This window comes from Peromyscus eremicus, chromosome 2 (genome assembly GCF_949786415.1).
Source record: "Peromyscus eremicus chromosome 2, PerEre_H2_v1, whole genome shotgun sequence".
NCBI lineage: Eukaryota > Metazoa > Chordata > Mammalia > Rodentia > Cricetidae > Peromyscus > Peromyscus eremicus.
In genome coordinates this window covers 156,840,702-156,911,927 of record NC_081417.1, presented here as the reverse complement: position 1 = coordinate 156,911,927, position 71,226 = coordinate 156,840,702, and the positions used below count along the sequence as shown (strand labels likewise).

General features: G+C 50.0%; 1 protein-coding gene across 1 annotated transcript; it reads right to left on the bottom strand.

The window, feature by feature from the left end:
• Positions 1-32,921: 32,921 nt before the first annotated feature.
• Positions 32,922-66,663, bottom strand: C2H1orf127 (chromosome 2 C1orf127 homolog). The gene is made up of 12 exons (XM_059256281.1): positions 66,638-66,663; positions 56,819-56,919; positions 53,926-54,024; positions 50,555-50,679; positions 49,061-49,204; positions 44,242-44,280; positions 42,474-42,611; positions 41,883-41,967; positions 40,627-40,823; positions 40,269-40,392; positions 35,232-35,422; positions 32,922-34,768 (listed from the first exon to the last, which is right to left on the bottom strand). The coding sequence occupies exons 1-12, from the start codon at positions 66,661-66,663 to the stop codon at positions 33,644-33,646; spliced, it is 2,394 nt and encodes a 797-aa protein (XP_059112264.1). The 3' UTR covers positions 32,922-33,643.
• Positions 66,664-71,226: the final 4,563 nt, after the last annotated feature.

Below are 71,226 nucleotides of genomic sequence, written 5' to 3'. Positions count from 1 at the left end.
AGAGGGAAATGCTAGCAGGTGGGAAGAATTTGGGGTGTCTTTACATCCTTAGACCTTGGATTCTGGGGGTCAGAGTGAATGCCCAAGGGGGGAAACATATGGTAGAAGGAGCTAGAAAGAGCCTCAGAATACAGAGCTCGTCACTCACTGTCACTGGGCAAGGGTTTAGGTATTCTTGCTGTTTAACCCACCATGCCCTCCTGCCCACACGCTGGCCCTGGAGAGTACCTCCCTTGCCATGTTCACTGAGTTCCTGGGAGACAGGTCCATTTCTCCATCTACAGCTTCTCCTGCATATGACCAGGATGCTCAGCTACTTCCCCAGCCTCCTGCTCTATGCCATCCTGCCAGGAGGCCACCTAAAGCTGAAGAGTCACCCAAGAGATCTCATATCTGCTGGCTTAAGCAGCCTGAAAGCCTAGAAAGGCCTCTACCCACAGGAAGAACCTCTCCATGTTCTATTCGCACAGGCAACATGAAATGGAATCAGTGAGCCATTGGAGTGAAACTCCATTTTTCATGGAGAAAACTCTGACATCATAGCCTTGGGACACTCCTGGTATCCCCATCGAAGAGAACCAAGTCCAGAAATCCTATCTCACCTAGGCCACTCTTCACAGGTCCCATAACCACAAACCAACAAACACCCACTGCCTAGCCCTAGGGCCCCATCAACACGGTAGCATCCAGGCATACCCTTTAACCCACAGCTCCCAGGCTCTCCCATAAAGAGACAGACACCAGACAGGTGTGGCCAGGTTACACACCAGTGCACCACCCCTCACACACACATTCAGATCCAGGGTCATCTTTACACACCTCCCCATATACCTCAACACCCCCAACAAATACAGATACCCTGATATGGACAGATACCCAAATTTAGAGTGGACCCCCCCCACAGGCATACCTGGCATACAGATGCGTAAGCACACTCAACACAGAGATACCCCCACTTCCCACCACCAAGTGTGACTCCTTGGCCCAATCACCACCACCAGGAAGCAGGCAGGTAGGTGGATGCCACCTGGGGTTAAGGGTCAAGTGGCACTTTAGAAGGTTGATTCAGAATATGCCTCCGCCTTTGAGGGGGAAGTAGCGGCCCGCTCTGGGGGAGGGGGAGAAATACCGACCCGACCCTAAACTCTTTTCCAGTAAATCGATGTATTTTGCTATAATTTTATTAGGAATATAAAAGGAGCTTTTCAAAAGTGCTTAGGACGCAAAAAAAAGAGGCGGGCGATGGAAACATTAGTCTGTCTGTGTTAGCAATCCCATAGTCACATTTTATTGTTACTGTCAGGATGCAAAAGCCGCGCTTAAAACAAAATAATACATAATGTATTACTGAGGCATAAACATCAGCGGGCCGCGAGCGGCCAGCCTTTTTATTCTAAAAAGAAGATGGGAAAAAAAAAAAAAAGAAGAGGAAGGGACACTGTGGGGGAGTGTGTGCAGCCTCCAAGAAAGAGACAGAAGAGCTAGGACCCTCAGATCTAGACAACGCAGAGCTTCAACCACAACACTGTCCCTGTATTGGTTCTCCCTGGGTGGGGGAGTCTCTGAAGTAACCCTGGGTCCTTGACTTCCTGTTTCCCTTCCACCCAGGCCTTTTGTCACGGGCAACCTTGACCCTCACAGATGGCAGGGAAGGAGCCAGGCAGCTGCCTTCCTCCACTCAGGCTCAGAGAAAGACAGTAACTGACTCTCGGTCACACAGCAGTGGGTAACGCGGCTAGAGCCAGAATCTAGGGCAGAAGACCAGAGCCCTAGTCTGGTGACACTGAGCTACCTAGGGGCTTGAAGGTCTCCAGGTAGGGCCCCTGTGTGTCACTTGGGTCCCAGAGCTGGCCTCTGCTCCATTCCTGTCCACTCTTCCGTATGTCGTCCTCCAAAATTCATTTTTCCTTCCTCTGGCACCAACATCAGAAGCCTGGCCTACCCGGCTCAGGGCTGTGCCCATCAGGGTCCTCCTCAGCCTGGCCCTGTCCGTACTCACTTGGTAGCAGTTCCTGTGACCTTCTTTGTATCTCTACAGTCCACTGAGTTCGCTCTTGCCTGACAATTCCTCCTCTGGAAAGTCGTGTTGGCCCCTTTATGGCAGACGCTGCTTCCTCCAGGAAGGTCTCCCTGGTCACCTGTCTATATCTTATACCTGTTTTCCATTTACTTGTTTATTGCTTGTTTACTTTAAATGAGGTGAAAGAAGAGAGGGAGCCAGTTGGTCCTGCTCACTGTGATGTCCCCAGCTCCTGGCCCCTGTCTGTGTGCTCCCTGTGGAGGAAGGTGGATGAACCACGTGGCTCCTTGGCTGTCATCACAGGTAGCAGATGGGACATACGTGAACCTCGGGAAGCTCTGGGCCCGTGGCATACCCTGGAACCCCCAGGAACCCTGGGCCAGCCCATCTTCCCATGTTTGGACACTCCACCTCCCAGACCCTCCCTCCCCTGCTCCTCCCGGGTCTAAGCCCAATCCACCAAAGACTGTGTGTGTGTAGGGGGCCTCCACAGCTCTGCACCATCTGGCTCAGCAGGGCTTGTAACATCTGGCAACTTGCTTCCCTCCGGCACCAGCTCCAAAGTCTTCCCAGATGTTCTCTGGTGCTGGGAATTCCTCCCTTGCTCCCTGTTCTCTGCTTTTCTTGGACCTCACCTCAGAGGAGAGCCTGGAGACGGCCTCTGCCCCTCCCACCAGCGTGCAGCCCTGGGTTCCCTCCTCTCAGGCCACTGAAACTCCTCAATCCAGTCTCTCTCCTGAAAGGCTTCCCTTGGCACTGTGGACCAGCTCTAGGGCCCCAGGGTTCAACTGAGGCCTCTCACCCTTCGGGAGAGCATTCAGGAAACAGAAGGTTTTAATGAAACCCAGGTCAGAAGCTGTGTGATTTCCAGATCTACTATGTTAACCTGCCCACGCCTCAGTTTCCTCATCTGTAAACTGGGGACAAGAACAGCGCCTACCTCATGAGCCTTTACAACATCTGCAAGGGTGACAGGAAAAGCCTTTATTACTGCACTCTTAGGGCCTTCTGTGTCACTCAAGGAAGGGGACACTGGGGCAGAGACATAACAGAGGGTGCTGGGATCAGCCCCTACCCCACCCTAGCCCTCTAGGGCACCTTACCCTGCAGTTTGAGGGCACATAGTGCCACCTAGTGGCGGGTGTGGACACTGACTGGCCTGACCAGGTAGATGGGAACAGGGTCTGGGTCCGGGCAGATGACAGAGAAGTAAGGAAGGGCCAGAAGCCTGGCTTTGCCTGAGGTCAGTATGCACCTAAGAAGTGCTCCCACCCATCTAGAAGCCATCTTGAACGGTAAAACAGGGAGTGATCACCTCCAGGATGCTCTGTGCTCTGTGCTCAACTCAGAAGCCACCATGCCCTCCCAGCTTGGACACCAGCACTCCACCAGAAAGGGAGACCCCCAGCATGGAGGCCTGGAGGAGTGCTCCGCCCTCCCCACCCCACCCCACTACTTCTTACAGTTACAAGTGTCTCCTCTTCAGACCCCAAAGCAGTAGGAGGCTGGATGACCTGTTCTTGGGGTCCTTCCTGGTCCCTAGTGTGAGCCAGACATGGTGTGTGTGTCTGTGTGTGTGTGTGTCTGTGTGTGTGTGTGTGTGTGTATATATGTGTCTATGTTTGTGCATGTGTGTCTGCATGTGTGTGTATCTGTATGCATGTCTGTGTCTGGGTGTGTGTATGTGTATGTGTGTGTGTATGTGTGTGTGTCTGTGTGTGTCTATGTGTGAGTACGTGTCTATATGTCTGTGTGTCTGTGTGTGTCTCTGTATATATGTGTCTGTGTTTGTGCATGTGTGTCTGTATGTGTGTGTATCTGTGTGCATGTCTGTGACTGAGTGTGTGTGTCTTTCTGTGTCTGTGTGTGTGTATGTGTGTATGTGTGTGTCTGTGTGTGTGTGTGTCTGTATATATGTGTCTGTGTTTGTGCATGTGTGTCTGTATGTGTGTGTATCTGTGTGCATGTCTGTGACTGAGTGTGTGTGTCTTTCTGTGTCTGTGTGTGTGTATGTGTGTATGTGTGTGTCTGTGTGTGTGTGCGTCTGTATATATGTGTCTATGTTTGTGCATGTGTGTCTGCATGTGTGTGTATCTGTATGCATGTCTATGTCTGGGTGTGTGTGTGTGTGTGTGTATGTGTGTGTGTCTATGTGTGAGTACATGTCTATATGTCTGTGTGTCTGTGTGTGTCTCTGTGTATATGTGTCTGTGTTTGTGCATGTGTGTCTCTATGTGTGTGTATCTGTGTGCATGTCTGGGTCTGGGTGTGTGTGCCTTTATAGGTCTGTGTGTGTCTGCGGCTGGGGTTGGGTCTGTGTGTGGAAACGGCAAATGGCTCACACTGTGGGGGAGGGGCAGGTGAAAGAGGAGAGGGCAGAGAAACAACCAGAATGTCAGCATGTTTAAATGAACCCCACGAAAAAGGTGCTCGGGGACAGAGGACGGGGCAGAAGGGGAAGAGGAGGCTGTGACAGAACAGGGTGGTCTGAGCTGCCCCGCAGACCCGGACGGCCTAAGGTTGTAGGGCTTCTCCACCTGCACTTGCCTAGCTGCGTGACTCCGCAGAGCAGACAACCCTCTCCGTGTCTCTGTTTTGGCTAAAATGAAAAGAGCTACCCTCTCCTGCGCTTGTCCCTGGGACTGAATGAGAGCCCGGGGAAGACGGGAGACATTTGGAAATAACGTCAGCTCCCGGGAGACTGCTCCACTAAGCAAGTCAAGGAGGTTTCTCCAGACCCCACCACACCTTCCTCACACACACACACACACACACACACACACACACACACACACACCGACAGAAGTAGCTCAGGACTGAGCCTAGAAAGTGTCTGGCTGTTTAAAGCCGTGCGTCTGTGAGGGTTCACGATGACAAGTTGCATTGACACACGTGTTTGCACAGAGACCTCTGAGCACGACTGCGTCTTCAGGGCTGGGGGCATGGGAGCCAGGAGTAGGGCGGTGCTCCTATGCCTGCGTGTGGGTGTGCAGGGCCCCCAACAAGGGCTGTCATTGCCACCAACAGCTAAAGCTGTCATTACAGGGGAAAATGTCACTCACCGACTCCTCTTAGCCCACCCCCACCTGGCAGGGTTACCCCTCATCTCTGCCTGTCAGAGGTGGGGTGAGAGGGGCTTTGAGTCTATGCACAGGTCAGGATGGGGAGCCCTCTGGAGTCACCTTGCACTCTGACGGTTCATCCCTGAGACCTGAGGTATGGAACAGAATCCAGGGAGCTCTGACCTGAGGTGTGGAACAGAATCCAGGGAGTTACCTCTCTCTTCTGCCACACAATTATAGGCTGAGGGAAAAGAAGAAAGTTCAATTAGTAAAATGCTCGACGTGTAAGCAAGAAGACTTGAGTTTGAGCCCCAGCACCCAGATAAAAAAGCCAAGCATGATGGTATACACTTGTAATCCTGGTGTTGGGCCAGGGGTGATGGGGGACTGGCTGGCAAGCTTAGTCTAATCAGTGATCCCCAGACCCCACTGAAAGACCCTGTCTCAAACCAAAGTGGACAGTTCCTGAAGAATGTACCAGAGGGTGATCTCTGGCATCCACAAACAGAAACACACACACACACACACACAACAACAACAACAACAACAACAACAAACCATGATGAGCAGTCCTGTGCCTAGCTCTCTCTGCAGAGCTATCTGCTGTTACAGTTCTGGCCCAGGCCTGGGGCTCAGGGGTGAGGAGGGCGGGGGTGGTACAGGGAGGTGGCAGGAAGGGGGGACCTCAGGTCCAACAGACCTGTGTTCTGATTTTCAGAACCTTTGCTTCATGGCTACGTGTTCATACACAAGTCAAAAAATCTTCCTGAGCCTCGGCGCCGTCCCTGCCCAGCAAGGGTTAATCACCTCCGCAGAGTACTTGGCCCGTATCACTGGGCATCTGTAGTGGCCGCCACATTCAGGGAGCATGTTCCATGTGTCGAGTGCCAGTCACCTCTGGGAGTCCTTTGCCTGTGTCGTCTGTCTTCATGTCCTCGTGCCCATCCCCCATGGTGGCTGCTTGACTGTTGTGTCCATTCTTCAGGAAGAAACTGAGGAGTTGGGTTCTGTTGGGTGTCACCAACCTCCAGGCGGAGGCGCCCAGAAGCAAAAGAAGGAGTTTCCTTCTGTATTTCTTCCCTCTATCCCCATGTGGTCAGTCTGGTGGTGAAAGCTGTTTTATTCTCTCAGATGATCCCTGAACAAATAAGCTGTAGGCTCCCTGACCTCCTTGTCATCAACATACTCCTGGGGGGTAAACTGAGTCCAGATCAGGACTGGCATTCACAGAAGTCCCTACAGTAATGGCTCTCTGCAGCAGGAAGATGGACCCCACCCACACTCCAGGTTCAGCCTCTGAGTCCCCAGGAGTGAAGCACGTTCTTTGAGCCCCACTGGCCAGGCTGGAAGCAAAGACCCTTGGGAGGTTCCTACAAGAGCTCACAGCCTGGTGGGGAGAGATAATAGGAAAATGAGCAGAAATCAGTGGCCGAGGTTTTAAGGCTGGTGGGAGGGAGGGGAAGAACATCTAAGCCAGACACAGGAGGTGGGGGCGGTGTCCCGGAGGTACATCTCTACTTCCACTGCCTTGAGCTAACTCTGCCTTAGAGAACGAAGGACAGGCACTCCAGGCAGGGGATTGTGTGGCCAAAGCAGAAATGCAGGAATTATCACAGGGTACTACCAAACTCTAGACTCTAGATATTCGTGGGAGGGACAAGTGGGGAGGGAAGTCCAGGGGAAATTGAGCCACCAACTAGGGCTGCAAGATACACCAACCCCAAACAGCTGGCCTGAAAACAGCCTTTTTATTATACTACACCATGAGCCAGGGGCTGGGATCAGGCACAGCGAAAGGAGCCTATGTGCTGCACCATCCCAGGACCTGGCTAGGGTGGCTCTGGCAGTGCCGGGATGGATGGAGCCCTCTGAAGGTCCCTCACAGGTCTGGCCCCACCTGGGCTTCTGGTTGAAAACTCAATTACGCAGGCCTCCCACGGAGGTCTTCACACAAGGCTTCCTCACAGTGTGGCATAGGCTTCTAGAGACAGGTGTTGAAGAACAAGGCGAGGTGTGTGGTGTTTCGATGACCCAGGCTCTGAACTCAGCATGTCACACTGCCCATTGGCGCCATCCAAAAGCTCTGTCCAAAAGCCAGGAAAGGAGACACAGAGCACATCGACCCCGGGCCCCCCGCCCCGCGGGCACACACATCCATACACTGGAAAGGGGCGGGGAGAGGGGGGCCAGCGGCATCTCTGTAGGTCTCTTTGGGACAGAGCAACTGGCTGCTGAGGTCACAGATGGCTCAAACACAGATGTAGTGACACTGACCTCTCTTGTAGGGGAGGAACGAGAATAGAAAAAAGGGAGATCGGAAGGCCTAGATCCTAGTCACATACTAAGGGGCAGAGGCTGTCCTGGCTGAGGGCCCCTGACAACCAAGAGGCTCGTAGCTCCACCCCTCTTGGCACACAAGAACTCCTGAGGCCCAGGGCAGGGTCTCCCTGGAGACCCTTTCCTGTGGTTTCCTTTCCAGGTCTAGCTGTCTTCTCTCTGGTTCTTTCTGAACTGGCCCAGTCCCAGGGCCAGCAGCAGCAGCCTCCAACTTGTCCACTCTTTCTTTCCTTTGCTTCTACAGGGGGCCTAATGCCTCCCAGTGCAGAGCGAGGACATTCACCAGAGGGCCAGCCCTCCGCTGTGGGCCAGGTACAGGGGTGAGTGTTCAGGAAGGAAAGGGAGGTGAGGCATCCCACCTGGAGCCCCCATACCGGGCCTCAGGTCTCTCCTCCACCCCAGCTGCTGCAGGGCCTTGATTCGCTCTGTACCTCTAATGTCACCGGCCCAAGTGGCAGTACCCAGGAGCCAGTGGGGTCTCCCTTGCCGCCACAACCTCCATCAGCAAAGGAGCAACGAAGATGGGTTTGGCCCCCATCTGTCACTCGGCGTTTGCCCGGAAGCCCGTCTCTCCACAGCATTGAGAGGACTGTTGGCTATGCAGCCTGTGTCTGTGGCCAGCACAGAGCCCAGCGAAGAGCTGCACCTAAGCCAGTGTGTGTTAGAATGAACGGGTAAATGAATGAATGGTTCAAGTTTCCATTTGTTTGACCTACGACAAGCAATCAATAAAGATTTGGTGAGGGAGTGAATGGATGAATGAACTGTTGTTGCTGTTGTTTGGTTGTTTAATTTAGGAGTTTTTTTTTTCTTTTTTTAATTCAGGGGATCACCGTGTACCCTTAGCTGGCCTGGAACTTGCTATAGAGATAGGCTGACCTTGAACTCAGAACTCTACCTGTTTTCCTGTCTTCTTAGCGCTTAGGATTAAATGTGGGAAACTTCCTCCCTACAATTAAAGGTGTCTACCACCATGCCCAGTATGTTTGTTTGTTTGTTTGTTTGTTTTTTGCTTTTTTTTGAGACAGGATCTTATGCAGTTTAAGCTGATGAGCTATAGATGAAAAAGACATCGAACTTCTTTTTTTAATCTCTCTGTGGGGGGGGGGGTTATGTGTACTCATAGTGTAGGTGTGTAAACATGAACACACGTGGAGGGCTGTGTGTGACATCAGATCTTTCCCCAGTGTGCCGCCCCACCATAATTTTTGAAACAGTTCCCCCTCTCACACGGAACCTAAAGTTCACCAGTTCAGCTCAGCTGACTGGCCAGTGAGCTTCAGAGATCTGCCTGACACTGTCCTCCTAACTAACATCTCCCCAGCCCACGACCTCGAACTTCTGATCCCCCTGCCTCCACCTCCAGAGTGCTGGGCCTGCAGGTGTGCACCACTACATCAAGCCTGTGAGGTGCGGGGATCAGATCCAGGGCTCCCTGCCCACTGGAGTTCTCTAGCCACTGAGCTCTCACGCCTGGCTCCAATCCCCAGTGCCCAGTGGGATGGTTCGCAGTCACACTTAGGATTAGTGGAAATTCAATGACAAGGCAAAGTCCCTTGAGGGGATTCGTTTCTTCCACTGAGATTCACCCACGGAGCCCCAAGCCCCGAGGTTCCAGGTCCCAGGAAAGCTTGAGGTCCGGGTGCACTGATCATGCCTTACCCTTCACCGTGGTTCAGAGAAGGTGGAGCCTCCTTTCCGTGGGCATAGACAGGGGAGGAGGAGAGGAAGTCAGTCCCCACACAGCTGCCACCAAGGTTTCTCCCCTACCCATCAAGCCACCGCTGGTCCTTGTAACTGTCCCTATGTGCAGGACCCTGCCTCCCACCCTCAGAGCCCTCCTAATATTGTGGGGGAAAACAGAGGGGGAGACCAGATTCTCCCTGGCAGTTTGAAGAGTTTTGGCATTTCCAGGAGGGCACATGTAATATTTAAATGACTTCCCCCAGCACGCCTGCACGCCTGCCTCAGCTTCCCAGGTGAATTTGTAGGCACTGAAATGGTCTAATTTCCCACACAAGCCATGTCAAATATAATTTGGGTGCAAAGTTGGTAATTATACGTAACATCAGTCTGATGTTAAAAACACTGAAAAATTTAGCAAGAAGAGACGTCTTGAAGAGACGTAAGTCTGAGGCCCAGCCAGAAAGAGGCAGGCCCAGGCCCCGCCGAAGCCAGAGTCTTTAATTAATAATAGCATGTTTTCAGGGACTCAAGGACGCAGGTCCCCAACTGTCTGAAATTCCTTTGTCTACCAATTACCAGCCTCTAGGGGTGGGGCGGGGGGAGCCAGGGAAGAAGGGGGGCATGCTGATCTTGTTAAAGAAGTTGTGAGCTTTGAACCAAGGCCACAGCCCACCTGTGGGGCAGACTCCCACTGGCCAGGTGACCCCACTCTGCTCTCGTGTCCCCAAACACCTAGGCCAGAGAAGACAGGCACCTACCTCCTCTACTCAGGATGCATTGTGGGAAGGGGGTGAGTTTAGCCAAGCCATTCCGAGGGTTCAGTGAGTCCAGAAAATGCTTAGGTGGGACGCAGATATCACCCGCATGTCTCTGACTGTCTCATTCCTAACTGTAACTTCCTTATTTCTCACGGCAGTCCAGTCCCTCCTCACACAACCTCTGGAAACTTCTTCTAAGGGACTGTCTGTAAAGCCACACACCCCTCCGTCCCTGAGAGCCTACAGGGAACCGATGGAAGCCTCAGCCTCAGCATTTAAAGGTTGGGATTACAGGCTAGCACCACCCCATGGGAGTTCTGTGGTGCTGCGAATGGGCTGTAAAACACCATCACTGGTGTCCTAAGAAATCTTTGGTATGGACTGGGGACAGATTTGGTGGTGTGTATCTAGCATGCACCAAACCCATGGTCAGCCACCAAAACTGCATCAACTGGGCGTGCTGGCGAATGCCTGTAAGCTGAGCACTGGGGGGATGGGGGCAGGGGGATCAGAAATTCAAGGTCATCTTGACAACATAAAAACTTCAAGGCTATCCTGGGCTACAGGAGATCTTGTTTGGAAAAAAAAAAGGTGTGGGGGGGAAGAGAGGTAAGGAAGGGGAGAGGGAAGAAGAAGAAGAAGGAGGAGGAGGAGGAGGAGGAGGAGGAGGAGGAGGAGGAGGAGGAGGAGACGAAGAAGAAGAAGAAGAAGAAGAAGAAGAAGAAGAAGAAGAAGAAGAAGAAGAAGAAGAAGAAGAAGAAGATGAAGAAGAAACGAATTAAAAAGGGAACTCTTTTCTATTTCACAGACCAGGAAGCTGCACTGGGAGGAACTTGTCCCTGTCATGGGATTCTGGGAAGCAGAACGAAATGCAGGCTGAGCCCACACCAGCAAGTGTCCCTTGCCTGTGCAAAGACCAGTCCCCTCAAACACCATCCTCAGCCCGACGCCAGTCCCAGCTGAGCGCTCTGCGTGGTAGTCCTCCTGCCTCGCACCGGATGCACCTGCAAACTTTATTTAGAACCACACATGTCCGGGATTGAGACTGTCTGGGTGTAGGGAGTGGTTTAAACTTCCAGGTAATTCTAATGTCGGGTGTTGCACTCACTAAACTTATCCTACTGAAGCTTAGAACTCTTAAGCATCTCCAGCCACGATGTATATTCAAATCATCAGAGATCTTTTTTCAAGTATATCGTTTTAATGTTACTGTATATACATGTATATATATACATACACACATGCACACATACATGCATACACACACACACATATGTACTTGTGTGAGTTTATGTGTGCAGGTACCCATGGAGGTCAGAGGGCACCAGACCCCTAGACCTCAAGTAACAGGCTGTTGTGAGCTACCTGATGTGCTTGCTGGGAACTGAACCCAGGTCTTCTGTAAGAATAGCAAACCCTCCTCACTGTGGAGCCCTCTCTCTAGCCCTCTGTGGGAGTCCTAAGGCCCCAGTTCTGGGCATAAAGCCCGGGGTTCCATCCCCAGCACTACATGGTGGAATAGTAATACACGCCTGTAATCCTAGCACTGGGTAGGTGCCAGAATCAGGAGGGCCAGAAGTTCAAGGACATCCTCAGCTGCATTTTGAGTTTGAGGCCATTCTGAAACCCATGAGACCCTGTCTTGAAAACAGAAAGAAAGAGAGAGAGAGAGAGAGAGAGAGAGAGAGAGAGAGAGAGAGAGAGAGAGAAAGAGAGAGAGGGAGGGAGGGAGGGAGGGAGGGAGGGAGGGAGGGAGGAAGGGGGAGAGAAAGAAAGAAAGAAAGAAAGAAAGAAAGAAAGAAAGAAAGAAAGAAAGAAAGAAAGAAAGAAAGAGAGAGGGGAAGGAAGGGAGAAGGAAGAAAGGTGGACATTGTGGTGCACATCTTTAATCCCAGCACTCGGGAGGCAGAGAAAGGAAGATCTCTGTGAGTTCAAGGCCAGCCTGGGCTACATATCAAGTTCCAAGCCAGCCATGGCCCCATAGCAAGATCTTGTCCCAAATAGGCAGGGGATAGGGGGAAGCTGGAGGGATGGATCAGCACTTTAGAGCACTGGCTGCTCTTTCAGAAGACCCAGGTTCGATTCCCAGTGCCCACATGGAGGCTCACAACCATCTGTAACTGCAGTTTCAGGGAATCTAACACCCTCTGTGACCTCCTCAGATGAAAGGCATGCCCGTGGTACACATACACACATGCAGGCAAAACATACATATAAAATGAAATAAATAAGTAAATCTGCCGGGCGGTGGTGGTGCACGCCTTTAATCCCAGCACTCGGGAGGCAGAGCCAGGCGGATCTCTGTGAGTTCGAGGCCAGCCTGGGCTACCAAGTGAGTTCCAGGAAAAGGTGCAAAGCTACACAGAGAAACCCTGTCTCGAAAAACAAAAACAAAAAAAAAAAAGTAAATCTACAGAAATATTTAAAGGAAAAAAAAGAAAGAAAATAAAGTGCAGGCCCTGACACTGTGGGTGTAGGTGGGAATCTGTAATTCTACCAAGTTCCCTGTCTATTCTGATGTTGTGGCCACAACACGCCAGATTTGTCTGAATGTTCCAGTCATCAGAGGAATCTGCAGGTGGCAGTGTCCCAGCCTGGAGATGCTGATGGACTTTCAATGGGAGACCAGTAGTTTTCAGAATCGGGGACCGGCACATTAAAGTCATTTGGTGGCCAGTGAAACGGCTCCGTGGGTAAAGGTGCTTGTGCCCAAGTTTGGCAACCTGAGTTCAATCCCTGGAACCAATATGAAGGTTGAAGTAGGGATCCAGCTCCACATGTGTGTCTTGGTACGTGTGTGTGCACACACACTAGTAATAATAATAAAAAGTCTGTCAGCATGATTTGAAACAATATCAACACTACCAATACTAAGGCACATCCGTCTCTGGCCAGGTACTTTTGGGGAGGTGTCTATTTTATTAAGCACCCAGCTGATTCTAAGGGAGAGAGGAGAGAGTTGAGAAACACAGCTTTGAACTGTGCCCCAGGCCCTGTAAAACTCAGGCTTTGTTTTCTTCATCAAGGGATTCAGATACAGCAGATTTGGGTTAAAACCTGAGATTTGCAGTAAAACCTGAGAATCAGCATTCTTTTATTTAAAACAATATATGTGTATGAATGTTTGTCTGCAGGGATGGATGTGTACCACACGTGTGCCTGGTGCCTGTGGAGACCAGAAAAGGGTGTCAGATGCCCTAGAACTGGAGCTATAGTTGGTTGTGAGCCACCTCAAGGAACCAAACCCAACCTCTAGACTACCAGACAGTGCTCTTAACCATTGAGCCATCCTGCCAGCCCCTAAGAGTAAGCATTATTAAGTTCTGCTGTAGCAGCTGTAGCAGCTGGACCTCATCCTCCAGCATTCTGGTCCACAGCCTGCATCAGCCCCGCCCACCTCTCACCCTCCACCACCCACCCTCCACCCAGTCATTGGGTTTAGGGAACTCCACAAGGGAAAAACATAGACCAGAGGCAAAATTGATGTGGCCCAGACCACAACCTCCAGCCACCTCCTCTGTGGCTGAGCAGGCTGAGGGCAGCTTGGCCAGGGGCACAAGAAAAAAAAAATAGGAGCCTTGGATTCTGAATAGGGCAGGGTGGAGCAAAGCCTGGGAAGCCAGACAGGAGACTTCTGCACAGCTAGTTCCTCGCTGTGGCTCCCTGGGCTATCCACCTGGGCAAGTCAAGACAGCACCGCCCCTCTGTGCCTCCATGTCCTGATTTCTAAAGGAAGAGAATCAGCTCACCGCGCCTCACCTTGTGTGTGTGGTTGTGTGTGGTTTTTATTTTTAGATTAAAGTCACTGCTCAAGGCAAAGAACTCAAGGAGATCAGAAGCACTCACAGCGAAAAGTCTCTTTTGGAAATAACTCTATTCATCGCTCTGCGTGTGTGGCTCCAGACATTTGCTTTGCATGTGCAAACAAATGTCTGTGTACATTTTTATAAATGGGCTTGCGTGTATTGTTTCGAGTTGCTTTTAACATTTCGCCATGTATCGTAGAGTTCCTCCCTTGGCTAGCCATAAATATCTACCTCATTCTTTTTGAAGTCTGCATAGTATTTCACAACATGGACAGACTGGTTTTTGTTTTGTTTTGTTTTGTTTTATTCCACCATATTTCATTTATTTATTTATTTATTCCACCATTCTCCTGTTGATGGACAGTCAAGATATTTCATTTTTTCCCCTACAATAGACAATATAGCAATGGACACCCTTACACAGGAGTCTTTGAATACATCTCTGTGTGTGTGTGTGTGTGTGTGTGTGTGTGTGTGTGTGTCCCCATGTATGTGGCTGCTTGTGCCTGCCCTTGTATGCATGTGCATGTGAAGGTCAGAGGTCAGATATCTTCTTCCATTGATTTCCTCCTACTTTCTTTCTTCCTCTCTTTTTGTGATCTGCCTGAAAGACTGTTAATTTTCTTTTTCTGGGAACTGAACTCAGAGCGTCATGCATGCTAAGCACATGTCCCATCACTGGGCTAACCCTCTCCTGCCAGGCCACTGGAATTTTGATAAGCGTTCAATCAATAGATTTGGGGGTGGGACAGTATAGCTTTTATACGTTTGTGTATGTGCACATGTGGAGGCCAGAGGTTGACATCAGGTGATCTCACTCCATCTTTTTTAACTGCATTCATTTACTCATTCATTCATTCACTTATATAAGTGTGCACACGACTATGCCAAGGCACACATGTGGAGGTCAGAAGGTAACTTTCAGGGTCAGTTTTCTCCTCCCACCCTGTGGGTCCTGGGATTGAACTGTGGTCTTCCAGCTTGGTAACATGCACCCTTTGTTTACCCACTGAACCATCTCCCTAGCCTTCCATATTAATTTTTTGAGAACAGTCTGTCAATGAACCTGGAGGTCATGATTTGGCTGGACTCACTGGCCAGTGAGCTGTGATCCTCCTTCTCTGCCTCCTTAGCTCTGGGATTAAAGAGGGACACCAGGCCTGGTGTAGTAGTGATCTTCTTTGATCCCAGCACTCAGGAGGCAGAGGCAGGTGGATCTCTGTGAGTTCGAGGCCAGCCTGGTCTATAGAGTGAGTTCCAGAACAGTCAGGCCACATAATGAGACCGAAAATAAACAAACAAACAAATAAATAAATACTCTGTATTTTATGGGACTGAGAGTATGTATGGCTCAGTGATAGAGTACTTACCAAACATGCACAAAGCCCTGGGGTGAATCTCCGGCAACAAATGGGGTGGTACCTATATTTTGCTCTCTCCAGCAATTCTGCATTGTTCTCTTGTGACCCTAGTCAAACCTCAGTGTGGAAAGACTCCTCTGTCTCTGTCTCTGTCTCTGTCTCTCTCTGTCTCTGTGTCTCTCTCTCTCTCTCTCTCTCTCTCTCTCTCTCTCTCTCTCTCTCTCTCCTTTTTGATGCAGGGTCTTACCATGTAGCCCTTGGCCAGCCTGAGTATACCACCACACCTGGCTCAGAAGAACCCTACTTAAAGCAAGCTTCCAGTTTTCAATCAACTCCACCTTTGCATCCTCACACGGAGGCCCTCCCAGGGCTCTGCAGATGTAATGTCCCCTTCACCATGGTCAGCCATAAAGCTCTGTTTTGTTTGCTGAATGGCAGTGCGGGAACTATTTAAGGAGGCATCACCTGACAAGAAGAAAACAACAAAGACATATGTCCGAACTTTATTCGCTCGTCATGCACGTGACACTTTGCTGAATCAGATGATGGTTTTAGATCAGGGAAGAATAATCCTGAAAGAACAGTTCCTTGATTGCGTGTGTGTGTGTGTGTGTGTGTGTGTGTGTGTGTGTGTGTGTGTGTGTTCACGTGCGCGTGTACTCACAGGCTTGTTTGCTTGTGCTGTTCAGAGTGAGTGGCTGTAGGAACGACACACTTTTATATTTCTCATCAGCACTGTTCACCTTCCCTCCGCCGATGTCTCCTGTCTAGACAATAAGCAAAGCAATCAATCAAACCCAGATTTGTGGCACTGCCAATTTCTCTGGTGTAAATACTTCTACCATGGCCAACATCAGCCTGCCAACATGCAGTCGGCGCCAGAGCTGAGAAAAACTGCCCAGTAGCACATCTTTCCATGGGGTTCTAGTAGTTACACATTAAAGACCAAAATCCAAAGAATGTGAATAAATAGGGAATTGTCTCGAAAGAACTCAGAAATGAGGCATTCATTGGCTTAACCTCCTGCTCACAAAGTTTCTGATAATTTTGTTTTGTTTTGTTTTGTTTTTCAAGACAAGTTTTCTCTATGTAGCCCTGGCTGTCCCAGAACTCACTCTGTAGACCAGTCTGGCATTGAACAGAGAACTGCCTGTGTCTGCCTCCCAAGTCCTGGAATTAAGGGCATGCACCACTACGCCGGCTTTACAAATCTTACTGTCTGTAAATATTATTTCAATAACCCTATAGAAAAAATGGGGCTGAGTGGCTGGAGAGATGGTTCAGTAGCTAAGAGCACTTGCTGTTCTTCCAGAGGACCAGAGTTCAGTTCCTAGCACCCATGTTGGACTGTTCATAACTGCCTATAAATCCAGCTCTTGGGGATCTGGAGCCCCCTACGAGCTTCTGAAAACACTCATACATATATACACACACAGAAACACAAATAAAAATAAAGTCTTTTTTAAAAAAACTGTATTTTTTTTAAGTTGGGATGTGGGGGTGTGGAGGGTAACTCACTGTCTTAATCACTTTTCTGTTACTGTGACAAAACACCATGGCCAAAGTAACTTATTAAAAAAAAATGTTTAATAGGGCTTGCAGTTTTAGAGAGTTAAGAGTCCATGATGGCAGAGCAAAGGTATGGTGGCAGGAACAGCTGAGAGCTCACATCCGGATCCACAAGTAGGAGGCAGAGACAGCACATGGAGAAAGGCAGAAGTGTTTTGAAATCTCAAAGCCCAACCCCAGTGACAGATCTCCTTCAGTAAGACCAGACTTCCTAATCCTTCCCAAACAGTTCCGCTAACTGGAGACCAAGTATTGAAATCTGGGGGCCATTCTCATTCAAACCACCACATTCTCCTGACTCATATGTGGAAAATGGCCAGGCACCCAGAGCTGCTATGGTGAAGAGATGTCTGTTGCTGTCTCTGAGCACAAGAAAGACAATTCAATCCACCACAGGTGTCAGGGGTGCCCCATGACCCCTTCACCACCACCTCTAGTGTCTGGTTATAAATCTACCAAGCTCCCACAGGAGCTCATCAGCACCGAGCCAGTCCAGTGACTCTTTAAGTAAAAACAGTAGGCTGTACCTGATTGGTAGAGGCTAGGTCACATGGATCTATCCTAGCTGCAAGGGAAGCTGGAAAAGTGAATTTCTGATTTCCAGCTTGGGAGAGTGTAATGTAAGAGGTGTCTCAAATCTAAAAGTATCAGGTGGCCTCATGATTATGAAACTGTCCCCTGTGATGACCACCAGTTTCTATCACTAGTGTGTCACCACTAACACCGGCACCAGTATTACCCCAGCAGTACTCAGCAGGCCTGGCCTTGACCTTTCTACAAGCAAGTGCACCATTATACACAATCTCACGCACTCACATGGGACAGGTTGCGGGTGGTGGTGGGCCTCCTAAAGATGCTTACTTCAGGATCAAGAGGCCTGGTCACCCGTGCTGGAGAGCATGGGTACTCGACCACTGTCAAAGGATCTAGGGCCTATAAGATGCTGCAGAAGCTCAGGAGAGAGAGGTCCCTGGGTCTGTGGAGCAAAGGGGGCCTCCCAGAGAAGGCAGCATTGGAGCAGAGTTTTGAGTGTGTTTGGGGAGAGGGGGTACATGTGTGCATGCCCATGTGCACAAGCAGAGGCCAGAACAGGACACTGAGTACCTTCTACGCTCTCCACTTTACTGCCTTAAGTCAAGATCTCTCATAGAACCAGAATTCACTCCCTCAGTGAGGTCACTAGTCAGCCAGCTCTCAGGAGCCACTTATTGTTAACACCCAGTACTGGGTTACAGACATGGAGCTGCGCCTGGCCTTTTATGTGGGAGCTGAGGATTTGAACTCAGGTCTTCACACTTGCAGAACAAGTGTTCTTACCCACTGAGCCATCTCTCTAGCCCTCCAGAGACTTGAAAATTGAAGAAAGATTTAAGCAAAGAGTGGAGGAAGGGTGCACCTTGATAGGCGGACCCATGTGGGCCAGGGCTTAGAGCCAGAGTGTCCTTGTCATGTTAGGGAACTAGGCTGATGCCAAAATGGAGGCAGCGTTTTTCAGAATTCTTGACCAGGACTTCAGAGTAAGAAATACATTTTAGGGGCTCAGACAAGGGATCAGAATCCATAAAGTGCTTGCCTTGTAAGCCTGAGGACCTGAATTCAATCCTTAGAACCCATGAAAAAATGCCAGGCCTGGGGGTGCACACAGTGCTGAGGAGGCAGAGGCAGGAGGATGGATCCTGGGGCTCACTGGCCAGCCAGTCTAGTGTAACCAGGGAGCTCCAGGCCAACAAGAGAACCTGCCTCAAAGAAGGTAGACAACATTCCTCAAGATGACACCTGATTTATCCTCTGGGCTCCACATGTTTATGTATACACATGTACCAGCCCAGCACATAAATGAACATGCACATACATATGTACATGAACACATGTGTATACATGCACACATAATAAAAGAGGGAGACCTGCTTTGTGTTTGAACAGCATATATTCTGCACATACCTATATAGACATGCCAGGATACCTATTCATGCCAGCATGGGATGCGTGCACCACCACACCCAGTCTATGCTGGGGGTGGGAATTCAGGGCATTGTGCATGCTTGCCAAACACTCTACCAACTGAGCTACTCCATCCCCAGCCCCAAAGTGCCTTTTTTAAGATTTAGAAGGAAATGCTGACACCCACTATAACACAGGGAGTCTTGGGAGTAGTCCCCTAGGTGACACGGTCCAAACACAGAAGGTAGAGACGTGATTCTGTTGTTATGAAGTGCCCAGAGTGCTCAGGCTTCACAGTGGCAGAAAGGAAAGCAGGGGGCTGGGAGGGGTGGTGGGGAGCAAATTCTGCCCTGAGCAGCCTTTCAGTGGGAGATGGAAAAGAACTAGAGATGGACCTTGGTGATGAGCCCACGAAATGTGAACATCCCTGATGCCACTGAACTGTATTCCTAACAATAGTAAAACCGGCAAGTTTGATGTTGGGTTTTTTTGGGGGTTTTTTTTGTTTTTGTTTTTTTCGAGACAGGGTTTCTCTGTGTAGCTTTGCGCCTTTCCTGGATCTCGCTCTGTAGACCAGGGTGGCCTTGAACTCACAAAGATCTGCCTGCCTCTGCCTCCCAAGTGCTGGGATTAAAGGCATGTGCCACCACCGCCCGGCTTGATGTTGTATTTTTAACACATGTACAAACAGGATTTGAAAGGCCTGCACCAAGCCAAACAGTGGTCTCTATGGTTGGGAAGGGCCTGGGGGCCAGTACAGGCAAGAGGACCTTTCACATTTGTGCTCTATGCTTCTGTGTGGTTTGCCAATTTTTGTTTTGTTTTGTTTTGGTTTTGTTTTGGTTTTGGTTTTTCAAGACAGGGTTTCTCTGTGTAGTCCTGGCTATTCTGGAACTCATTCTGTAGACCAGGCTGGCCTCAGACTCAGAGATCTGCCTGCCTCTGCCTCCTGGGTACTGGGATTAAAGGCATGTGCTACCACAGCCATGCTGGTTCACCTTTTTTTTTTTTTTTTTTTTTTTTTTTGTAGTAAGCACTAACTGGTGAATTGCTCCTCTTTCTCTGTGTGTGTATATGTATGTATGTGTGTTTCAAAATGACCCCAGAAGTAGAAAGAGTTGGAAAGTGGGCATGAGGGATGTAGGCAGAATTTTCCATCCAGATCACCATCAGTTCTGTCCTGCCAGCTGTTCCCTACATAACAATACTGAGACTTAATTATTAATTATAAATGCTCGGCCAATAGCTCAGGCTTGTTACTAGCCAACTCTTACAACTTAAATGAACCTATTTATATTAATCTACATTCCACCACATGAAGTTACTTCTCTTTCATTTTATACCTCCTGTTTCCTCTCCATATCTGGCTGGCGACTCCTCTTGACTCCTGAGACTCTGCTCTCCTTCTTCCCAATATTCTCTCTGCTTAGTTATCAGCCAATCAGCTTTTTATTAACAATGAGAGCAACACATTTTCACAGTGTACATAAGGAGTATTCCACAGCAAGGGAGGTCTGGGGGTGTGGCTATAGGCTCTGTGCCTTGGCCTCAGTGCTGAGAGTGGTAGATGAGGACAGGGATTCCAAGCAACTCACTGAAAGGAATTAAAATCCTGTGCCATAAAATCCACAGAGGGCTGATGATGCAGCTTGGTTGCTACCAGAGTGCTTACCCAGCAAGTACAGGCCCAGGGTTCAATACCAAGCATGTATAGTACCTGGGTTCCATCCCTAGCACCATATAAACGCGGTATGGTGGTACAAGTCTGTAATCTCAGCATTTGAACAGGGGTTCTCAACCTTCCTAATGCTGTGACCCCTTAATACAGTTCTTGTTACAGTGACCTCCAACCACAAAATTATTTCATTGCTACTCCATAACTGTAATTTTGCTACTGTTATGCATTGTAATGTAAATACCTGATATGCGACACCCCAAGGTTGAGAACCACCAACTTAGGAGGTAGAAGTAGGAGGGTTGGAGGTTCAAGATCATCCTCAACTGCATAGCAACAAGGCCAGCCTGGGCTCCAAAAGACCCTGTCTCTGTCGATCAACCAGTAAACAGAACACAAAAAGAAGCTGGGCATGGTAGTGCACATCTGTATCCCAGCACTTAAAAAGTAGAGGCAGAAGCATTGTGTCAAGTTCAAGGCCAACTGATCTACACAGTGAGTTCCAGGCTAACCACAAGACCCTGTCTCAAAACAAAAAAACAAAAAACAAACAAAAAAAAAAAAAACCAAAAAAAAAAAAAAAAAAAAAAAAAACACAAGAAAATACACTAAGGGCACTGGGAATCCAGATTGGGTACTTGGTTCAACCTAAGGACCCAAGAGGACTTCCTGGAAGAAGCATCTAAAACCAAGCACAGAGCTTATATTCTAAGGCTAACCAGCAAGGAACCTGCAGTACAGCAAGCAATTAGAGTGAGAGCCTGAGTCCCCGCAAGAACCCCTACAGCTGCAGGCAGAGGCCAGGGCGGGAGGTTCCTATCTGTGGGGCACCTTGGGAACCCACCACGACCGGCCCCCTAAAGCTTGACTTTCCTTGCCATCAGGGACTGGTGCTTTGTCTTAAGCTCCCATGCCACACTGGGCCAAAGGTGCAGATAGAGTGGGGGTGGGGCTGAGAACGCAGCAGCATGCTGCACCCTCTCCCCTTCCCCCAGCCACAGCTTGGAAGGAAAGGGAAAACATCTCCCCCTGCCAGAGCCCCCGACCCTAATCACATCTGGTTCCCATTGGCCCTGTTTGGTTCCAATTGACTCACTTCCTGCTACCACCTCTGGGAACCCCCATTCACCAGCTGTGGGAGCAGCCCCCCTTCCTTCAGCCTTTAGCAAGTTCTGCCCAGTGGGGTCCCCAATGACCCGACCTTGCTTCTTGGCCTCCACCACGTACATGTTTCATCTTGTTGTCCCTCACACCTTTACTGTGGTTGCTCTCCCTGGTTCTTGGGGTATCCTGGGCTTTCACAGTACCCGCTACAGACTTCTAGATCCCATCCAGACCTTCAGGAACCCCATTAGCCTGGGGAGTTAGCCCCATTAGCTCCACCATGGGAGCTTCCGTGTACCCTCGCTGCACAGCACTATAGCATGCTGAGCTCCTTCTGTCCTTTCCCAGATCCTTGAAGAGCAGCACAGAGATGTGTCTTACCTGAGGGTGGTCCAACTCCCAAAGCCACTCTCGGGAACCACAGGACCTCAGGAACAGAGCTGGTGGTACGTGGGATATGGATGGCACGTGGATAGTATGTGATGGGATTGGAGAGGGTCAGGGGAGAAATGACAGTTCCAGAGGCAGGAGGAAATCAGAGTTGGGAGAAGGGACCCAAGGCCCGTGTGGACCCAGAGGAACGATGGAGGGGAAGTCAGAGTCTTTCTCCCACCACTGGGTGTGGTGACAGTCCCCTGGCAGTCCTCTTCAGTGCAGGTAGGTGCCCTCAGCCCTAGTCCAGTGGTAGGTGGGTATGGTTATAGTGACAGAGTCAGACTTCAGCTCTCTGGGAACCTCAGGTCGTCTCTGAGCAACAATGGGGTTGCCACAGGGCTCCTGGGCCCAAACCCTGCCTTTGCCACTTATCAGTTGTGTGACCTTGGGTGATGCACGTCCCACAGGACAGTCACAGTATGTCACTTAATTCCTTAACACGGTGTGCTCACCATTGAAGCTCTGTTTTGTGTGAGTGGAATGAGGGGTGCCCTCTATTCCTCACAGCACTGTTCCCTGCTTCCCTGGGAAAGAGTTGAGATAATAAGCACTATTATTATTATTATCCATTATTATAATTATTAATATCACCCTCATCTTACAGATTCAAGAATGGCTAGGTCTCCTAAGGCTGTGGCTTGGTTAGTAGAGTATTTGCCTGGCAGGCACAAAGCCCTGTTCTGTCCCAGCACCAGGTCAAGTGGGTGGCGGGGCACGTAATCCTATATCCCACCTACAGCTCCAGCACTCAGGAGGTACAGGCAGGAGGATCAAAAACTCATCAAAAACTCATAGTCAGTTTCATCTACATAGTGAGCTTAAGTAGTCTGGGCTACATAAGACCCTGATTCAAAACAAACAAACAAACAAACAAACAAAAATAAGCAAACCCTGATCCAAGCTCACACAACAGGTAAGACGCAAAACCCAGACTCTGAACCCAAAAGGCTCTTGCTATCTGTCCCTGTAGTTCAGCAGCCAGAAGTGTCCCTGAGACTTGGGATCTGATTCTACAGTCATATCCACCAGGCTTTGGACTAGACTCTGGACTGTCTGCTCATGAACACGATTCATCCGTGTCTCCCCGGAAGCCAGCATGAGACCTCTCTTGCCCCAGCCGCCAGCCTATCCATCCCATAGATTTTTCCTGAGCATCACCTGGGAGCCACATGACGAGACCCCCTGAGCTTCAGACCCCTCATCTGCAGAATGGGAATGCAGCCTGGAGCCGAATGTTCCCAGGGGAATAAAGGAACCCTGAGCCATTTTCAACTTCTTTGTCACACATTGGAAGAGGCAAAAGGGACCTGGTGGTGAAGTTAACTTTAGTAACGTTGTTAAACCCAATAGCATGCACTGTTTTCACTTCAGAGAGGGAATTGATGTAAAAAGGATCAATGAACTATGCCACACCCTTCTGTCATTATCCATGTGTGCTGTACTCTCAGGACACGTCCATTTGGTCTAGCCCCATCCCAGGTGCTCAGAAGCCACGCATGACCATCATCCTGAGCAGTGCAGCTCTTGATTGGAAGGTTCTATTCAGAGTGTGTGAGCCCCAGATCCCAGGCTGGCCCACAATGGAAAAGTATGTAGATGAAGGGTCTCAGTCACCTTGGCCCTACCTGACAGACCTCCCCTTGGCTGCACAGTGGCCCCTGCCGAGCATTGCTTGCTCCTCCAGTACTCGGGGGCCTTGGGGTACCCCGGGACCAGGACTGGGGCCCTGTCTTCTTTCTGGGAGAGAGGAGATACTGGGGAGGGACAGGCTGAGGCTGTAAGCAGTGAGCTGCTGCAGAGCCTGGCATGGGGACAGGGTTTGTTTGCACCTCTTTGAAGCTGGGAGATGAAAGCGGGGCCCACATGGCCCGCCTTTGATTCTCTCCTCCTGGGCCCCAAGCAGCTGTAGCAGGGCCAGCGCCCAGCCCTCCACTGCCCTAGGGGACAGAAGGGGCCCCTGGCCCAGGGCAATTCTCCCCTGGGTGGCTGGGGGATAAGTGGACAGACTCACTCAAGAGAAACTGAGGAGGCAGCAGGTGTGACACTCAGAACTGTAGCATAACACCCCTGGGAACAGCTCTTCAGACTGTGATGGAGCAACCACTCCTGGGAAGAAACACAAGAGGAGTGTGGGGCCATTGGTGTCACCCACCCTGGATAAGCCTCCGCACTTCAGTAACTGTGTATGCCTGTGTGCATGCCTGTAGAGGCCGGAGGTCAACAGAACTCTCCAGCTTACTTTTCAAGACACCATCGCTCCCTGAACCTGAACTTACTGATTTGGCTAGGCTGGCAAGGTGCGGGTGGCCTGCTGTCTGAACCGCTTCAGCTCTGGGGTTCCAGGCACTCTGCCACACACGGCTTTTTCCCGTGGGTTTTGGGAGGTCAGGTCCCCATGCTTGTTCAACAGACCGTCTACTGACCGAGCCCTAGTAAATCTTTCTGAGGGATTACCATGTATCAGGCACTGCTCTAGATTCCCCTCTTGTGAGTGACACAGAACAGAAGAAATGTGTCACATCGCAAGTGTGTGGCCATGTCACCCACCACCGTTACCACTATTTCTTCAGAATCTGCTGACCACTGCTGACCTTTGAGGAAAGGGAGCCAGCTCTGGGAAAAACACTCACATCCAAGCCCTCACCAGGGAGGTGAGGAGCAGTGAGGGACCACTGGCTGCTGAAGGGGTAACTCAGAGAAGGGACATTGTGTCTAGGGCTCTAGGGCATAAGCAGTTGGAGATCATGGAATGCCCACAAAACTTTGGGGCCAGCGAAGGTGAAAGCATGCGCTTTGTTAGGAACACAGTCTCTGCAGTCCATGACACCCACGCCCCCCCTTCACCTCCCGTAGTATAGGCCAACCACCCCAAGCCAGACGCCCGTCCAAATATCCTGCTTCTGTTCCCACACTCTTCAGGACATGGGGCAAGAGGCCTCTTACCTAGCTCTTCTCCGCCCAGCTCTTGCTGCCTGTTGCAGAGAAGGCAGGACCCACGGCAAAGCCAAGGCTGGGGACAGAAACGAAATGGCTCACAACAAGGGTCCCCGGCTCCCAAAGAACCAGGAGCTGACACTCGCTCGCTCTTGCCTTGCTGTCTCTACCCAGTGCTGTGGTTCTCATGTCACTAACGGGCAGACCAGGCTCCAAGCCCTGAGACCCTGGAACTCACCCACAGTAACACTCCTAGGAGGAAGCATGGCCAGGATCCACTGACCCAAAGTCAGTTCTTTCCACCTAATTCGCTGCGGGAAGTTTGGGCCTTTTCCTTGCCGTACTCACAGCAAAGCCAGGCAACTCTTGGGACACCTGAAGGCCCCCAGACCAGGCCTGCAGGAAGAAGAGCAGTAGCCTTGCGGACAGACATCAGGTGGAGACCACACCAACGCCATGACATCCCCCACCCACCCCAGAAACTTTGTCTCTACCGTGGCAACCCCACAGGACTTCATACACCCCAGGATTACTTCAGATGGAGCCCCAAAACAAAATCATATTGCGCGGTCCTCGAATGTTGCAACGTCAAAGGGCTGAACACACCGAGTGTCTACACTACCATCATCAGGCTGCAGAGACGGCTCAGAGGGTGAAGGGGCTGGCCACCAAGTCCAATGTCCTGACTCCCTGGGTCCCACATGGTGGAAGGCAAGACCTGACTCCTGCAAGCTGTCCTCTGGCTTCCGTGCCATGGCACACACATGCTCCCCTCCCTGAAATAAATAAGTGTAATTTTTTAATTGAATTTTTAAAAATTGTCTTCTTTTCTGCGGAGGGGGACATATTTGGACTGATTTCCCTGAAACACTCATGGCAATGGTATGCTTTTAGCCTTTTCTTTTCATTTAAAAGTTACGTGTGTGTGTGTGTGTGTGTGTGTGTGTGTGTGTGTGAGAGAGAGAGAGAGAGAGAGAGAGAGAGAGAGAGAGAGAGAGAGAGAGAGAGAGAGAGAGAACTGACATATCAAACTGACCATTTCCTGGCTATTTCTGCTTAGGTTGTGGCTATGTAAGGAGAAAATGCTAAGTAAATAACAGCACAGAATGCTGGTGGGTAAGGCCCACAGTGTGAAGGCATGCAAAGATCAGTGTCCTGCCCAAATGAAGCACCTGATGGGAAGGGTGCTGGGACCCTGGCACTACTGACCATGGTGAAAACCAGACCCAGATAAGCGTGAGCTTGTGAGAGACCAGAGGACGTTGTTCGCACCACGCAGGCCACCATCCACATCCATCCAGGACCCTATCCACAACCATCCAGCCCCCATCCGCATCCATTCAAGCCCTCATCCGCATCCATCCAGGCTCCGTGTTGGGGAGCCTGGAGGCCACATTGCTGCCTCTCCTCCCTGGGCTGCGTGGCCCCGCAGCTGGCTGGGGTAGAGCACACATGTTTTGACTGAAACCCTCTCCCCCCACCTCTTGAACACGCCAACATTAAAGGGAGTGTAGCTTTGTAAAACTGAAACTATAAAACGCTTCTGAAACCCAGCCCGGGGGATTAAAGAAACCACATGAAAAGGGACTAGGGCCGACCTGGACGCTGACTTCCTGTTCAGAAGTTCGCTCAACATGTGCCTCCCACCCGGGCTGGTGGTGTGGATAAGGAGGACGAGGAAGGAGGATGGTCAGGACCAGCGGGGGCATCCAGGAGCTTCGAGTAGTCCAAAGAATTGCTAAAGCGCTTGCCTTGGTGACCTCAGCAGGGTCCTTCCAGGCCTCTGACCTCCAGAAAGGTAGACACTGACTTTGGCTTTGGGGCCCTGCCCTGTAGTAACAGACAGCCCAGGAGTCATCCTGTGATCATCTACCCAACTTCTGCCAGGCTCCTCTGCTGTCTCACTAAGGTATCCACGGGCCTGGATAGTTGGCTGTGCAGGAAGTCCCTGGAGCTTCTCCTGGCTCATCCTCCTGTCCAGCCATGATGAGCCTCTCTGCCAGGGGCTACAGAGGTGGCTCATTGAATAAAGTGTTCCCCATGCAACCGTGAGGACCTGAATTAGATCACCAGACCCACGTAAAAAAGCTGAGTGTGTGGGTTGAAGAGATGGTACAGTGGTTAAGGGCACTGGTTACTCTTTCAGAGGACCTAGGTTCAATCCCCAGTAACCACAGTTGGTGCCTCGTAGCTGCTTGTAATGATCCAGCATGTCTGATGCCTCTGGTCTCCACAGACACCTACATTCATGTACACATGTGTGCATATGCACACCCACACAATCTCCGACACACACACACACACACACACACACACACACACACACACACACAATCTCCACTAGCCACAGGAGCTGACTGCATATTCAAATACCATCTCTGCTACTTCTCAACTGTGGGTCCACTCCAAGACTCTGAAACACTTACCCTACAGTGCTACTTAGCGGAAAGTGGTCAGCTAAATGCCAGGTGTGTGGTAAGAGGTCTATAGAGGCAGATGCTCACCACTGCTTCTCATGTCATTGGGCAGGGCAGGGTTAGAACAGTCCTGTTAGGATGCCAGGACCAGCTGGCACAGGCAGAGCCCTGGGCTGGAAAGGGGAGAAAGGATGGCCCACACTCCGGCCTCACAAGCCTGAGGTTTGGTTTCTGCCTTGCTCTGTGGTCCCTCTCTGAGCCCAGGGTGTTTGGTCTTGAAAAAGGTGGGCAATGACAAGCCGCTCAGAGGTCTCCCCAGGCTCCAAGGTTCCAGTTTGGGGCTAGAAAACCAAGAAGGCTCTGGTCTGCCTCCACCATAGATCTTGCTCTGGAGACCACAGAGGGCCTGCGAGACTGCTGGTCTTGAGGCCGCACACACCCTGAATACACTCCCGATGGACACACACTCACACCCTCTACACCCCCCCACACACACATACATGCAGACACCTCACACGACACACACCACAGGCCACTCGGCAGCCACTCCCAGCCCCCAGCTTCACTAGAGCCCTCCCTCTGTTACATAAACTCCCCGTGCCCTCCAGTGTCCCCCGCAATCACTTACCTAATATTAGGATATTAAAAAATATGGCAAGATTTTAAGAGACTTATTAAAATGCAATTAGCAGCATGTACAACCTAAGCAGGGAGATTATTTTTAAAAATGACTTGATTGTGCGGAATACCACGCACCTTCTTGAGGCCGTAAACCTGCCAATCACACACGCTCTCAAATGAGGAGTTTTCCTTGCTTTCTCTTTGTCCTTCAGGATTCTCTCATACTTCCAGTGACTCTGAAGGTGGTGACCCCCAACCCACAGAATCGGCCCATTTAGACATTTACACTAAGACCATCTGAGAGACCCCATGGGAAGAAAATCAAGGGGTTAGTCAAGCCCAAAGCAAAACCTGTAGAAGCTGAAGAAGCCAGCCAGAGGGTGGGCAAGAGATGGAACGCTCCTACCCTCACCACTCTTGCTTAGATGAGGGCACGTACGAGGCTCTGGCTAATGGGAAACTGTTCTTTGATATGAGAAAATTGAAGACAGAAAGGCTGGAATGAGGAGGAAGACTTCCTAAGGGGAGAGTTACTGCTGACCTCTTCTGAGGGTTACACCCCAGAGGCCCTCCCCATGCCCAAACCCCCCTCCCCCTGCAGCAGCCACAGGTCAAGCTGGAACAGTGTGTTATGCTGCCCCCTGCTGACTGCTCTCCACATTGCAGCTCTGCTCTTAAGACGGGGAGACTAAGCTGCAGGCTCTCTTCCTGGGTCCCATGTCAATCATTCTCCCATAGGTCGGACCATGAGGACCCCTCAAGATCACTTCCATGTCTTGAATCTGCAGGAAAACATTAACTGGAGTTGTGAGGACTTCTGCCAGACCACGGCCTCCCATGCCGCCCCGCCCTAGCTTAAGGAGTTTATCAAATGTGCTTGCTACTTCCTGGCATTAGGCTCCCCCTGGCACTTTTATTCCAGCCATAAAAAGGCTATTTCATTGAGAAATAAAGTCCCATCTCCCTGACGTGTAACTCCTTTCAGAGCTCTTACTCAACTGCCAGGCAAAATTTATGCTTCCTGGATGCTCTCTCTGGTGATTGCAACTGGAAATTGGGCAGAAAGCTGGAAGGCAGGTCTCCTTTCTGGCCAATGGATGACGCGTGCTTGTTTCTTTGGTCTGAGTAATCCTGAGGACCCAAGGTGTGCTGGAAGGATTCCCTGCTTCAGAATAAGAAGACCCTGGTAGAAGAGCCCTTGAGTTGCTGTGTGACCTTGGGCAAGGCCATTAGTCTCAGTTTCCTCATCCGTGAAATGGGAAGAAGCGTTTCTTCCTTCCTCAGGGGTGGTTCTGCATGTAGTGGGCAGAGGGAGGTGGCAAGGTGGCAAGTCTATGGAAACAGAATGTCGCCTTTATTCTGGAGGCAGAGGAGTTTCTCTATCTATCTATCTATCTATCTATCTATCTATCTATCTCTATCTCGCTCTCCCCCATCTCCTCCCTCCCTCTGAAGTAGTTGTTTTCATGTGAGCCCCTTTAGAATACCAACTGCTAGAGGGCACTGACTGAAGTTCTTCATCTGTCATCTGGGGTGTGGCCTGATTTATTCCCTTCTGCAGTGGCCGCACTGGACAGTGGAAACTGAGCTATATTCCCAGTTCAAGAATTTGCATGTCTAAGCTGAGCACGGTGGGGCATGGCTGTAGTCTATCTCATCAACTGGGAGGTGGAAACAGGTGGATCAAGAGTTCAAGGGTAGCCTCAGCTACACAGTGGGTTCAAGAGCATGACACCCTGTCTCAAAAACAATTAGTAATCTGTGTTTCTAGTATTTTCCAAGGAATGCTGGTGTTGCTGGCTGGGGACCTCACTGTGAGAACCAGTTCTGAAGGCCATGGCGCTGGGGTGTGGGGTGATTCACCCTAGGTCTCAGAAGAGGGGAGAGGAGAGAGGACTGAGATGTAGTTCAGTTGGCAGAGTTCTTGTCTAGCATTCAGAAAGCCTTGGATTCCATGTCCAGTCTTCCATGACATAAGGCAAGGTGGCTCGTGCCTGTAATCCCAGAACTCCGGAGCAGAGGCAGGAGGATCATGGGTTCAAGGTCATCCTGAGTTCCACAGTGAGTTTTGAGACTGCCTTTGGATGTCTGTCAAAGAATAAGCAAAGGGGAGTAGCTACGGAGAAGAGGAGAGGTGGCCTGTGGCTGGGTACATGAGAACAACCCTCTGACCCTGCTGTCATCCTGCCTGGCCTCCCCGGGTGCCTGTAGCAGCACACACACACACACACTCACACACACACACACACACACACACGCACACACACTCCGGCACACCAAACCCACACCTGAAAGGAGCAAGGGCGAGGCGAGGCCTGGGCTGGCCTTCGTTTCTACCGACAGATGACCAGCCTTATCCTCGGTCAGAGGTTCCAGCCATCCTACGTGGACACTCCACACTGAATCCAGGATCAGCAAGCGAACTGACTGACTCGAGGTCACACCAGTCCTGGGCGGGACCAGTCTGGTCCCCTGACAGCCAGAAGAAAGCTCTCCCCACCACACACAGCCTCTCTGGTTACTGAGTAATTTGGAGTTGATAACTACAGCTCCAGTTTAAGTAAGATTCAAATACCCAGCAGAGACTCGCAGCCAACCCTAAAAGGGTGTGCTGTGACAGGAAGCCATCACAGGAAGCATCAAAAATCTGAGAGCTCAGGGCCACGGGCTTGGTGCTCACAGAGGCGAACCCAGCCATGTCCTGGCCCTGTGTTAACTACTCCACAGAACAGACAGGAAAGAAATACAATGTATGCATACTGGCTGTGGTCTCTGCAAAGTCACTGGGGAGAAAATGAGAACCCAAGGCACCCGTGATGTCTAATCACATCGAGTAGCCTAGGCTGGCCAAGACCCCCACCCCCAACCCCAGCACAACCACCCCTTCCAAGATGTCACGGCACATAGATGTGTCAGGCATAAACAGATGCCTGCAAGACCTGGGAGGTCTCAGTCAGAAATTAGATGTCCTCAAGGCAGGGGCAATGCTCACAAACATGCCTGCCCTCGCCCCAGCATTGGTCATGGGTACCATTCTGGCCGTGGAACATCAAGAGTTGGGGGGTCACAGAGCTGGTGTTGTCACATCTTAAAAGAGAACAGGAGTCCTGCACAGAACCCCGAGCACTTTCTAATTAAAGAAGACTGTCTCACTTTTGAGAGGATGAGGAGAGTGAGGTGAGGGGGCAGAAAAGTCTGCCTACGGTTTGTTCCGGCTGGAAATAGCACCCAGAGCCGAGTCCAGTTCATGCCTAGGCTCTTCCTGCCTTGTGAATTGCTGAACCACTTACAGTGATTTGCTTTTATTATTTAGACATAGTCTCATATATCACAAGCTGGTCTCCAATGTGCCATGCAGCTTAGAATGGCCTTGAACATCCATCCACCTCTGGATTGCTGGGATTCCAGGTGTGTGTCACCATGCCTAGTTTATACACTGCTGGAGACCGAACCCGGGGCCTCGAGCTAGGTGAGGACTCTACCTACTGAGCTACATCCTCACCCTGAGCCGGACAACCCCATTAACTCCATTCCCTTCATCTGGTGTCCGAGGCTGCAGATGGGAGAATACACAGAGGACTTGGGAAAGAGTGTCGAGTCACATAACTTCAGGGTGTGCTCGTGCCCCAGTCCGTGATGTCCCCAAGCGAGGCGGCCTTGAAGTGGAAAAGAGGAAGAGTGAATGGTGGCAGAAACAGAGACAGACACAAAATGACTCCCAGGAGCAACACTCTAGCAAGGATGAAGATCCACAATGGAAGGCATGCCCTGTCTCCCAGCAGCCCCATCTCATGAATCATTAGAACATGAGTGGTACATGATCCAGAAGGGTCCTCTTTCCTTCTGGTAGGGCAAGCAAGTCCTGAACCAGCCCCTGTTCTCCATGCTCCTGGCTGCTGCTCTTGTCCCTCTGACCAACCACTTAGCGATGGCCACCTTTGTAAGACATCCACCTAAGGCCACTTGTCTCCTAAAGGTCCAGCCTTATTAGATGCCCACCGAGGTCACAGTGAAACTCTGTCTCCTTCTAGGCGTTCAAGCCCTACAGGTCCCCTACCTTCCATACCATCCTGCTTAAACACCTTCTTCAATGACCTTTCTGTCCCTCCAGACTACCCAGTGCCCTTGCAGTTTCTGTCACTCAGCCTAGATGACCTCACCCAACTACTTCTTTTTCCAGTGGGAGGGATTGTTTGTGCTTATCATTTTTGAGACAGGGTCTCATTTTGTAGCCCCTGCTGGCCTCAGCATCCTGAGCACTGGGATCACAGGCCTGTGCCACCGTCCCTAGCGCCTGGCTTCCTTGGCTCTGAGTTTGCCTCTGACCTTCTCCTTGGTGAGTTCTGACGATCTTACTCAAAGCAACACCACCCCACGCCCGCCCGCCCGCCGTTTGCTTGGTTCTCTTCTGAGCGCTGAGAAACATCTGAAATTGCCCTGTGTGGTTATTACACCTCCAGCCCTAGAATGCACACAGAGAGACGGCATGCGGGGACTTTCCTCTGTCTGGAGGGGCTCCTTGCAGCTAGAATGGTCCCTGCTACACAGGAGTGGCTCCATAGACATCTGTCAAGGGACGGAGTCTTGAACACACACGGTGGGAGGGGGGCGCACTGTCTGCAGAATGACCTTGAGCCCAAGGCATCAGGCTGGGCTCTGACCACTGGCCTCACTAGCATCTGAAGGTCTGCCGTTGTGGGATCCCCGGCTCCCCTGAGTTGACATAGACCCGGGAGAAGCCAAGACCGCCCAGTGCTATGTCCAGGATGTGGGACCCGGGCTGCCTTCTCTTGGCTCCCTCCTCTAGGTGTCAGGCTTGCCTTGGCATGGGGGCCACCATCTGTGGGCAGCAGTTACCCACAGGGGATGCTCCTGGTTGGGGGCAGGGAAGGGGGCTGGCCTTGGAGTCATGGTTCGAATTCAAGAAGGGAAATCATCCGAGCTTTTAAAAAATTAAATGGAGTCAGTAATTTGATTTCAGAGAGAAGCTGAAAACCTTGTAATGGCAGGGCCAGCTCAATTCCGTGGCGAAAAGGAAAAGCCTTAAATGGGGCTATTAAGCTTTTGCCTGGGATGGATCTGCCCGGAGAAAGAGGAAGGAGGGGGGCACACAGGGGGAGAAATCATCTTCGAGGTAGGGACCGTTTATCAGCCAAGACAACCCTGATTATTTATTTATTTATTTAGTTCGCGTTCTGGGCGGGCACTGCCGCTGGCCTCCTCTTCTTGGCTGCATTTCAAATCCCACTTCCAGCCACAGGTCGGCCTGGAGGGGGTGAGGCACTGCCCTCTCAGGGAAGCACCGAATGGGGTTCCGGCCCAGGCCACAGCTGGGCTTCTGGGCCACTGAGTTTGGGAGCTCCGGGTCACTGCAGGTCAATGGGTCTGTCCAAGCCAGAAGGGTACCAGCTGCTGCCATAGAAACCACAGGATGTGATCACAGAAAGCAAGGCAGCGACACTCCATCCTCCCTCCCTGGGGATCCCAGCATGCTTGCTCGGGGCTCGGGGCTCAAGGCTTTATGTGATCCTTGTTCACCCCCTTCAGTGACCCCACTGGGGAGGACCTAGTATCATTTCCACTCAGTTGATGGGGAAACTGAGGATCAGAAAGGCTAGTGTCCTGCTAAGGTCACAGAGCTAGAGTGGAGACCCTGGGACCAGAGTCCTAGGCATGGGTGGGCCTGGCTACAAGGCCTGCACATTGCCCGGATTTAATAGTGAGATGTAAAACACAGCTGGGCCAGCTCAGGGAGGCCAAGGGCCCTTGTCCTGTCACAGAGCTCTTCTTGAAGGGAAGTGTGAGCATACCAAACCATGTCCTCCCTTTCCTTTGCTCCTCCCCTCCCTGGACACTCCTATGACTCACCCCTGAAGCTTCTAAGAAAGGGACCTCTCAAAGCACCCCTCCACATGTGCTAAAGCTCAGGAATCTGATGACTCTCAGGGGTGGGGGCTAGCCTGGCCTCCATCGACTCTTGACCATTGGAGAGGGGGGTCCCAGGCTCACCAGAGTGGGGCAATATGGTTTCTGTAGGAGCCAGAAGGCTTTGGGTGTGTTGAGGCAGGAGGCTGGTTGTGTGTCCAGCCCACAGCTCATGCCAGCCCTCAGGCCATATAGGTGCTGACTCAAGCTGTAGGGTCCTGTCTGTACCTCCTTCAGAAGGGGTTGCAGGCTTCTCAGAGGTGGAAGCCAGAAGGTCCCTGGCAAGTGATGTCTGGGGAACTGCTAGGCCCACCCTGTGCCTCCCAGAGAACTCTGGACTTGGGGTCACCAGATGGTCACTGGCATCTGGCTGCCTCCCTCTTGGGCTGGTGAATGTGACATCAGTCCCCGGCAAGGTGATGAGTCCCAGCCCTTCCATGCCCTGACTTGGTTCTGAGGTTGACAGGTCCAGGTACCCTTTGGCCCCCTCTCCAGAGGGATCACGGTCATTCTGCAGTGGCCCCTCAGCCTTGATTATCGGTAGTATCTCCTGAGGCCTTCTGGAAGCATGGTGGAAAATCAAACCCTCTTCAGCCAGGCTGCTCATGAAGGGCCTTGTCAATGGTGGGAACTCCTCACTGATGTGGGCAGGCTCTCTCCGGGTGGGATCCACGGACTCTGTTGATTTCACAGTCTCTCTTGACAATTTGCCCAGTGGGAAGGGACTTCCTGATGGCTGGGCAGGGTCCTGCTCAGCCATCATAGCTCTTGGAACTTCGGTTAGGGGAACAGATGGTTCAGAATCCAGGAGCATTTGGGGCCTATCAGATCGCCAAGAAGGCCACAGAGGAGAGGGGACTTCTGAAGGCGAATGTGTGGTCATGGAAGTGTGAGACAGGAAGACCCATTGTGAGGGTCTGGGGGCAGCCTGGGAAGCTTCCGTGTGCTCTAAGGAGAGTGTCGCTGGAGTCTGGGGATGTGGAATTAAGTCTGCTTTCTTTGGAGGAGTCTGAAGACCATGATGCTCTTGCACTGTATCGGGGGAAAGGGAAGCAGTGGAGACCCAGCCTCCTCCCTCAGGCCTAGGTGTTTGCGTGAACGGTGCCGCTTGTTCCAGCTGCAGAGAGAGGAAAAGCATCAGAAATGAAAGCATACGGCCCTAGCCACCCTGTGAACCTCAGCCCAGAGAAGGATATGGGGCCAGTGGCCTCAGGCTGGGCTTCTAGGCCTGCCCTCAGGACCTTCACCTTCAGACTGTGGGAGCGTGCCTCAGTTTTCCACCCCCTTGTGAATACAGCTGCTGTCTCTCTGCTCCTTCAATCACATCTGAGACACAAAGGGGGAGAGCCAGGCAGGACAGATGAAAGGGTTCTGCCCTTAGGGGGACGCGCTCTAGGTCCCCACTTGCCCTAAGACACAATATGAATTTGAGGAAGAAATGTGACTGGGGGAGGGGCCTCAAAGTGTGGCCGTCCTTGAATGAAGGTGTTGAAAGAAAGGGCTTAGGCCCAGCTGAGGCCATCACTGCCTCATGGGGACCAGACCCTTGGGTAGGGAACAGCACACGGCTGTGAATTTGCCTTAGTGGTTTCTTTAGCGGGCTGGTGCACAAAATGCTGAAGGCGCTCATCCAGGGCAGCCATTCGTGGGCTCTGGAACTGGGGAGAGGCTGCAGATGACACTTCTGCTGAAGGGGTCTCCCATCCAGGGGACAGGGTGGGTAGAGCAGTCCCTGGTGCGGCTGTTGAGACAAGCGATTCTTCTCTTGAACCTTCCAAAATGGAAAGCAGAAGTCAGCCTTTGCCCTCAGGAAGTAAAATCTTCCTGACATCTGCCATAAAGGCCATGAGCACCATCCCCTTCCCCACAGAACGGAAGCCTGGTGGTCAGTGCCCAGAACTGAGTTAGGAGCTGTCCTCATGGCTGAATCTCACAGACCTTTAACATTAAATCGCATATGCTTGAAATACAGCTGAGTTGGTAGAATGCTTGCCTCAGTATGCACAAGGCCCTGAGTTCAACCTCCAGCATGACATAAGCTAAGTATGGCGCTACGCACCTGCCGTAATCCCAGCAACTCAGAAGGTGTTGGCAAAAGGATCAGAAGTTCCAGTTCATCCTTGACTAGACAGCAAGTTCTAGGCCAGTCTGTGTTGGAGACTCTTTCAAAAACTAACAAACTTAAAATACATAAATCCAGGTTTCTGCAAAGATCGCCCGACCCCAACTCACTGCCCAGCCTGGGTGCTACCAGCTGGTTTCATCACAGAGCTGTCTCCTATTTTGAGTTCCAACCCCAGAAATCAATCAGAACTGGGTAATGTTGTCTGCCTGACTAATCCCAGGTTAGCCAGCTCAAGTACTGTTGATGTCCTAGACCAGACCATGTTGTCCTATGTGTTGGGGAGCATCTTGTACATTTTAAGATGGTCAGCAGCATCCCTGGCCTCTGGGTACCAGATGCCAGTGGCATCCTCCGGACATGCTAAGTAGCAACTCCTAATCCATAGGTCTAGTACAGCCATTTAACCTTCTTGGTTCATGCTCTAAGGCGGTTAAAACGGTGAGGTTGTGTAGGGATTTTGTTGTGTGGCTATGTTTGAGACAGAACTTCCATATGTAGCCCAGGCTGCTCTTGAACTCACCATCGTTGCTATGTGAGCCCCCCAAGCTCTGAGATCACAGGCAGGAAACACTCTTAGAGAACACTTTCTATAATCAGCTTCACACAGAAAAATGAACAGACTTGGCCACCAGAGTCTACCTCCTTACAAGGCAGAAATCTCTCAGATGCGTCTCCAGAGAGATCAGGCCTGTCTCTTTTGGGGGAGTCTGGGGGCTCCTGCTGCCCAGACTGCCTACCACTCCTTCCTGTTCTAAACCTCACTGCTACTTCATCACCTTCCCCTAGGTCCCGGATGCCCTCACCCTCACTGGTTTATGCTTCTTATCTGACCCCACCAGCATTTCCATCCAGGTCCTCTCACTCACATACTAAAACATTTTATTACAGGGAAACACACGCGCCACACCGCACGTGTGGAGGTCAGAGGACAACTTGTATGAGTGAGTCACTTCTTCCCTCTTGCCATGTGAGTCCTGGAGGTGGAACTCAGGCTGGCAGGCTCGGCAGCAAACACCTTTTCCTGCTGAGCCATTTTGTTAGCCTTCCCTCAGTCTTCCAAAGATGCAGACAACTGTCACCACACCCCTACTGCCATCGCCACGCCCCCACTGCCAACACCACGCCTCCATTGCCATCGCCACGCCCCCACTGCCATCGCCACGCCCCCACTGCCCTTGACTTTTCTGTTCCGGGGTTGGGCACCCCACTTACTCCATTGCTCTCAGAAGCTGCCATCTGAAACAGTTAGGACGCTCTTAAAACACTGTTTGAGTTTGGTTTTCATTTTTTCAGGGAAGAGGGAGGGATACTTTTAAAAATCTGTTGTGTGGGGCTAAAGAGAAGGCTTGATGGTTAAGAGCACTGGCTGCTCTTTCAAAGGACCTGCATTTGGTTTCCAGCAGCTAACGGTGTGTCACAACCACCTGTCACTCTAATTCCAGGGGATCTGATGCCCTCTTCTGACTCTGAGGGCATAAACGTGATACATAGACACACGTGCAGGCAAAACACCCATGTGCAAAAAAACAAAACAAAACAAAAGTCTAAATGGAAAGTTCAGGAACCAAAGGCACGTAGGCGACCCGTTAATAGTGTAACTCATGAGTCACAATATTAACAAAGAAAAACATTTTGTAAAAATTCCTGGTGAAAATCATCGGGTCTAAACGGCACTTGCAAGTGGTTGCTAAAAGCTGGAGAAGAAAACCTGTATGAGGCGCAGCCCCTGGTCTCCAGGCTCCTAGGCTGCAGGGAAAGTCAGGAGCGAGGAGGAGAGACTATAAAAAGAACAGAAAGCTCTAGAAGCTGCAGGGAGGTACAGAGGAGGTGCGCTGGGGACCAGGGAGGGGAGAGATTCATTCCGGCTGCTGATATGAAATTAATAAAACCAGAAAGGGAACATTCTTTCCCCGTGTAAATCTTCCCAGGGAGGGAAAAAAAAATTCTCCTAAAATGTTTTTATTGCTGTTGCTATTTTTGTTTTTTATTCACTATCTCCCTGTGAACAACCTACCTACCCTTCAGAGGCCAGGACAAAGTCCACCTCATCATTGGCACCTCCCCCTGAGTCCACCTGCCCTCCACGAGATTCCATAGAATTCTCTTATCTCCCCTTACAGGCTGCTGGAGAGACCCCCGTCTGGTGGCCTCTGCTCCCTCCCAGCTCTCTCTCCCATTGCAAGCTGAATCCTGGCCGGGTAGAGTTCCAACCCTCCCTTTCCAAAATCAATATCAGTGCCACAGGAAACTGTTAAAACAAAAGCAGCCGAAACATGTAAAAACTTTTGAGAAATATTTCCATTTTTAGCAGACGGTTAGAACTCGACCCGTCCTCACGCCCCACCCCCCAACCCATCCTGCCTTTGTCTTTGTTTCTAATTCTGAGTTTGGGGCTAGATGTGGTAGGCAGTCCCCCTTTTAATCTTTAAATATAGTTCTGAATATAATTACATTTTTATGCAGCACCGAGACATCATATCCTGGTAACGGGGCATTCTTGCACTATTAACATCTGAGTTCAATCTCCTTCCCGTCTGTCTTCTATTGAGGACAGTTAGGAAGTCTGAGATGAAAGTGATTGACATCATTTGTGAATTATGTGTATTTCCTCGTGCTGGATCTGAATGGGTTTTGCTCCTGGTGGTTTTGCATGTGTGAATACCAGGTTGTTTGGTAGTCCGGCTTTCACTGAAACCCCGATTCCAGACAGGGTTGCAGCATCCCGTGTGGAGCTCACACACACAGTGTTTACAGGGCAGCTGGCCTTGGATGAAGGATGAATGCAGAGTCCAGGGCTTTCTGCCAAGGAGTCTGAAGCACTGACTGACCTGAGGCACTGCAGCCCAGAGGTGGTGGGACACACCAAAATGGATATGGAACACCCTGCACAGGTGCTCTCCTGAGTCTCCACCTTCCGATGCAGTGTTGTGACAGGCTCTGGGTTCCTTACATTCCAGATTCGGGGGGCGCGGGGGGGGGGGGGGGGACAAAAAAAACAAAAACTGAGGTGGGAACTAGGGATATAGCTCAGTGGCCAGAGTGGTTGCCTAACATACATGAAGCCCTGGGTTGGATCCCCAGTACTTCATAAACCGACCAAAGTGGCAACTCTTTTTTTTTAAGGTTTATTTATTTATTATACATATTGTTTTGCCTGCATGTATGCCTGCATGCCAGAAGAGGGCACCAGATATCTCTATAGATGGTTGTGAGCCACCATGCGGTTGCTGGGAATTGAACTTGGATCCTTCCTCTGTACTCTTAACCTCTGAACCATCTCTCCAGCCCCTGTAACCTCAACTTTTGTGGGCTAGATGCAGAAGCACCAGAAATTCAATATGATCTTTGACTATGCAGTGAGTTCAAGGCCAGCCTGGGCTAAATGAGTCTCTGGTTGCCTCAAACAAAACAAAACAAAAAACTGAGACAACATTCAGAGAAGTGACACACACCTGCAAACCTGGGACGCTGAGGGAGTTTAAGACCAACCAAGGCGACACACTAAGACTTTGTCTCAAAAATAAAAATAAGCCGGGCGGTGGTGGCGCACGCCTTTAATCCCAGCACTCGAAAGGCAGAGCCAGGTGGATCTCTGTGAGTTCGAGGCCAGCCTGGTCTACAAAGTAAGTTCCAGGACAGCTAAGACTGTTGCACAGAGAAAACCTGTCTCGAAAAACCAAAAATAAATAAAAAAATAAAAACAAACGTCAGTCAGTAAAGTGTTTACCACACAAGAATAAGCATGAGGACCTGAAATCAGATCTCTAGGTCCCTTCTTTGAAAATAAAAATAAAAAGGCCTTGGAGCTGGAAAGACGGCTCAGCGGGTAAAAGCATTGACTGCTCTTGCAGAGGACCCAGGTTTGGTTCCCAGCACCCACATGGTAGCTCACAACTGTCTGTGACTCCAGTTCCATGGGATCAGAATACCTCCCTGTGCAGTAGATACGCATGCAGGCAAAACACTTACGCACATAAAATTGAAACAAACAAATAAACAAACCTAAAAGTTCTTAAAATCCCTGTGCACCTGTAATCTTAGCACTCGGGAGGCAGAGACCGGAGGATCCTTGAAGTTTGATAGCTGGTCAGACTAACTGACTAGGAAAGCTCAAGGCTCAGTGAGAGACTCTGTCTCAAAAGAACAAGTTGATTGAGTAAGGTAGACACTGGAAATTAACCTTTGGCTTCCACATCCCTGTGTACATAAAACACTTACACACACACTCGAGGCTGAGCTGGGAAGTCAGTGCACTTCTGCCTCTGTCTCCCATCCACAGCCAGGTACCTTTTCACCATTCAGGATCTAGACCTCTCTTTACCTCAGCCAGTTCCAGCAGCATGCCTGACAGAATTGCTAAGCTGTGTAGATGTGGGAGCTCAGTCCAGACAATGAAATACTGCCAAAGGAGAATGAAGCCAGGCCAGGGAACGAGACCTTGTGTGGCATGTACCTGTTACCAGCAGGCATGTTTTCAGGGTTCCTCACTTACCCACACACTGGAAAAAGTTCTCCACTGTCCAGTGCACTGGGGAGACCATCTCTGCAAAGGCCAGGCTCAGGTCTATCCTGTAGAAAGCTCGTGTCCCTGGGGAGTCTCTGGCCTCTGGGCATGGCTGTGGGACAGCAAGGCACTGGTTACATGTGATGAGATACATCCCATGTCCTATGGCTGTCCCTGCTGGGGCCATCTCCAAAACAAAACTGAGCTTCCAGGGCATAAATGGTGAGGCCAACACCCAGCCAGCCCCCAAAGACCTGCTGTGTGCGTTTCTGACTTCGAGTGCTACCAATAGCCCAAGCAAGAGGCCTCAGAGGAAGGAGCAAGGCAAAGCCACCGGGACACCGACCTGGTCCTGGAGCAGCAGCGAAGCTGGGATGCTGATGACCATGAAGTCCCTGTCCTCGGTCACCGTGAAGGTGTCAGACTGGTGCACCCGAAGGAATCTGGGGCTCAGAGACTCTTCCACATGGGATCCTCTCCTAACCAGACCCAGTCTCTGTTTGGGGATGTGAACTGAGATCTCTGACCCTGGCTGAGACGATGCTGGAACCAGAGGGAAACACAGCCCAGAAAATGAGCTTCAGGCACTCAGGGTCTTAGCCAGAGCCACACCTGTGACCAGCCCCACACACCACTCAATTTACTTTGACATTGGGACTTGATGTCCCGAGACCATGCCTGCATGGACAAAAGAAGAAGAAGAAGGAAAAAAAGGCCACCCTGTCTAGCTCTCAGAGGGTGCTGCCAATCGAGAAGGTCACTGGAAAAGCAGGTACCAGGAGCAGGATGGCCTTTCTCTGCCAAGACTGTATTCCATGACCCTGCCTGGTGCCCCTTCCATTACACGCTGCTGGTAGGAAACAATTCATATCAGTTGTTTACACTTTAGCAAGAATTCTGTTGTGTCAGCCCTCTCACGGGGACATTCTGACCAGCTCTGCAGTTGCTAATGAAAGCATTTGTCTCTAAATAAAGATATTTCAAATAGCACCAACAGGGCAGGAGATGTGTATGGACTTGGCAAGGCCCATCCCCCAAGGCCCCTGGACTCCCCAGAGTTCTCATTCTGAGACTTATCTCGTGATAAAATTCTAATCAGACCTGCAGTGCTCCTCATCTCCCATCTACCCACACAGGACAAAGCCTTTGATCCATCTAACTGTGCATAGTGAGATCTTGAGAATTTAAACTCCCTAGAGGTCAGCAGACTCCGGGAGCTTCCAGACTCCCGGCCTCTCCACACTGAAGAAGGTGCCTGAAGGGAGGGAGGGTATTGCCTCTAAGTCTTGCAGAGTAAGACCACAAACCCTTTCCCATCTTTGTCCTCACAGTCCCTAGGGCCTGCCTGGGGCCCCCAAAAGTTCCCAGATCCTGGGTCTGCAGCCCTCACTAGATAGTACTGTTCACAGGTCACGCTTCACACATCCCTGCAAACACCTCTCAGTACCAAGTTTTTCAGAAGTCCTCAGTCAAGGTTGACGTGAAGAAGAGGTGGGGCAGAGTGGGGCAGGGGGGACAAGGTGTTTGGCCGAAGAGAGGAAACAGAAGTGACAGGCAGTGCTAAAGTCAGAGGTGGGAATTAGGGGCGCTCCTGGGTCTTACCCAGTGGGCACGCAGCCTTGAGGGAATAGGCGTAGGAGCCGCTCACCAACCAGAGAGGCAGGAGCTCCAGGGAAGTGTTCCATACCTGGGAAAGCAGGAAGGTCCCCCTGTGGCCACTGTTCCTTTCAGAGGCACGCTCCCTCTATAAGTGCCCACCCTACCCACTCCACTTTCCATCTCACCTCGGAACAAAGCCCCAAGAGTCAGAGCCCAAGCCAGGGCCTGTTGCCCCAGCACAACCAGGAAATATTATTTAGCCAGGATATTTTTAGCAGGAAGCAAGCTCGGAGCAAATGTCATGTGAGCCATCTTCTCTTACACGGCAACTTTGGGCTATTTAAAGAGATGGTAATTATGCTCCTGCCACCATGATCAGGACGCGCTGAATACATGATTGCCGGCGCCCCTCATCTGCCGAGCAGAGCACTTTACGCTAATGGGGCCCAATTTTCGAAGCCGCCTGCCTAAATCTGTCCAGTCTCACAGGTGGACACGTGAACTGGCACTTCAGGGTGACAGAGAGCTCGCTCCTTGGGGTGTCAGGCTGCAGGGCCCCCCGAAGCCTGGCATAGCCCGCTGTCCACCACTGACCTCCTGCCTCTGAAGAAGTTCTTGTCTTGGGCTTTGGATGGTGACTGTGCTGGCACCAATGTCCACATCCAATCCTATCAAGCTGGCGTCCTCCAGAGAAGCCACCAGCTCCCCTCGAAGGGACAGCAACCACGGGGTCTGAAGACAGAAGGCAAAAGTCACGAGACAGCTGACCAGGAGACAAGCTCATGTGGGGTCAAGGAGCACGGGTACCGGGGGTGGGGGCACTCAAAAGGATGACCGGGTCACGGAAAGGATCAACTGGCCAAGGGGCAGGACAGCAGCTAAAGATGCTGGTACCCTCATATTTCAGGGGAGCAGACCTCTTATGAGCACAGATGAACAGACTGGGCCCTTCAAACAGGGCCAGCCACTCAGCCTGTATACTATCCAGGCTAGTACAACCGGCAGTCTGTTGTCCTGGGCTCTCATTGCCACCCTGTGGTGGGACATGGTCAGTTGGGGTTTTTGAATAAAGATGGGCGCCTAGTAATGCAAGAGGTGCAAGGAGGAAGCACACCCCAGCCCAGGACTGGGGGGACAAATGGCATGCATGGATTCCAAAGACTCAGAGGGATGTGAGGCGAGGAAGGGCTGGCTCTTTCCCAGGTAGCTGTAGGAAGACCTAAACCAGGAGAAAAGTGGGTGCCTGATACAGTGGTTTATGCCTATATTCCTAACACTTGGGAGTGTGAAGCAGGGGGATTTACCTGATTTAAATAACAGCTTGGGCTATATAGTAAAACCTTGTCTCAAAACAACAAAAACTGGGGGCTGGGGCATAGCTCAGTTGGAAGAGTGATTGCCTAGCACACCCTGGGTTTGAAACTGTAAAAAAAAAAAGCCAAGCGGTGATAGTGCACACCTTTAATCCCAGCACTCTGGAGGCAGAGGCAGGTGGATATCTGAGTTCGGCCAGCCTGGTCTACAGAGTGAGTTCCAGGACAGCCAGGGAAGGGCTACACAAAGAAACCTTATCCCAAAAGAAAAAGAGAGGGAAAAAAAGGCATGGTGGTACACACCCACTCAAGGAATAGAGGACAGCAAGATGCTTCAGCAGGTGAAGACACTTGCTGCCAAGCCTAATGACCCGAGTTTGGACCTTTAGACCCACATAGTAGGAGAGACTCAGTTCCCTCCTTGGCACTCAGGAAATGGATGCAAAAGGACCAAAAGTTCAAGGTCATCCTCAGCCACTTAGTGAATCCAAGGCCAGCCTGGGCTACATGAGACTGTATCTCAAAAAAGGGAAGGTCTGAGCGTTGTGGCGCACACCTTTGATCCCAGCATTCAGGAAGCAGAAGCAGGTGGACCTCTGTGAGTTCAAAGCCAGCCTGGTCTACACAGAAAATTCCAGGCCAGTCAGGGCGATATAATGAAATTCTGTCTCAAAACAAAAGAGGGGGAAGGAGGGGAGGAGGGGGGAGGGAAATAAAGAGGACAGCTGTGTACCACAGGAACGGGCAGCCTTGCACGGGAGCCAGCTCCTGCCACTGGGAACCTTTCAGAATCTTACCATGACAGGACCCAGAGGCTTTCTACCCCAGCAGGGTTCCACCAGGTTTTTTTTTCCCAGACAGCTTCAGGCCTCTGCATGGAGGGCACCAGGGGGAGTTCCAGTTCTGCTGAGACCCAGGCCCACAAAGGTCCCTACTGTCCACAGACACTCTCTACAAAAGGGCCATGGAAGTGACAACCTCCTGCCTCAGAGCCTCTAGAGCACCAGACCTAGCAGAACCTTCCAGAACAATGCTTTTTCCTCACCTACCTGTCCACCATGGATCCTTGGAGGCAAGGGCCTAGAGACCTGCAGAACAGAGAGGAAGCAACATCTGCAAACTGTGGGCAAAGGTGCGTGAGCAAACGCCTCTGCAATTGCCGCAGCGGGAGTCCAACGAGAGAGAGCCTTGCCGCCACCGCCGCCTCAATTGTTTGCTCATTAAGACAAGAAAAGCATTTATGTTCTGGGACTCAAGTGTCAACAGACCTAGGGAAATGTCGCCTCAGCTGCTGCCCTGGGCCAGGCCCACAGGACAGCTGGAGTGCAGGGCACAGCTGTCAAGGCGGAGGGGGGTGGGTGTGTGTCCCGTGACCCTGATGTTAAGGACCTGGTGGGGCGGTTCCCAGGCCTCTCCCTCCCACCCCATCTCACCCTGTCACCCATCTCTTCCACACTTTTTCTTCACCTATGGACTCCAATAAGCACAGGCAGACAAGTGTGCTCACCCAGGCACCGTGCTTAGGATACCCAATCATTTCAGGTTTCCCCAGTGAAGAACATTCAATGCTAAAATAAGAATGGTCTCAGGCACACCTGGACAGCTGGTCCCTCACTGCCCCTGAGTCTCATGGTGCGGGCAAGGGACCTGCCTGAGCCCAGCTGCATCCAGCTGTCCTCTTACCTACATTTCCTTTATTACAGTATTTATGTATTTATTATGTCAAGTGGGAGGGGCATGCATCTGCCACGGTGTGCATGTAGGGGTCCAAGCACAACTTAGGGAGTCAGTTGTCTCCACCACGTAGGTCCTGGATATGGAACTCAAGCTGTCAGGCTTGGGCGGGAGTACCTTTAGCTACTGAGCCGTCTCACGGCCTGCCTCTTGCCCTCCTACTGCCTCCACCCCACCCTCACCTGCTTTGCTTTTGCTGCAAGCATGGGCAGGGACACTGAGGCACAGGACAGAATCACAGGCCAACAGAGAGCGACTACGTCCCCCACCCTCGTTCCATAAAAGTTAAGGACGCCGAGTCCAGAAAGACTAATGAGCCTTGACATTTCTCTTACATTAGGCTGCCTTCCCTTTCCCCGGCATGTACAGAATCCATTCTTCCAGGCCCAGAGACAAGTGGATGAAGTTAGGGAAGGCCCCTATCCCCTCAACCTTGTCAGTGCCTCAGCTCTGTTGCCCCTGGCCTCAGGGAGCCCAGCACCCCATTGCTGGCAGGCTCAGCACAGCTCACAAGGAGCCTTTTGGGTGAGCCTGTAATCCCCTCACCTTGGAGGTGCTGCCTTCACTCAGGGAGCAGAGAGGAAGGAGATAGGAAAGGGATTCAGCATTTCCCCGGTCAGCCACCAAAAACTCCCTCCCTTCTCTGCACGACAGTCCCACAGCAACGGGGCAACCCTGGAGGCTGGGCTTTTCCACGGAGGGAGCAGAGGAAGTGGGATCAAGTTCACAGTCCAAACCCACCATGCCCTTTAAGTGGCCACGAGCAGACTATATTTAGGGCCTGCAGACATTCAGCAGGACCTCGGGTATTCTTCCCTGGGAGCAATCGCTAATCACTGCATTGAGTTTACCGGTGCCCCTGGGCACACTTAACCCAGGGCAATGAATAGTTATTGCGCAGCCTCCCGCCCGGGGCTTGTGGGCACACTTAAGCAAGCTCGCAGATCGCTGCAAGCAGGGCATGGCTCGGGTACACCCTTGGGCACCCTGTGCCATCAGCAGGGAGAGGCAGAGTATTAAATATCTATGTGCCCTGTGCCCGTGGCTGCATTTAGCCAGGGGCAAGGCTAGTGTAACGGCTTTAATTAAAACTTAATGCAAGTTCAAGGTGCAGCCATGGAAGCGGCTGCAGAAGTCACCGGGAATGAATCAGTCAATTTGATGAGGTGATGAGGTTCTATGATGGGTGAGGGAAAAGCAGAGGAGGGGGGCTGCTGAGGAGGTGGCAGATGAGATCTCTGCGACTCTGCCCAGGGAAATGGGGGTCCTGTAGTCCTGTGGGCTCCAACACCACACTGGGGAAGGATGCTGGGGATCTGGGCAGGTCAAAAGGGACAAAGTTGGCGCTTGGCTGGCCCCTAGCTCTGCTTTCCTCTGGTTTCTGTCCAGTGTTATATGACACGGGCAACCTTGTCCCTCTGGTGGCCACTCCCAAAATTACAGGCCAGTGTAAAGAGAAGTGACCAGCCCCCAGGACTATCAAAACCATGTCCCACTGTCAAACCCATGACCCATGACCTGCTTGGGGGTGTTTAGGAAGAGGCTTGTGACTCTTAGGAACAATATAATACTTCCCCTGGCATGACCACAATGGGACCTAAACATTCCTCTGCCTCAGGCACTGCTCCTTAAAGTTGAGCAGCAGAGAACTCCAGAGGCAAGACTACGGGGAGCAAGCACAGAGCTGGGGTCCCAGCCTCTGCTCGGCTCTCCCTGTCTCAGCACGTTCACGTCAAAGCCCAGGACAGATGAGAATGGAACTGTACACCCCTCCCGAGGCAAGAATGGTGTCCATTCAGATCTGATCATTTGGTACCAGCACAGAGCCTGGCATTCAGCATGTGCTTTGCACGGATGCTCCCTAAATGGATGGTAGCTCGTGGGTCTTTCTCTCCAACCTCCCTTCCCATCTCTCCTCTCTCTCCTCTCCTCCTTCAGTGAGTCATCGGGCAAAATTGAGCATCCGGGTTTTTGACTGCTGGGGGTTTTTAATTTATTGTGTGGGTGTATGCATGTGTGTACGCAAGTGTCATGGTTCATGTGTGGAGGTCAGCGGACAACTTGCAGAAGTCAGTTCTCTCCTTCCACTATGTGGGTTCCAGGAAAGAAACTCAGGCTTGGTGGCAAGCACCTTTACCCACTTGCTGGCTGGGTCTTACCCTGAAGCCAGGGCTGACTTCAAACTTACAGTCCTCTTGCCTCAACCTCCTTCATGCTGAATTCCAGATGTGCACCATCAAACCCAGCTCTAAATTCAGCATCCCGTTTGGCCACATGGTACTTGCAAAGTTAAAGTTAACAGTTTTGGAAGCTGGGGATGTGGACCAGTGGGTCATGTTCCCTTAGCATCCATCAAATCTCCATTACAACATAAACCAGGTGTGACATTGCATCTATAATCCTAACACTTGGGAGATGGAAGCAAGAGAATCACAAGTTCAAGGTCATCCCCTGCTACATAGCAAGTTCAAGGCTGCCCTGAGATGCTTGAGACCCTTGTATCAAAATAAGTAAACAACTGCTCAAAAAAAAAACCTGTTCAATAAATAAAGTCAACATTTTCCCTTGCCAAGGAGGGAGTCCAGCGCCTCGTACATGCTAACCTAGCGCTCTGCCACTGAACTACTTTCCCAACCCAAAGTCAACTCTTTAAAATGTAATTTCACATACAATTATGGATTTCCTGTTTCTCTTTTAAAAGCTGAAAATTCTAGCAAAATGAGGCGGAGGCGGAGGGGCTGCTCATCAAAGGGGCTCATAGCCCCATTCTGCCGCTACCAGCTATGGGACCTCAGCAACTCACTTCTGGGCCTACTTGTCTACTCTGGAGAATGGGGATATAAACAACACTTCCTGCCTGCTGTGCTATAAAGGTGAGATGGGCCAACATTCGCAAAGCAGGGGCAGGGGCATAGCTCAGTGGTGGAGAACTGGCCTGGAATCCATCAGTGAGGGGCTCACAGCATGGCTCACTGATAGAGCACTTGTCTAATAGATGCGAAGTCCCCAGTTCCATCCCTAGCGCCAAAATAAACAAATAACAACACAGCAGCCATGGCCATGCCCGGCATAGCAGGGTGAGTGGAAGATAAGCTTTCCTGAGGAAAGGAAGGCTTGAATTCAATTCCCTACTCCGTTCTGTATGGCACACTCATTTCTGCTGTGGGTCTGCAACCCTCCCCTGCTCCCAGCCAACTCTTTCTCTGTTCCAGGGCTGCAGAGAAACTTGAGCTCAAGGATGCCACCAGGCGGTGACACAGCTGGAGTGTGCCTAGGCCTGTGTTCTTTCCAATGCGGACGTTACATCTGAAACACATCGCTCCTCAGTGCTGGGGATGGAACCTGGGACCTTGCACAGCCCCCAAACCTGACATCTAGAATTCTTTGATGTGACCTAGGTTAAATAAGAGGACCCATTGCTGCTGAACTTGTTCTGTGGGTAAAGCACTTGCCTCAAAATGGTAAGGACCTGAACGTGGATCCTCAGAACCCACATAAAACCAGATGCAGTAGCTGGAGTCTGTCACCTCGGCATTCCTGTAGCAAGACAGGAGACAGAGCCCGCGGATAGCCTGGCACACAGAGCTGCAAATAACAGGCCCTGTCTCAAAGAAAGAAAGGTGAGAACTGACTCCTGTGGGTGTCCTCTGACTGCCACGGTCCTCGGGACACACAAGAAGCTCATCTTGTGCACATGGAGACAGAGAGAGAGAGAGAGAGAGAGAGAGAGAGAGAGAGAGAGAGAGAGAGAGAGAGAATAAAGAGGAGGGGAGAAGGAAGAGGAGCAGAGGATAGACTCTGATGTCAAGCCAGCAACTTTCCTTAATCCAAAGAGGAAAAACACAATTCTGCTCTTGTGATGTTGGATGGCTGACATAAAAAAACACAGCTCCTGAGATTCGCTTCTTTAGTCACCCACCCCTTATCCCGACACACGCCTCAATGCTCAAAAGCCCAGCCAACACTAAATGTCCACAGAGAATGGTCCTACCCTGTGTCTCTAGCTGTCACCTCTGCTGGGCTACATCCCAAGGCTCAGGAACCCCAGTCATCTACCTGGGCCTTTGAAGAGAAGCCAGCCCTGGATGCCCATCACCACCTCCCGGGCCCTCCCAGGCCTTCCTGAGCTGTTACCTGAATGAATGAGGGGTGGCAGCGGACACTCTGTTCACTCAGCCTCGACGTGATCACGGGACACGTCATTATGTAGCGATCACTCTGCTTCAACCTTCTTGCCCCTTTTTGAAACATTCTGATTTCCAACCTGTAATTTGCTTTCTGGAAGTCAGGCAAAATTCACACGTGCAACCGAAAGAAGAAAATGCAGTTAAGAGACCACAATTATGGGTCAGCCTCTGTTCACAGTGGGTGTGATTAACGCAGGCCTCCTGGAAGCCTGTCTCACGGAAGAGCTAAGAAGCAAGTGGAAGGGTCTCGGGGACTGGGGAACTTGGCAGACTCTGGCCTGTGACAGTTCAGCCCCCAGAGGGGAAGCCCCTAGGGAGTCCCTGGGCCAGGGGACTGCTGTATCTTTCAGGAAGGTCACTCTTTTTTGTTTTGTTTTTGTTTTTTGTTTGTTTGTTTGTTTTTCGAGACAGGGTTTCTCTGTGTAGCTTTGCGCCTTTCCTGGAACTCACTCGGTAGTCCAGGCTGGCCTCGAACTCACAGAGATCCGCTTGTCTCTGCCTCCTGAGTGCTGGGATTAAAGGCATTCGCCACCACTGCCCAGTTTAGGAAGGTCACTCTTCCCCCCCCCCCCCAGAGCTGAGGACCGAACCCAGGGCCTTGCACTTGCTAGGCAAGCGCTCTACCACTGAGCTAAATCTCCAACCCCAGGAAGGTCACTCTTAAAGAGGAAGCATGGCAGTTTGTATCCTCTCATTCCTGACAGCAGACAAGTATCTGCCCACAGCCTGTTTCCTTCGACCCCAGTAAGAAATCTCTTGGTCCCATTTTACAGCCAAGGCAGTTGAAGCTCCACGGATGTGAACAGCTAAGCCAACAGCACATGGCCATTTCGGCAACAGAGCTTCAACGTGTCAGGCCAAGGGGTCCCACAGGTACCTAGACTGTCTTCCTTCATCCCTGCAAGAAGCCCGAATGTGAGCCCTGGAGCAGGGGGTAAAACTAGGTATGGGGGGGGGGGGTCATCAAGGAGGGTGGTGATGACGGAAGAGAGAGGAGCAGTGGGGCTGCTGGAGAGAAGGTGACAAGCCAGGCGTGAGGACACACACCTGTAATCCCAGCATTCAGGAGGCTGAGGCAGGAGGATCCAAGGACTGCTTGGACTACAGAGTGAGTTCAATGCCAGCCTGTGCAGAGAGACCCTGCCTCAAAATAAAAGGTTGTTTTTCTTTTAAGGCGGGAAGGGCTGGAGGTGGTGGTGCACACCTTTAGTCTCAGCACTTGGGAGGCAGAGGCAGGCAGCTCTCTGTGAGTTCAAGGCCAGCCTAGTCTACATAGCTAATATGTTCCAGGCTAGGGTTTATAATGGGACCCTGTCTCAAAGCAACACCAAAAGAAGCTAGATATGTAACTTGGTGGATGTGCACTCGCCTGGCATCCGAGCATACATGAGGCCCTGAGTTCTGACCCCAGCCCTGAAAATAAATAGTTTCTCAAACCCACCTCTTTCTGCACAAAGCAGCCAGAGTACAGCGCTCGGAAGATGAAGCCGCCCTCATGAGCAGGATGCAAGAGGAAACCACATTTGGTAAGAAGAGAATCCAGGTGGTTGGGGGCCCTCTTGGTGCCTGTGACAGAAACAGACAGGACCCTGGGAGAACAGCAGAGGTGAGGTCAGGAGTGTCTGACACCCAGACATAAGCCCATGACTGCTCTGCTCTGGAGCACCAGAGAACAGCGAAGATAGAAGTCTTGGAAGGAAGCCTGATGGTTCTGCCAGACATACAAGCAGACCCCCTCCCACCCAGCTCCCAGCTCTGAGCGCAGCCTGGGTTGTAGAAGCTGTCTCTCGCTCCTCTCCTGCTCCTCTCCTGCTCCTCTCCTGCTCCTCCCCTGCACTGTGGTCTGTTTCCCCCAGCAACACAGAGTTCCATGCAAGCCTGCGGCAGATCGCTCCACTCTCCATCGAGAGACCCATGTGAGGGTCATCTAGGCTTTCACTGCTCTCCCTCTGCCTCAGCCACACTAGCCTCCCTGTTACTTCTAATGCATCATGGGTGCTCTTGAGGCCTTTCTATTGTCGGCATCTTGTGCCTGGAACACTCTTCTAGATACCTGTGTGGCTCAGTCCACCACACTCAAGCCTTTAAGTAAATCCCCCTTGTCAACGAGGCCTCTGCCAGCAGGGCCTCCGTCACCCCCTCTTAACCTCACCCCTCTCTCAGGGCCCCTTTCTGCATCACACATCACCACCTCGCCTGCTGAAAAATGTCTACGACTACAGAAATGGTCTTGTTGCCCTCCACTCAAATGCCAGCCCCACGGCGCCAAGAGTATTTATCTGTTTTGTTCTTTGCCGTATCCCCAGCGCCTTAAGCTGCATCTGGCGCATAGAGGGCTCTCAGTAAACATTTATTGGATGAGTAAAACACAAAGAGGAATATCACTGAGCAGAGGGATTACAGGCAGTTTTCATTATCGTCTTTAGATTTCTTCTGTTTCCGTAATTATCTTGTGTTGCTTTTGAGGTGATTTTTTTTTAAGTCCTCCACCCTCCCGCCCCAAAGCCCACTTTCATTCTCAGATAGTTGATGGGAGATGAATACGCCCTTGCAGGGGACAGCTCCAGCAGCCTGGGTGTGGGGGACTCTCTGGTGACATGCTTTCCTTTTAAGAGCATGCAGCCTTCATGACTATCTTTAGCAGGAGATCAAGGCCGAGCCTGTGGCTCTGAAAGGCAGATCACTGGGGAAATAAAGTGTCTGAGGCTGGATGTGCAAATTGACCCGGATCGTTTTAGTTTCCCATTCACGTCTGCACTTTGTAAATATTTGCCTGCATCCTGCTGCTCACACCTGCTTGCTGTCCCTTCAACTTTATGGAAGGCAGCAGGCAGCAGGCAGCATCGTTTCTGCATCCCCACCTGGCGCTGCTGAGGAAAAGAAACGCTCTTCCTCCGAAGCCACAGGTGTCTCTGACAGCGCCTAAAACTAATGGCCTGTGGCTGGCTGCTGTGACTAATTCCCTGATTATTGACTTTATGATTTTACACTTAAAACTTCTTTATAATAACACACAGAAATGTTTAATGGGCTCTATCCAGAGCCATAAAAATTACTTATTGAACAAGCGTTTTAAAACTATTAATCTATTGTTTTCCATTAATAATGGCTTTCCAAAGAACAGGCGACAGCTTAATGATTCCTCCACGTTTTCCCCTGGAAAAGTGGCCTTTTAATACACAAATGCCGCTCCAGTTCCAGAGGCATCGCCGGCTGACTGACCATCCCAGGGCCAGTTCAGGATTCGGGACACACCAGTCCCAGACAGCACTTTAGAATTTCCAGACCAAGCCAGGAGTGATGGCTCACACCTGTAATTCCAACACCAGGAAGACTGAGGCCAGTCCGGACTGCATAGAGAGTTCTAGGGCAGCCTGGACCACAGCGTGTGATCCTGACTTAAAAAACAAAGGAAGAAAGAAAAAAGCATTCTGAGATGGGAAGGCTTCCCTCCTCAACTTCTTCATATTTGTACAAAAGAAAGGAAAAGTTGGGGTGTCTTACTTGCAACCTCTGTGACCAAAGGTACAGCAGGAGGTGAACTATAGATACATTCTCTCTATTCGGCTCCTTCTAGAAGTTTCCAGAAGGTCTTCCCACTTTGCAGTTTTTGCTCCAAGTTTTCTGAAGGTGATAATTTGCCCTTTGTTTGGCTTGTTTTAGGCATGAGATTCCCCCACCAAGCATGACATGGTGGTTCCAGTGGGTAAGACGCATGGGCCAGGGACTGGAGAGATTGACTCACTGGCTGCTGCTCTTCCAGAGGACCTGAGTGGGCTCCCAGCCCTCACATGGTAGCTCACAGCCGTTTGCAGTCCTAGTTACAGGAGATCAACACCGTCTTCCAGGCCCTACTAGCAATGCATGTATGTGGTGCACAGACTTGCATGCAGGCGAAACACCCGTACGCATTCAATAAAGGTTTGAAAAGAACTGTGGACCAGCAAGATGGCTCAGTGGGTAAAGGCACTTGCCACCAAGCTGATGTCCCGAGTTCAATATCTGGGATCCACATGGTTGAAGGAGAGACCCAAGTCCTGCAAGTCATGCTCTGACCTCCACATGCACGCTGTGGCACATGTTTATAAACACAGTATTTTAACATGCATGCACATACATACACACAACTAATAGAATTTTTAAAGAATACATTTTTTTGCTGGGCGGTGGTGACGCATGCCTTTAATCCTAGCACTCAGGAGGCAGAGGCAGGTGGATCTCCGTGAGTTCAAGGCCAGCCTGGTATCCAAAGCAAGTTCCAGGAAAGGCGCAAAACTACACAGAGAAACCCTGTCTTGAAAAACAAAAAACAAAAAAAACAAAAAAAAAAAGAATACTTTTTTTTTAATTGTCCCATTAGCTTCACAGAGGGATTTAAGTTTAGGGGCATACATACTAGCACCTGATGGGCACTTAATCCAGGTTTGGGGCCTTTTGCCCACTGAGCAAATATCTATTAGGAGTCTCCTAAGCATGAGACAGAGTCCTTAATCCTGGAGAACCTCAGCTATCAACACAGAGCACAAGGGCTGTGCCTGCTCCCAGCGACCTGCTGGTGGCACTGATGACGAGCATGTGAACAAGGTCTTTTTACGTAGGACCAAGAACTGAGAGGAAATGGGACGAGCGAGGGCTGCCTTGGAGAAAGTCAGGGCGCCCTGGGAACGAAGGAGCATGAAGCCCAGAGAGAAGCCTTCCAGGGAACGCAGCTCCCGTGGCCTGTGTGAGGAATGCATTGGGAAGCCTTAACAAAGGCTCCAGGCAGTCAGTGGCTGAGGACTGGAGAACCTGGGGGCTGAGAAGACAGCTTACCTGGCAGGTGCAGGACCCCGGCCAGCCACCGCCTCAAACCCTGCACGTGGCTCCTCGGGATCTGCAGGGTCATGTAGTCTGAGAAGCACTCGACCTTCCCTGTGGGATAAGAAGTCACTTCTGAGGAGGTGGAGAGGGCACAAGGGAGAGACAGCAAAGGAGGAAGGATGGACAGACTTCTTTCCAGCACTGCTGCAGTGACCAGTCAGGAGAGGAGTCACCTCTGCATCTAGCCAGTGTCTTATAGGGAGACAGGAAACAATGTGATTTACTGGTGAGTGTAGGCACCGGAGTCAGAACATCTGTGCCTAAATGCCCACCGTACATGCGTGTGTGCGTGCATGTGTCTGTACATGTGCCTGTTGCTCAGTCTGTGTCTTCCTAGAACTGACTGTATCATAGTGATGGTGATGATAAGGATGTGGATAATGATGACGGAAGGTGACAGTCACGGTTGTGATGATGGCGCCGGTGGTGACTCCGAGTCTTCATTCTTCCACCAGGATGAACTGTAACTGAGGTCTGAGAGTCCCTCTAGTGAACACGGAAACCTGAGGGCCTCACCCTGTTCTTATGCCACAGTCACATCCCCTCTCTCAAAGATGAGCTGAGTGATGGAAAACACAGGGGCTGAGGATGGCTTAGTGGGCGAGAGCTCCTGCTGAGTAAGCATGAGGGCCTGAGTTCAAGTCCCCAGTACCCACGTAAGCAGCCACGGGTGACCACTTATGCACTTCCCACCGCAGTGCTGACGGGTATAGAGACAGGAGGACCACCAACTTAGTTCCAGGGTCAGCGAAAGAGCCTGTCTCAAAGGAACAGGGGTGGAGAGGGACGGAGCAGGTCCACTGACACCCTCCTCTGGCCTCCGTGTATGTGAAGGGGCACACACGCCCAGACACATGCATCTATCATACGCATACACACAAATGAATTTGTAAAAGGTGAGGGCTGGGCTGGGCGTGGTGGTGCAGCTCAGGAGGCAGAGCCAGGCAGATCTCTGTGAGTTCAAGGCCAGCCTGGTCTACAGAGTGAGTTCCAGGATAGGCTCCAAAGCTACACAGAGAAACCCTGTCTTGAAAAGCCAAAAAAAAAAAAAAAAAAAAAAAAAAAAAAAGGTGAGGGCCAGTGAGATGGCTCAGCAAGTAACAGTGCTTGCCACCCAAACATGTCAATCTGCCAACCTCATTTAGAGTCTCAGAATCCAAATGCCTTAGGTTCCTATTGCTGTGATAAAGACACATGGTCTAAAGCAACTTGGGAAGAAAAGGGTTTATTAAACTTAGGGCAGGAGCTTAGAGGCAGGAATCAAAGCAGGCCATGGAGGAGTGCTGCTTACTGAATTGCTCCCCCTGGCTTATTGAGCCTGCTTTCTTACACAACTCAGGACCACCTGCCCACAGGCGGCACTGCCCACGGTAGACTGCTCCTCCTACATCAATCCTTAATCAAGAAAATGAAGGGCCAGGTATGGTCATGCACGCCTTTAATCCCAGTACTCAGGAGGCAGAGGCAGACGGATCTCTGTGAGTTCCAGGCCAGCCAGGACTACACAATGAGACCCTGTCTCAAAAACAAACACACAGAAAAAAAAAAAAAAAAAAAAGCCTACAACACTTTGTGGCTGGAGAGATGGCTCAGTGGCAGAGCATTGGCTATTCTTCCAGAGGTCCTGAGTTCAATTCCCAGCACCCACATGTTGGCTCACAGCCATCTATACCTGTAATCCCATGGGATACGATGCCCTCTTCTGGTGTGCAGATAAAGCATGCAGACAAAACACTTACATACATAAAGGACGTGATAAATAAAATAAATATAAAGGAAGGGAGGGAGAGAAAACGCCTCACAGGTTTGCCTATGGCGTTTTGATGGCGGCATTTTCTCAGTTATGGCTCCTCTTCTCAGGTAACTCCAGTTTGTGTCCAGTTCACACACACACACACACACACACACACACACACACACACACACGATAATGATAAAATTAGAAGTTCCTCTTTAAAAGTCAGCAGGGAGCGTGGGGAAGGACCACGACACAGGCTTGGCCCAGAATGAAATGCTCAACAAATATCTGTTCCTCTTGTGGTGTCTTCTGGGTGGTGAGTGAGTGGCTGACGGTGGAGACCCCAGATTCTGCTGCCTGGTTGAAGTCTGTGCCCTTCTACCCATTGTGGGGAGATTGAAGACAAGCCCCTCACTCCTCTGGACTCTAATGTAAAATGAATTAGTGATGCCTGTGTGGTGACACACGTCTTTAATCCCAGCACTTAGGAGGCAGATCTCTATGGGTTCAAAGCCAGCCTAGTCTATATAATGAGTTCCGGGACAGCCATGGCTATCTATTGAGACCCTGTATCAAAAAAAAAAAAAAAAAAAAAAAAAAAAAAAGAGCCAGGTGGCGGTAGTACACGCCTTAAATCCCAGCACTTGGGAGGCAGAGCCAGGCGGATCTCTGTGAGTTCGAGGCCAGCCTGGTCTACAGAGCGAGATCCAGGACAGGCACCAAAACTACACAGAGAAACCTTGTTTTGAAAAAAAAAAAAAAAAAGGAAACAAAACAAACCAACAACAAAGGTCAAATCAACAAAACAAACAAGTCAGTGGACACCAAGACTCCAGGACTCCACGCCGGGTCTGGTACGTGAGCCTGTGCCGGCTCTTTCAAAACAAGTGCTTCCTCGAGGGGAGGGGCCCTGACTGTGGCTCCAGCCATCCCTGGGAACCCAAGCACTTGGCTAGTGCTGGCTGAGAGAGGGGTCTGCCTTCCCAGGCTAGTGTGCTGGCTACCAATGCTTTCTGCTTCCACGTAACCACAGCAGGAAGGTTATCGGTCTGAGAAGAGGGGGACCGCCCAAAGCCTGTGTGAACCAGAAAAGCGTGATTGATTTACCTGTCAGAGCTCCATGTGCCGGGTGAGGCCTGTCCTTGTTTGACCCGAAGGGGAGGATCCATGGGAACACAGCATGCTGAATACAAGCCAGACAGATGGCCCTGCAGGGAAGAGAGAAGGGTGTGGACTGGGTGCCCAGCCCAGCAGGCTGCCTAGTCTGACTTCATTCAGTCAGGCAATTAGATCTCACCTTTGGTTTTCTTTTCTTTTACTTTTGGTTTTTATTGTTGTCTTGTGTTGTGTCTTGAGACAAGCTTTCACCATGTAGCCTAGGCTGCCTCAACCTCACGAGATAGCCCAGGCTGGCCTCTGACTTGTGGTCCTCCTGCCTTTGCCTACCAAGCGCCCAGGTCACAGGCGGGCAGTATCTCAATTACAGTTCATTCAGTCAGTTATATCTATGTATATATGGATTTTATTATTTTTTATTTTTGCTCTGCTGGGGTCAAATCCGGGGCATCAGAATGCTAAGCAAGCGTGGTGCCGCTGAGTTACACCCGAGCCCCAGAGATATATGGTTTGCAGGCCTACCATGGGCCGCAGCCAGGACAGGGGCCAGCAGCAAGGACAAAGAAAGAAATGAAGATGGCCTCCCATCGCAATCAAGCACCGAAGAAGAGACAGGGTCGAGACACAGAGAACCTGAGGCGAGGAGGCTGAGGGAGGCTGTTTCCTGGAAGGTCAACCTAAAGAGATAATTTCCAAAAAGGCAACATTGTGATTCTCATACAGATTGTTTTAAGTGAATCCGTGGATTTTATTAAATCATTATTAATGAGAAAACCCTGCAGATTTACAGCCAGTTCAAAGGAGAGAGGAAAAAGAAAAGAAAAAAGAACAGACATTTTTTTCTAGACGCAGGATGTTGGAAAGAATTTGCAAACAGACTGGAAACTAGCATAGTCCACAGGGGAAGGCAGAAATTCTGAATGAAAAGCCCTCAAACACCCCGGGGTTGTCCACAGCTTAAAGCATCACAAGGGGCTGGACAGATGGTAAGTACCTGCCAGGCAAGCATGAGGACCTGAGTTTGGATTCCTAGTGTCCATGTAAAAAGCCACCCATGGTCATGTGCACCTGGAATCCTAGCACTGACGGAGGCAGAGGCATGTGCTTCCTAGGGGCTCCCTGGCCTGCTAGTCTGTCTGGATTGGTGAGCTCCAAGTTTAGTGAGAGAGCCTGTCTTTTGGGGTTTGTTTGTTTGTTTGTTTGTTTTTTGAGACAGGATTTCTCTGTATAACAGCCCTGGATGTCCTGGAACTCGCTTTGTAGACCAGACTGGCCTCAAGAACTCACAGAGATCCACCTGCCTCTGCCTCCCAAGTGCTGGGATTAAAGGCGTATGCTAACACCAACCAGCCGAAATCCTGTCTTAAAATAAATAAATAAATAAATAAAAATTAAAAAAAAAAAAGAATAAGGGCCGGGCGATGGTGGCGCACGTCTTTAATCCCAGCACTCGGGAGGCAGAGGCAGGCAGATCTCTGTGAGTTCAAGGCCAGCCTGGTCTCCAAAGCGAGTTCCAAAAAAGGCGCAAAGCTACACAGAGAAACCCTGTCTCGAAAAACAAAACAAACAAACAAAAAAAAGGGTGGCCTAGAGAGATGGCTCAGAGGTTAAGAGCACTGACTGCTCTTCCAGAGGTCCTGAGTTCAATTCCCAGCAACCACATGGTGGCTCACAACCATCTGTAATGAGATCTGGTGTCCTCTTCTGGCCTGCAGGCATACATGCTGTATACATAATAAATAAATAAATCTTAAAAAAAAATAAATAAATATCCCAGCACTCGGGAGGCAGAGCCAGGCGGATCTCTGTGAGTTTGAGGCCAGCCTGGTCTCCAAAGCGAGTTCCAGGAAAGGCGCAAAGCTACACAGAGAAACCCTGTCTCGAAAAAAAAATAAACAAACAAACAAATAAATAAATAAATAAATAAATAAATAAATAAATAAACAAACAAACAAATAAATAAGGTAGTACAATAGAAATCCCTGAATTCACCAGGCGGTGGTGGTGCACGCTTTTAGTCCCAGCACCCGGGAGGCAGAGCCAGGCGAATCTCTGTGAGTTCAAGGCCAGCCTGGGCTACCAAGTGAGTTCCAGGAAAGGCACAAAGCTACACAGAGAAACCCTGTCTCGAAAAACCAAAAAAAAAAAAAAAAAAAAAAAGAAATCCCTGAATGCCTATATTCACAGTAGGCAAGTTATGGATAGCCACAACAGATGAATGGATAAAGAAAATGGTGCATTTGTAAACAGTAGAATTATTCATTGTTTCTCAACCTAACAGATAAGAAAATTGTGTCATTTGCAGGCATAGATAGATCAAATAAATCAGAGTCAAAAGACAAAAAAATAAGTAGCACCAGCGTGGTGGTCACATCTTTAATCCCAGAACTGCGAGTCAGAAGCAGGTGGATCTCTGTGAGTTCCAGTCCAGACAGAGCTACATAGTGAGACGCTGTCACAAAACATCAGCAACAATGACTCGGAATAAATAAATAAACAAGCTCTCTCTCTCTTTCTCTCTCTCTCTCTCTCTCTCATTCTCTTTCTCTTTCTCTCTCTAAAAAAAGAAGAAAAATAAACAAACAAACAAACAAACAAAACAAAGCAGTGAAAGAGGAGCGCAGTGTCTACCCCTAGCCTCCACACATACAAGTGCACACATGCACCCCCACATACTCTCTTGTACATATGTGCCTCCTTTGACAAGGTATAAACACACAAACATGTATACACACATGTAACCCATAAATAATAAAAATAATAAAGCATCACAAACTAAGGTAAGGAAGGTTGGAGTCAGAGAGAGAAAATGTCGGCACTAACTAAGCAAGCCATTTCCAATGGACATAGCCAATAATTGTTAAACACCTTAGGGCCTGTGAGGTGGCTCATCAGGGAAAGGCACTTGCCACCAGGCCTGATAAGCAGAGTTGGATCCCCAGAACCCACCTGGTGGAAGGAGAGAACCAACTACACAAAATTGTCCTCTGATTCCACGTGTGCAGTAGCACATGGGTATATAAGCATGTACATCAAGATAAATCCATGTTAAAAACAAATAAATAACTCTTTTTGTTTATTTCAAAGTTTCTACATCAGATAAAACATCACTAAGCGGGGCTGGAGAAATGGCTCAGCAGTTAAGAGCACTGGCTGCTCTTCCAGAGGTCCTGAGTTCAATTCCCAGCCCCCACAAGGCAGCTCACAATCATATATAGTGGGATCTGATGCCCTCTTCTGGCATAAAGTCATATTGCAGAGAGAGAACTCATACATAAAATAATAGCTAGACCACTTGTCTAGCAAGCGCAAGGCACTGGGTTTAGTTCTCAGCTCCGAAAAATATAAAATAAAATGAATATAAAAAAATCACTAGGGCTGAGCGGTGGTGGTGCACAACTTTAATCCCATTTAATCCCAGCACTTAGGAGGCAGAGGCAGGCAGATGTCTGTGAGTTCGAGGCCAGCCTGGTCTACAGAGTGAGTTCCAGGACAGCCAGGATTGTTTCACAGAGAAACCCTGTCTTGAAAAACAAAACAAAACAAAAACAAAAATAAACAAACAAAAAATCATTAAGTTGTGTCATTTGAGCCAAGATGAGATAGCAAAGAATTCCAAGCTTCAATCCAGGGAGGTGCATTCCAGTCAGAGACAGCAGCAGATGCAAAGCCACAAGCGAGGGGAATGAAGCATGGGGAATGAGCTGACGAATTCAAGGAGCCAAACCAAAAGGTCAGTGCAAAAGTCACAGAGTGACAAAGGACCAGAGGGCAGGCATGTGGGGAGGGCAGGCATGTGGGGAGGGCAGGCACACTCTAGAGCCGGAGGGACTGGGCTTTGTCCATAAGTAAGCCAGAAGTTCTGGAGAATCCGTGGTGGGGAAGGCAGAGGAGCCCATGTGCTTCAGGGTTTCTCTGTGCAACCTTGGCTGTCCTGGAACTCACTCTGTAGACCAGGCTGGCCTCAGACTCACTGAGATCCACCTGCCTCTGCCTCCAGAGTGCTGGGATCAAAGGTGTGTTCCACCACACCCACATGATTTTTAGGCAGCCAAGAGAGATGGTTCAGCAGTTAGGAGCACTTGTTGCTCTTGCAGAGGACCTAGATTTGATTCCCAGAACCCACATGCTCACAACCATCTGTAACTCCAGTTTCTGGGTTCCTGACTCCCTCTTCCGTCCTCCATGGGCACTGCACACATGTGATGCACTTATATGCATGCAGGCAAATACATAAAATATTTTTTAGGATTATAAAAATAAATAACTACGGGGCTGGAGAGATGGCTCAGAGGTTAAGATCACCGACTGCTCTTCCAGAGGTCCTGAGTTCAATTCCCAGCAACCACATGGTGGCTCACAACCATCTGTAATGAGATCTGGTGCCCTCTTCTGGCCTGCAGACATATGTGCAGGCAGAATACTGTATACATAATAAATAAATAAATCTTAAAAAAAAAAAATAAAAATAAATAAATAAATAAATAAATAAATAAATAAATAAATAAATAACTACAAATCCAGGTGTGGTGATTCACACTTATAATCCCAGCACTCAAGAGGCTGAGGCAAGAGGATTCCTATGAGTTCCAGACCAGACTGGACTACAGACTAAGACCTTGTCTCAAAAACGAAATCAAGCCAGACGGTGGTGGTGCATGCCTTTAGTCGTAGCACTCAGGAGGCAGAGGCAGGTCTATAGAGTAAGTTCCAGGACAGGCTCCAAAGCTACACAGAGAAACTCTGTCTCAAAACAGAAAACAAAATCAAATCTCAGCCTTTTAAATAAGATGAAGTGTGAAAAAAATGCATGCATACCTACATGCATAATGTGCATACAGTGGCAAATTTGGCCTGGCTCACATAGCAAGTACCAGAACAAGTACCAGTAGGGTTACATAGCACAACTCCACCTCACCAAAAATAAACAACAACAAAATGCAGGGGTGTGCTTAGGGGTGTACAGCTTGCTTAGCATTCAAAGAGCCCAGGTTTTAGCAGTTAAGAGTGTGTACCACCCTTGCAGAACACTTCAGTTCCTAGCACACAACACACGCACATTGGGTGCTTAACAACCATCTGCAACTCCAGCTCTGGAGACTCTGAGGCCTTCTTTTGGCCTTCGTGGGGTCTTGTACTCACATGCACATATCCCTACACAGACACACACACACAGAGACACAGACACAGACACACAGACACAGACACACACACACACACACACACACACACACACACACACACGGAATTTTTTAAAGATGAAATAGATGGGTATGGTGGTGCTTGCCTTTATTCCTGGCACTTGGGAGGCAGAGGCAGGGAGATCTCTGTGAGTTCTGCAGTGCTGGGAATAGTTCTCAGGACTCTGTACATTCTAGATAAGCTCTATACCAACCCGAGCTACAGCCTCAGTCTCCAGAGTAAGTTTCAGGCCAACCAGGGCTACATTGTGAGACCTGTCTCAAAATAAATAAATTAATAAATAAATAAGGGCTGGAGAGATGGCTCAGAGGTTAAGAGCACTGGCTGCTCTCCCAGAGGTCCTGAGTTCAATTCCCAGCAACCATATGGTGGCTCACAGCCATCTATAAATGAGATCTGGTGCCCTCTTCTGGTGTGCAGGCATACATGCACGCAGAACACTGTACATTGTAAATAAATCTTTTTTAAAAATCTTTTTTTAACTTATTTATTATGTATGCAGTATTCTGTCTGTGTGTTTGCCTGCACACCAGAAGAGGGCACCAGATCTCATTATACATGGCTGTGAGCCCCCTTGTAGTTGCTGGGAATTGAGCTCAGGACCTCTGGGAGAGCAGTCAATGCTCTTAACCTCTGAGCCATCTCTCCAGTCCCATAAATAAATAAGTCTTAAAAAAAAATCCACTTTTGAAGGACTACATCAAGAACCTAAACTCTCCTGAAAGACAGCCTCCTTAAGTGTCATTTGGGATCTAGCCCTGGGGTCAGTGCAGTACCTGGAAGAGCTGGCAGGAGCCAGGCCAGTGAGAAAGCTCCAGCTCTCAGAAGCTAGGAAATGGGTTCAACCCACCACTTTCAGACGCCAGTATTATCTAAGGCTGATCCCACAGCAGCTTGTGACCCAGCAATCTCATTCCTACAGCATCTCTGGCACAGTGCCCAGAGAGGCATGCACGAGGCTGTCCACAGAGCAAGGCTGTTCCCTCAGACTGGAAACCACCCAAATGCCCATCAGCACTGGATGCACTGGGATCTGTTCACCCTAAGAGAGGCCAGAGCACAAGAAAAGGCAATACGCCGCCGCAACGAATGTTCTGCTGAATGGAAGAAGTCAGATGTGCGCGAGCATCTAGTCTGTGAGTGTATTTATAGAAAGGTCAAAAATAGACACAGTCATTGCATTTGGGGATGCAGATATTGGCTCCTCTAGGGAGGAAATCGGAAGTCACTGCGGCAAGAGGTGACTAGTCCTAAGTGTGTTAGAATAGCAAGTGTAAGCCGGGCGGTGGTGGCGCACGCCTTTAATCCCAGCACTCGGGAGGCAGAGCCAGGAGGATCTCTGTGAGTTCGAGGCCAGCCTGGGCTACCAAGTGAGTTCCAGGAGAGGCGCAAAGCTACACAGAGAAACCCTGTCTCGAAAAACCAAAAAAAAAAAGAATAGCAAGTGTAAAGGAACAATTGAAAAGCTCCTGAGTGGACCCAACAAGTTACTATGTTTCTTCAGCAAAAATCTGGTGTTCTCTAGAAGGTGCCCCTTTCATTATCTGTGAGCTGTCACTGGGAGCTGTGGCACTCTGAGCACTGTGAAAATTGTTCTTAGCCAGAAGAATGTGAAGCAGGGTTGGGGCTATAGCTCTGTTGGTAGAATTCTTATCTGGCATGCATGGAACCCTGGGATCGATCCCCAGCACTCCAGAACACCAGGCTTGCTCACGAGTGCCTATAACCCCAGCTCTTGGGAGGTGGAGGCAGGAGAATCTGAAGTTAAAAATCATTCTCCTCTACTTGACAAGTTTAAGGCCAGCCTGGGCTAAATGAGAAAATGTCTTTTTTTTTTTTAAATAAATTATACCCAGGTAGGGTGCAGTTGGCTGCTGATCTGTGGCTCTGGTCTAGTTTTGCGTCCACTTAGGAAATTAATTTCTGCATTCTGGACTGCCTGTATTTGTATCTGCTCTGGGGACCTCTCTTTTGAACTGAAGACAGCATTTGATAAAAATCTCTGAAAAGTGCTCATATTTCACTTTAGTTTTTTCAGTGCTAGGTGATAGATCATAGTATCTTGCTCATGTGAGACTGTCACATTATTACTTTACATTCCCAGCCAGAGACTTAATTCTTTTTTCAAGTAGAAGGTTTCAGATGTAGCTCATTGGTTCAGTGTGTGGCTACATGGTATGTATAAACCCCTGGGTTTGATCCCCAGTGGAAAATGTATGTGAATTCCTTTTTTTTTTTTTTTTTGGGGGGGGGGTTTTGAGACAGGATTTCTCTGTGTAGCTTTGCGCCTTTCCTGGAACTCGCTTTGGAGACCAGGCTGGCCTCAAACTCACAGAGATCCGCCTGCCTCTGCCTCCCGAGTGCTGGGATTAAAGGCGTGCGCCACCACCGCCCGGCTAGTGAATTCCTATTTGTATATTGTAGATATATACACATATGTATATGTGTATATATGCAAATATTTAAAGTTATTTTTTAAGATTTATTTATTTATTATGTATACTATATTCTGTCTGCATGTATGCCTGGATGCCAGAAGAGAGCATCAGATCTCATTACAGATGGCTGTGAGCCACCATGTGGTTGCTGGGAATTGAACTCAGGACCTCTGGAAGAGCTGCCAGTGCTCTTAACCGCTGAGCCATCTCTCCAGCCCTAAAGTTATATTTTAAGTAATCGATCCAAGTGTGCCTGCATATAACTCTAATCTCAGCACTTCAGAGGCTATGGTCAGAAGAACCTGAGCTTTAGGCCTGTCAGGGCTACATGGAGAAATTCTGTCTCAAAAACAAAAACAAAGTACTGGAGAGTTGGCTCAGTGGTTAAGAGCACTTGCTGCTGCTGCAGAGTGCCCAGCCACCCACATGGCGGTGACAGTTCCAGGAAATCTGTTGGCCTGTGAGCACTGCATGCGTTTGGTGCCTTTACAGACATGCAGGCAAAACACTCATACACATGAGAGCAAATAAGTAAAGTATTTAAGACAAAATGGTAAGAAAGGACACTAGATTTCCATCAGAGGCCATTGTCGCTGAGGCCTCTGATTCTTGAATGTCAAATGAGTTGAGAGCCAAGGCTAGGGTGCCAATCAGATCAACTGCCAAGGCCCTCAGTCTTCCAGAATAGGTTAGCAAAGAATGTCTAGACTAGTGGTTCTCAACCTTCTTAATGCTACGACCCTTTAATACAGTTCCTCATGTTGTGGTGTCCCCCAATCATAAAATTATTTTCCACACTATTTCTTTTTTTTTTCTGGGGGCGCTATTTCATAACTGTAATTTTGATACTGTTACAAATTGTATCTGTTTTCTGATGGACTTAGGTGACCCCTGTGAAATTCCACCCAAAGGGGTCATGACCCACAGATTGAGAACTGCTGGTGTAGACAATTTCCCTAGCCTGTAATATGAGCCGGGCCTGCAGCCTGCCAGATTCAACTGCCTACTCTTCACCTACCCACTGCATTCAAAACCCAGGGTAAAGCCAGGCATGGCAGCACAGCCCTGCAATCCCAGCACTCTGGAACAGAGGCCAGAACATCTGGAGCTTGAGGCCAAGCCTGAGCTATGCACCAAGAACCTATCTCAAACTAAAAGCGAGCCAGAGAGGTACCCCCTCTCCAGACACAACCTGGTACTATCATCCCTGCCCCAGGTTCCGCTGCCTCTGCTGGAGTCTCCTCCTGGCTCCCAGCAGGGGGCAGCACTATTGCCATTTGATTAGTTTGCAAAGCAGAAGCAAATCCTGAGATGTAGCCAAAGTAAGATTCCCCCAAGAGCAGGTGAATCTGCTGCTAAAGGCCAAGAGACCTGGGAAAGGAGAAACAAGCTACTGTGGCTGATGTTTGGTGCCATCCTCTCCTTACCAGTGCTGATATACAGGAAAGTGCATTACATCAGCCTTGGTAGAGCAGGGGGCAGCCTACACTCCTGCTAGAAGCGAGATTCCAGCTTGGCTTTTACAGCTCCTGAACTTTCCTTTCCCAGCCTAGGGATAGACATGACCCTTCACGTCCCAAAGCTGAGCCCCACACTGAGCAGCTATGAGAAGTGGGTGGTTCCTGGCACAGGACCCGGGCCTCCTCCAGCTTGCCCACCCCACCCGGCTTCTCCATGGCCCTCATTGTCCGCAGATCTACAAATGTCACAAAGTACACAAAGCCCTGCAGTAAGGAGCCCAGGGCCGACCGCCAGCTACTGTTGACCTTCAAGCTGGCGGTAGAGACCTCCCTCCTGCTCTGAGTGGGTTTATTCTGTTCTTCAGTGGTACTGGAGACTGAGCCCTGGGCTTGCGTGTGCTACACAAGTACTCCCGGGACAAGGGATGGTGTGGAGCCTGGGAAGGTGACAGTGACTTTGGCCAGACCTCCCTTGAGAAGACTGACTTCTGCAATGCCTCCTTTTCATCCCTGTCCCCCTGCAGCCACAGACATGACCAAGCCTCACCCGCCCACCTCTTCCTCTTCAGACATGAAACTTCTGGATTCGGAAAGAAAATACTTGGTTTCTGCTCCAAAGGGCACAAAGGAAGCTCAGGGGTCCCCTGGTCTCTCAATTCCCATGAGGACCAGACAAGACCCTCTTGGGAGGCCTGGGTAAGGCCACTTACCAGACAACTGCCACGGACCCCCACATCCTCAGCCTGGTGGCCCTCTCCCCCCTGGAGGAGTTTATCTAGCGGTATTCCCAGCTCATAAGTAAAAGGCCAGCCTGTCCTCTTCCCTTGGTTGCCAAGAGTCACTCAAGTACCAACCAGGTGCCAGAATGCACAGATAGGTGTCAACATCTCCCAGCTGCTTTGTGTCCCCCAGGGTGACATTAACTGCTCTATTTCTGAGACCTCAAAATATTGGAGTGCTGTTCTTTGTTGCTGTAGAAAACATCATGACCAAAAGCAACTCAGGAGGAAAAGAGTTTATTATGTCTTCCACTTAGAGTCCATCACTGAAGGAACACAGAGCAGGAATCTGCAGGAACCTGGAGGCAGGAACTGACGCAGAGGCTCTGGAGGAGTGCTGCTTCCTGGCTTGATCTCCATGACATGCTTGGCTTGCTTTCCTACACAACCAAGGACCACCAGTCCAGGGGTACCATCATTCACAGTGGGCTGGGCCTTCCCACACTGATCATCAATCAAAAAGAAAAACAACGCCCCCATAGACACAGCCACAGGCCGATCCAATGGAGGCATTTCCTCAGCTGAGGTTCCCTCTTCCCAGATGGCTCTAGTTTGTGACAAGAACTAACTAACATATATGGTGAAGGGTGTAGCTGAGCAGTAGAAGCCTTTGGGTCCCAAGAAAAAGAAGAGAAGGAGGAGAAAGAAAAGAGGAGAAAGAGAATTGGGGAGAAACAGGAGGAGTGAGGGGGACGGGGAGGAGGAAAGTGAAGTCAACAAGAACTATGTTTGGAGATGGAGTCTTTCTTTTTTCTTTTCTTTTTCTTTTTTGGTTTTTTGAGACAGGGTTTCTCTGAATAGCCCTGGCTATCCTGGAACTCACTTTGTAGACCAGGCTAGCCTCAAACTCAGAGATCTACCTGCCTCTGCCTCCCAAGTGCTAGGATTAAAGGTGTGTGCCATCACCACCTGGACAAGAATATTTTTAATGTGCTGGAGAGATGGCTCAGTGATTAAGAACACTGGCTGCTCTTCCTGAGTACCTGGGTTCAATTCCCAGCACACACATGACAGATCACAACTGTCTGTAACTCCAGTTTTAAGGGATCCTAAACCCTCAGACATACATGCAGGCAAAACACTAGTCCACACAAAAAAATTAAAAAATAAATCATTAAAAAATATATATTTTTAAAAATCTTGACTTTTGGGGCTGGAGAGATAGCTCAGGGGTTAAGAACACTGGCTGATCTTCCAGAGGACCAGGGTTCAATTTCAAGCAACCACATGCTGGCTCACAACCATCTATAATGAGATCTGGTGCCCTCCTCTGGTGTACAGGCATTCTATATCCGAGATAAATACATAAATCTTTAAAAAAATCTTGACTTTTAAAAAATTCTTAAAGGTTTATTTAATCTTAATTATGTGAATGTGTATATGTCTGTGCATGGGTGTGTACGAGAGAGTGTGGGTGCTCATGGAAGTCAGGAGCATCAGATCCTCTCGGACTGGAGTCACAGGCAGTAGTGAGCCATGGACTTGAGTGCTGGGAATCAAACACAGGTCTTCTAGAAAAGGGTACACATTCCTTTTTTGGGGGGTGGGTTCTTCTTTTTTTTTTTTTTTTTTTTTTTTTTGAGACAGGGTCTCTCTGTGTAGCCCTAGTTGTCCTGGAGCTCACTCTGTAGATCAGGCTGGCCTCAAACTCACAGAGATCCTCCTGCCTCTGCCTCCCAAGTGCTGAGATCAAAGACGTATGCCACCATGGCCCATCAAGGAGCATACATTCTTAACTGCTGAACTAACTCCAGTCCTAAAATCTTAATTTTAAAAAACATTTTTTCAGCCAGGTGGTGGTGGCACATGCCTTTAAACCCAGAACTTGAGGGGCAGAAACATCTGCCTCTGAGGCATCCCAACTCAGAGAACCTCTGAGTTTGTGGCCAGCCTGGTTGACAGAAGGAGTTCCAGGACAGTCAGGGCTATACAGAGAAACCCTGACTTTTTTTTTTCAGGCTTGTTTTAAGTGTATGATTGTTTTGCCTACAAGTGTGTATGTGCACCACAGGGGTGCCTGTGAAAGTGAAAAGAAGACATCTGAGCCCCTGGCTGGAGTTACAGATTGTTGAAAGCCACAATATGGGGCTGGGAACCAAACTCGGGTCCTCTACTAAACCAGTAAGTGCTCTTAACCACTAAGCCATCTCTCCAGTCTCTAAAATGGTGATTTTTAACTGTTATATTTTATCTGTAGATATCCCCCCACCCCACCCCACCCCCGTGTGTGTGTGTGTGTGTGTGTGTGTGTGTGTGTGTGTGTGTGTGGTGGTGGTGGTTGCAATGGTGGAAATAGAACCCGGGACCTCACATGGGCTAGGCAAGTGCTACCACTGAGCCACCCAGCCTGATAAACCACTATTAAAAGTCAAGGCTGGAGCCTGGCAGCACTGGCCTCTAATCCTCGCACTTGGGAGGTGGAAGCAGGAGCATTAGGAGTTCAAGATCATCCACAGGTTGGAGAGATGGCTTAATGGCTCAGAGCACTGCCTGCTGGGTTCAAGTCCCAGCATCCACATGGCAAATCACAACTGTCTGTAATGCCAGGTCCAGGGGATCTGAGGAACACACACATGCAGGTAAAACATATATACAAAAAATAAACATTAAAAAATTCAGAGCCGGGCAGTAGTGGCGCACGCCTTTGATCCCAGCACTCAGGAGGCAGAGCCAGATGGATCTCTGTGAGTTCAAGGCCAGCCTGGTCTCAGAGTGAGATCCAGGAAAGGCACAAAAACTATACAGAGAAACCCTGTCTCGAAAAAAAAAAAAAAAAAAAAAGAATTTGGCGAATTTGGGGTTGGGGATTTAGCTCAGTGGTAGAGCGCCTGCCTAGCAAGCACAAGGCCCTGGGTTCGGTCCTCAGCTCTAAAAAAAAAAAAAAAAAAAAAAAAAAGAACAAAACAATGAACAAGCTGGGTGGTGGTGGTGGTGGTGGTGGTGGTGGTGGTGGTGGTGGTGGTGGTGGTACACGCCTTTAGTCCCAGCACTCAGGAGGCGGAGGCAGAGACAGAAAGATCTCTGAGTTTGAGGCCAGCCTGGACTACAGAGCAAGTTCCAGGACAGCCAGGCTACACAGAAAAACCCTGTCTCAAAAAAAAAAAAAAAAAAAAAAAAGAACAAGGGACTTGAGAGATGGCTCAGCAGTGAAGAGCACTTGTTCTTGAAGCATGAGGGCCAGTGGTTAGACTCCAGCACCGCTTCCTCGCCCTCAGCATGTGGTGTTGAACCTAGAGCTTCACACACATGCTCCAGCAAGTGCTGAGCTGGAGCCCCGCCTTCTGTCTGTGTATTGAGAGAGTCTTATTAACTTGAGGGAGGCCTTGAACTCACTCTGCAGCCCTGCTGGCCCTCAGCTTTCAATCTTCCCACCTTAGCCTCAGCACAGCTCGGGGCCTGTACCCCTGGGCCTGGCTGCATTTATCATTTTTTAATTATTTTTAATTAGACTAGAAGGAAATTATGCCAGTTATCTCAGAATTTGGGGGTTTGGGGACAACTTTTTTTAAAACTAGAGCTCTGTTCACTTACATTTTAACAACACACACACACACACACACACACACACACACACACACGGTTTGTGTAGGGCAGAGACAACTTGCAGGCATCAGTTCTCTCCACCGTGTGTGTCCTAGGGATCTGAGTCATCAGGGCTGGTGGCATGCACCTTTACTGAGCCACTTTACTGGCCCTTCCTCTCCCCCCCACCCACCCCCCGTTTTGTTATTTTGTCTTTTTTTTTTTTTTTTTCAGAGCTGAGGACCGAACCCAGGGCCTTGTGCTTGCTAGGCAGGCGCTCTACCACTGAGCTAAATCCCCAACCCTCCCCCATTTTGTTATGAAATTTTTCAAAACACACAGGAAACTGAGCAGGGTCCAAGGAAAACTCCTGGACCTGTCTTCTAGAATCTCCTTCCTTTGTTGGGGTTTGGCTTCCTTCGTGGAGACCATTTCCTTAACTCAACTCTCTGTTGACAACTTACTCAATCCCACACTGCCCTGGGTTATCCTGAGCCACACGAGATGGAACCTGGACCTCAGTGTGAGTCCTGAAACCGTGTCATCCACGGGCCCTGCTCACACACAGGTGGGACGTGCTCATCACACCAAACAGAAGCCCCAGGATGGAGACACACAGCTGGTTAAACCTTCACAGACCCTTGTGAAGCACCCACTTCAGACAACCCCACACAGGAATGCCAAGGCCAGGCCAAACATCCTGGGTACACAACTCCCTTGCCTGCAAGAGAAGCTGTGAGGACCATGAGGCTCTTGTTTACGCTTTAGAGAGAGAAGAAGCAGCTGGCAAGATGATTCAGTGTGTAAAGACACTTGACAGCTTGAGGTGGGTCCCCAGGACCTGGATGGAGGAAGAAGAGAGAGATCAGTTCTTACAAGCTGCCTCTGACACAGGTACCACGATACATGCCCTCCCTATATACACATACTCAGACAAGTAAATAAATAAATAGAATTTTTTAATATTAAATAAAATAGAGAAGGAATTAGAAAGCAAA

Coding starts and splice junctions, on each gene's coding strand:
- C2H1orf127 (XM_059256281.1), bottom strand. CDS start 66,663: ATGTGGGGGTCCGTGGCAGTTGTCTG. Junction 50,680..53,925: donor CGGGGTCCTGCACCTGCCAG/GTAAGCTGTCTT, acceptor TTTCTGTCACAG/GCACCAAGAGGGCCCCCAAC. Junction 41,968..42,473: donor AACTTCTTCAGAGGCAGGAG/GTCAGTGGTGGA, acceptor CTGCTTTCCCAG/GTATGGAACACTTCCCTGGA.